The sequence below is a fragment of the Chlorocebus sabaeus genome, chromosome 7 (assembly GCF_047675955.1).
Source record: "Chlorocebus sabaeus isolate Y175 chromosome 7, mChlSab1.0.hap1, whole genome shotgun sequence".
NCBI classification, from domain to species: Eukaryota; Metazoa; Chordata; class Mammalia; order Primates; family Cercopithecidae; genus Chlorocebus; species Chlorocebus sabaeus.
The window spans coordinates 115,602,509-115,674,597 of record NC_132910.1 but is presented as its reverse complement, the minus strand read 5'-3'; the positions used below and the strand labels follow the sequence as shown (position 1 = coordinate 115,674,597).

The 72,089-nt window shown below is 40.6% G+C and overlaps 2 protein-coding genes and 1 pseudogene across 2 annotated transcripts; 1 reads left to right on the top strand and 2 right to left on the bottom strand.

The window, feature by feature from the left end:
• The first annotated feature begins 4,160 nt into the window (after positions 1 to 4,160).
• Positions 4,161 to 4,590, top strand: LOC103236478 (large ribosomal subunit protein uL24-like; annotated as a pseudogene).
• Positions 4,591 to 8,209: 3,619 nt separating this feature from the next.
• On the bottom strand, positions 8,210 to 15,466 carry LOC103236738 (tripartite motif-containing protein 60). The gene is given in 7 exon segments (XM_073017853.1): positions 8,210 to 9,135; positions 9,138 to 9,380; positions 9,383 to 9,466; positions 9,469 to 9,603; positions 14,090 to 14,228; positions 15,059 to 15,143; positions 15,258 to 15,466. Coding segments are annotated over 7 exon segments (1,821 nt in total).
• Positions 15,467 to 29,385: 13,919 nt separating this feature from the next.
• Positions 29,386 to 49,653, bottom strand: APELA (apelin receptor early endogenous ligand). Its single transcript, XM_037988038.2, has 3 exons — positions 49,425 to 49,653; positions 47,848 to 47,937; positions 29,386 to 31,535 (listed from the first exon to the last, which is right to left on the bottom strand). The coding sequence occupies exons 1-2, from the start codon at positions 49,498 to 49,500 to the stop codon at positions 47,849 to 47,851; spliced, it is 165 nt and encodes a 54-aa protein (XP_037843966.1). The 5' UTR covers positions 49,501 to 49,653; the 3' UTR covers positions 29,386 to 31,535; position 47,848.
• Between the last annotated feature and the right edge of the window lie 22,436 nt (positions 49,654 to 72,089).

The following is a 72,089-nucleotide window of genomic DNA, read 5'->3' as shown; positions in this document are numbered from 1 at the left end:
CAATAGACCTCTCATCAGAAAATGTGAAATCAAGGAGATAATAGTTACTTCTGTAAATAAAAAAAATCTTGCCAACTCACAATTCTATAACCGATTAGCACATTTCTCAAAAGCAATTGAAAAATACTTAGAAAAATAAAATGGAGGGAATTTGTTGCCATCAAGCAGACACTACAAGGAATGTTAAAGTACTTCAGGCCAAAGGAATATTATAGATGTCAGAAACTTGTGTTTACACAAAGAAATAAAGTGCATAAAATAAAGGTAATTGCTCTAACAGATAACTAGCTGTTTAAAACAATAATAAGGTCAGGCACAGTGGCTCACGCCTGGAATCCCCGCACTTTGGGAGGCCGAGGCAGGTGGATCACGAAGTCACCAGACTGAGACCATCTTGGCTAACACGGTGAAACTCCATTTTTTCTAAAAAAAAAAAAATACAAAAAAAAAAAAAAAAAAAAAAAAAAAAAAGCCGGGCGTGGTGGCAGGCACCTGTAGTCCCAGCTGTCCGCAGGCTGGGGCAGGAGAATGGCATGAACCCGGGAGGCGGAGCTGGCAGTGAGCTGAGATCGGGCCACTGCACTCCAGCCTGGGCGACAGAGCGAGACTCCATCTCAAAAAAAAAAAAAGAGTATTTTTCCAGCATATGTAAAAGTATTGCATGAATACAAGACCACAAAGAATCAGTGAGAATTGGGAATATACTATTATTACAAGGTTCTTAAACTGAAAGGAAACCAGTATAATTTCACTTAAAGGAGGCCTCAAATTATTTTCTTTTTTTTTTTTTTCTGAGACGGAGAGTTGCTGGGACTACAGGCGCCCGCCACCTCGCCCGGCTAGTTTTTTGTATTTTTTAGTAGAGAGGGGGTTTCACCGTGTTAGCCAGCATGGTCTTGATCTCCTGACCTCGTGATCTGTCCGTCTCAGCCTCCCAAAGTGCTGGGATTTCAAATTATTTTCAAATGTATACTGTAAACCTCTGGAAGAACCACTAAAAAATGTTTTTAAAAGATGTATACAATAAGACCAGACATGATGGCTCATGCCTGTAATCCCAGCACTTTGGGAGGCCGAGGCAGGTGGATGACCGAGGTCAAGCGCGAGATCATCCTGGCCAACACGGTGAAACCCAGTTTCTATTAAAAGTACAAAAATTAGGCTGGACGCCGTGGCTCATGCCTATAATCCCAACACTTTGGGCAGCTGAGGCGGGCATATTACGAGGTCAAGAGATCAAAACCATCCTGGCCAACATAGTGAAACCCCGTCTCTACTAAAAATACAAAAATTAGCTGGGCATGGTGGTGTGCGCCTGTAGTCTCAGCTATTTGAGAGGCTGAGGTTGCAGTGAGCTGAGATTGTGCCACTGCACTCCAGCCTGGTGACACAGCGAGACTCCATCTCAAAAAAAAAAACAAAAAACAAAACAAAACAAAAAAAACCTAGCTGGGCGTGGTGGCACATACCTGTAGTCCCAGCTACTCAGGAGGCTGAGGCAGGAGAATCACTTGAACCTGGGAGGCGGAAATTGCAATAAGCTGAGATTGCACTACTACACTCCAGCCTGGTGACAGAGCGAGACTCTGTCTCAAAAAATAAATAAATAAAAAGTTAATAGAAGAGATTAAAATTTAATCATTAAAACATGGTTGATTAAACCCAGAGAAGCAAGGCATGGTGGTGTGTACCTATAGTCCCAGCTATTCGGGAGGCTGAGGCAGGAAGATCTCCTGAGCCCAGGAGTTTGGGGATACAGTGGGCTATGATTGTGCCTGTGAATAGCTATTGAATGCTAGCCTGGGCAATATAGCCAGACCCTGTCTTAATCCTAGCACTTTTGAAGTCCAGGGTGGGTGGATCACTTGGAGCCAGGAGTTTGAGTCCAACCTGGGCAACGTTAGTTAAGATCTTGTGTCTAATAAAAACAAAAACCAGAGAAGTCAAAATCAGCCTTCTTTTAAAGTTTCTATGAGACACTCACCAAGAGAAACCACATCATAGGCTATGAAACACACCCTCACACATTTAAAGAATAGAAACATACAAAATTAAAAAGTTGGTATTATAGAAAAATCTCTGAGAAATCCACAAAAATGTGAAAATTAGTACACTTCTAAATACCCCTTGGGTCAAAGAGTCTCAGGAAAATTAAATATTTTGAGCAAAATACAAATACAGTATTTCCAGGGAAATTTATAGCATTAAATTTATAACATATATTAGAAAAGAAGATCTAAAATCAGTAACTTAACCCTTTACCTTAAGAAACTAGAAAGAAAAAAAGCAAATGTAACGCTTTTCAATGTAAAGCATACAGAAGGACGAAAATAAAAATTAGAGCAGAAATCAATAAAATTGAAACTGGAAACAAGACAGAAAATCAACAAAACCAAAGCTGATTCTTTGAAAGATAAAAATAGAGGTAATAAATTGATAACTGCCACAAACTGCCCAACCTAGTATGGGATTTCAAATGCACGCTCTTTCCACTATCTCAGTGCCTTAGTTTTGGCAATGAGTAAGGAATAGAACAATTAGGAAGAAGCCTGATTATGTAGGGGAAATAGGGAAAAGAATATTATAGCAATGATTTCTTGGGACATAAGGTTGGTGGTGGAATATTAAGTAGCCAGAAACTGGCAAGAGGAGTGCAGAGTAGGGATGCTGGAAATATACAAAACCCTTTATCACTTACAAAAATGACTGTCTTTAAACTGTGATTGTTTTCTTGTCCAAGGAAGCCACTGCGTTCACAGTTCACAGATCCTCAAATATTTCAGTTAATCCATATTTCTCTAATAACACTTATTTCACCAATGTCATCCTATTTTTGATGTCTACTATAATTCATTACTGTAATTTAGCCAGGAGGTATGTAATTTTCTCTGGATTGGTTAAGATTAAGATAACTGGCCAGGCGTGGGGGCTCATGCCTTTATAATCTCAGCACTTTGGGAGGCTGAGGCAGGTGGATCACTTGAGGTCAGGAGTTCATGACCAATATGGTGAAATATGATGAAACCCCGACTCTACCAAAAAATACAAAAATTGACCAGGCGTGTTGGCACGTGTCTGTAATTCCAGCTACTTGGGAGGCTGAGGTGCAAGAAATTGCTTAAACCCAGGAGGCAGAGGCCACAGTTAGCAGAGATCACGCCACTGCACTCCAGCCTGGGCAACAGAGCTAGACTCCATCTCAAAAAAATAAAAAATAAAAATAATTGAAGCATTGCAATAGTACCTGGAGCTTAAATTTATCCATTATAATGCCAGCTGACTTTGGGTGCAAGTTCCTGACCAAATTTGTGTAACTGACTAAATGTCATGCTTATAGAACATTTGTTTATGCTCATATATTTCATAATACATTGCAGATATAACTATATATTTCTCAATTTAAAAGGTTAAAAACATGTAAATTGTTTCAAAACTATAATTCCAGACCAAGCAAAACTTCTGATAAATATCAGGATAGACTAAAGACATTTTCAGAGGCCAGGCATGGTGGCTCACGCCTGTAATCCCAGCACTTTGGGAAGCCGAGGTGGGTGGATCACAAGGTCAGGAGATGGAGACCATCCTGTCTAACATGATGAACCCCCGACTGTACTAAAAATACAAAAAAATTAGCAGGCCGTGGTGGTAGGCGCCTGTAGTCCCAGCTACTCGGGAGGATGAGGCAGGAGAATGGCATGAACCCGGGAGGCGGAGCTTGCAGTGAGCCAAGATCATGCTACTGCACTTGAGCCTGGGCAACAGATCGAGACTCCATCTCAAAAAAAGAAAAAACAAAAAACAAAGGTCTCAAAAACTTTATTTCCCATGAGCCTTATTAGAAAGCTACTGAAGGATGTGCTCCAATTAAACAAGAAACGAACTTTCAAATGGAAAAACATAAAAACAGGTAAAACAATTCAAGAGATGCCAAGAATATCTCCAAGATACCTGAGCAGCTGGCTTAGTGAACAAATGTGCCTGCGTTGCAGATTAGAGGGCTCCTTGAGAGTATTCTGCAAGATGAAAATGGTGTAAAGCCAGATGCCTTTAAATGAATTCAGGGAATCAGACAAGTGCAGGGGACAGTTTGGGAATGAATTAAGAATAAGAACATGGAGCTCTTTCCTTTTGCAGACATCACTGAAGTGGGAGCAGCCAAAATGAAGTTCAGTCCCTTTGTGACTTCTGACAGAAGCAAGAACCGCAAAAGGCATTTCAATGCACCTTCCCACAGTCACAGACTTTGTCTTCCTTTCTTTCCAAATTACTGAGACAGAAGTACGACGTTTGATCCACGCCTATCCAATAGGATGAAGTTCAGGTTGTACGAGGACACTATAAAGGTCAGCAACTTGGCAAAGCAGTCCAGGTTTACAGGAAGAAATACGTCATCTACACTGAACAGGTGCAGTGGGAAAAGGCTAATGGCACAACTGTCCATGTAGGCATTCACGCCAGTAAAGTGGTTATCACTAGGCTAAAACTGGACAAAGACTGCAAAAAGATCCTTGAAAAGAAAGTCAAATCTCGCCAAGTAGGAAAAGAAAAGGGCAAAACAAGGAAGAAACAATTGAGAAGATGCAGAAATAAAGTAATCTTATATAGAAGCTTCGGTTAAAACGTGAAATGAAAAAAAAAAAAAAAAAAGAATAAGAACATGGAAAACAAAGCATACTGACGATGAGATTATTTACTACAGGGAACAGTTATAGAAAAAACAAAATGCCAATCACTGCACAATGCATGGTGAGAAATCAATGTTATTCAAATAGTCAAAATAAATGTGAGACAGTATTTTAAAATAAAAATGATAAATTCTATTTCAATGGTATTGAAATAATCAAAATAAATATGAGAAAATATTCTAAAACAAAAATGATAAATTCTATTAGAAGGGCCACTAGGTGAAGGCTGTTCCAAATTCTTATCTTCCAAAGTGGGACATAATACTTCAAACTAAAAAATCCAAAAGTATTATTAGAATGTGATTTGGTGACTGTAAAAGAGCTGAAAAGTTCAGAGTGGCTGCCTCTGAAAAGCTGGCAGGAATGGTTATAAAGCAATATTTGTAAATCAAAAAAATTTTGTAAACAATAATTTATAAACTATAATTATTATTGTAAACAATAATTTATAAACCTAGATTTTTAAAAACTGTGCTTTTGGGCTGGGTGCAGTGGCTCACGTCTGTAATCCCAGCTCTTTGGGAGGCCGAGGTGGGCAGAACACCTGAGGTCAGGAGTTCAAGACCAGATTGGCCAACATGGTGAAACTCCGTCTCTACTAAAAACACAAAAATTAGCCAGGTGTGGTAGTGGGAGCCTATAATCCCAGCTACACCGGAGGCTGAGGCACGAGAATCGCTTGAACCCGGGAGGCAGAGGTTGCAGTGAGCCAAGATAGGGCCATTGCACTCAAGCCTAGGCAACAGAGCGAGACTCCATCTCAAAAAAGAAAGAAAGAAAGAAAGAAAAGAAAAGAAAAGAAAAGAAAAGAAAAGAAAAGAAAAAAGAAAGAAAGAAAGAAAGAAAGAAAGAAAGAAAGAAAGAGAAAGAAAGAGAGAGAAAGAAAGAAAGAAAGAAAGAAAGAAAGAAAGAAAGAAAGAAAGAAAGAAAGAAAGAAAGAAAGAAAGAAAGAGACAGAAAGACAGGGAAAGAAAGGGAAAGAAAGATGGATGATCAATGATCTAGCTTACACAGGAAGAAATATGGATGTCTTTATTTGCCCATGACATGACTACCTCTGCAGAAAATCCAATGGAATCTACATAAGAGCTCCTAGAAGTGAGTTTAGCAAGCTTATAGGAAATAAGATTAATGCACAAAAATCAATTTCTATGCTCTAGTAATGAACAATTAGAATTGAAATAATCAACATAAAAATATCAAATACTTAAGGACAAATCTGACAAAAGAGGCTAAACACATGTACATTGAAAACTACACATTTCAGACAAGTTAATGACATAAAAATCGATGGACCAGACTAGATTCATTGTCTCAGTTATGTCTGCTAGCTGACGTGTTAAGATGTCAATTTTCTCCACATTAATCTAAAAAGATACAACATAATCCCATCAAAAGCTCACCAGTCTTTTTTGTTAACACAAGTTTTTCCAAATGTCACATGTGATCTATTGAACGATATTAATCTCTGAATTAACAGAATAAACCTAAGGAGGAAAACATGGAACTAAGTTAAGATGGATTCTGAGACTAGAGATCAGTTCCCAAAGTCAAGTGAAGGACAGGAGCTGAACAGCACTAGAAGGTACCCTGTCCGGAGGGAACAGAAGAAGATTATCTACTGGTTATGTGTATACGTGTGTGTGGTAGAGGAGGCTGTTAAGAGTGCCATCTCATTTTCTTTCCTTTGTTTTTGAGATTGAGTTTCGCTCTTGTTGCCCAGGCTAGAGTGCAATGGCCCAATCTCAGCTCACTGCAACCTCCGCCTCCCGGGTTCAAGAGATTCTCCTGCCTCAGCCTCCTGAGTAGCTGGGATTACAGGCATGTGCCACTACGTGCGACAATTTTTTTCGTTTGTTTTTGAGATGGAGTCTTGCTCTGTTGACCAAGCTGGAGTGCAACAGCGCAATCTCGGCTCACTGCAAACTCTGCCTCCGGGGTTCACACCATTCTCCTGCCTCAGCCTCCCGAGTAGGTGCGACTACAGGCGCCCGCCACAATGCCTGGCTAATTTTTTTTTTTTGTAGTTTTAGTAGAGACAGGGTTTCACTGTGTTAGCCAGGATGGCCTTGATCTCCTGATCTCGTGATCCGCCCACCTCGGCCTCCCAATAATTTTTTTGTATTTTTAGTAGAGACAGGGTTTCACCATTTTGGCCAGTATGCTCTCGAACTCCTGACCTCAGGTGATCGGCCCACCTTCACCTTCCAAAGTGCTAGGATTACACGCGTGAGTCAATGCATCCGACCAACCTCTCAGCTTCTATAGGACTAAGGCAGTACTGACAAAGATGCACAGAATAAAAAAGTTACTTAGGAATACTGAGGTAAACAGATGAAAGGGGAAAGTGGCACTGGGCATGGTGGTTAATGCCTGTAATCCCAGTGCTTTGGGAGGCTGAAGCAGGATTTACTGCGTGAGGCCATAAGTTCAAGACCAGCCTGGGCAAAATAGAAAAAAAGAAAAAGAAAATTTTAATTAAAAAAAAAAAAAAAGAAAAAGTTGATAGTGGCTATCTTTACATATCAGGTAGTCCAAGAGTAATGATGAATGCCTTTAATAAAGACTTAATCTTGGCTGGGCGCAGTGGCTCACGCCTGTAATCCCAGCACTTTGGGAGGCCGAGGCAGGTGGATCACCTGAGGTCGGGAGTTCAAGACCAGCCTGACCAACATGGAGAAACCACGTCTCTACTGAAAATTCAAAATTAGGCATGGTGGTGCATGCCTGTAATCCCAGCTACTCAGAAGGCTGAGGCAGGAAAATCACTGGAAGCCAGGAGGCAGAGGTTGCAGTGAGCTGAGCTCGCACCACTGCACTCCAGCCTGGGTGACAGAGCGAGACTCCATCTCAAAAAAAAAAAAAAACTTAAAGGAAAAATATATAGGCAACACAGAAAAAACATACTGGGCTTCTATTGGCAATTATAGGAGTAATAGTTTTCTTATATAATACATTCCTTCAGTAATATATTTTTCAAGTATTTTGTCTTAGAATTTCTAAGGTAGTTTGCCATTGACCCCGCAATTTTTTTTTTTTTTTCTTTCTTGAGAGGGAGTTTCGCTCTTGTTGACCAGGCTACAGGCTGGAGTGCAATGGTGCAATCTCGGCTCACTGCAACCTCCGCCTCCTGGGTTCAGGTGATTCTCCTGCCTCAGCCTCCCGAGTAGCTGGCATTACAGGCATGCGCCACCATGCCCAGCTAATGTAGTATTTTTAGCAGAGACAGGATTTTTCCATATTGATCAGGCTGGTCTTGAACTCCCAACCTCAGGTGATCTGCCCGCCTCAGCCTTCCAAAGTGCTGGGATTACAGGCTTGAGCTACCACGTCTGGCCGACTCCATAATTTATTATAAAGTAGGTCCTATAATCACATATTTTTAGAAGTTGCTGAAACTGAGATATAAACGATTCTGTTTTTTTGTGGGGAAAACTGGACAAATTACAGAATGGCCAAAACTAGATTCACTGGCTCAGTTATGTCTAATAGTTGAAACAAAATGACAGTCTTTTAATAGTTCTTCATTCAGAATCTGTTACTGTAGCAATTTTAAGAGGTCTTGAGTCAGTTTCAGTATAAAAATAAGGCCAAAGTGCTCCTGTAAAATCATCATTAAAAGTATAGAGAAGAGATCTATCATTCAAATTATAAAAGGAAACTTCATTCATTTCATAGTCTAAAAAAATGCCAATCTTACTAGGTGTTACTTTGGGCAGCAGAATTATTTCCTTATGGCCCAATACAATATAATTATTCTGACTAGATCGCCAAATTCCCCATAGTCCATCCTGTACTAAAATTGGTTGACTCTTCCTCCTTCTGGGAAGAGAGTCATTACAGACACCAATAATCCATTCAGGCTTGTCTTTTACTTCTACTTCCCAGTACTGCCTGCCGCAACTATATCCCTTAGAACCCAGGACAGCTGGGAGGAGATAAAATCTTCTTGGGTTACGAGGTAAGTTTTGTGTTGTATTTCCATACCGCACCGTTTTTCTATCTTCTGAGACTATAAGTTTACGATGTGCTGTTTCAGGATCTAGAATTACATCTACTTGAAATCGCTTGATAATTTTGTTTAGGCCAGAATATTGTGGAGGCAGATGGTAACCATATTCTTTTAATTTGAATGAAAAAGGTTCAGGGAATTTTAAATTTTTGTATCTGTGATAGATATCCTTAACATTAGCCAGTAATTCCAGTTCTGACTTCACATGTATGCTGTCTATCTCCTTTAGTAGATATTTTAATAAGGAGGTATAATCTGAAAATTTTGTTAGGCTTTCATTTAGTTGTGCTAAAATATCCATCTCTTCATCTTGTAATTGCCTAAAAACAGTCTCTTGCTCATTTTGCAGAAATAACCTAAGTTGCTCAAATTCAGACTTGACTTCTTCTGCCCTATGTTTTACCTGTTTCTTCAGTTCTAGTGATTTTGTGGTTTGTATAGTTCCACTCTCTCCTTCCACAGTGCATTACATTCCTCCAGTTTCTTCCTATGATACGAGGCAGCCTTCTTTATGGGCCAAACACAGTGATGCTGGTGATCAGTGGAGAAACTGCACCTTGGACATAAAAGCTCTAGGTCTTTCTGACAGAAGAAAGTCAAAAGCTGATTATGCTTCTTACACACATGCTTCTCTTCCTGCCTCTTCCTCTTGCTTCTTATCTGGAGTTGCTTAGCAAGTTCAAACTACCCAGCGGGGGATTGCTAACACATTTCCTTTCTGGACAGCAAAAGTGGCAAAAGGGGCAGGGGAAACTATCATCTAGATCTTCCAGGACATAATGATGCAGGAGAGACAGAAGTTATGCCCGCAGCTGATGGTCACTGGGTCTTTCAAGTAGTCGAGACAGATGGGACAGCTAGCCTCTGCTCGGAGGTCAGCCAGGGCCGCCACAAATTCCACTGAGCCTTGAACAAAGATGGTAGGTAAGATAATTCTTTTAGTTTAGCAAGGCCTAGCTCTCTAGAGCTCATGACCCACTAGGTCTGGGGAAGAAGTGGATATCTTCCCCAGACCTTGAAATCTGGCCAGCTTTCAGTTTTACTGACTTGGCATGTTAATGGCAGCTTCTGGAAACTTGTTAACCCCTCAATCTGTTCATAACTCCCCATAAGTCAGGACAACATTTTTCACCTTAGCTCACCATTCAGAGCCCTTCATATTTCATTATCTTCATCTGGCTACAGTCCCCTAAAGTACTGGGCCAAAACCATCCAACCAACCAACCTAGGTGCCATGCTTTCCCTCTTCACAAACCACTTGCTGCATAGATTACCCTACCCTCACTTCTTTCCTAGGACTAAGTTTTGGTCCTTCTAGAGACTCAGCCCAAGAGAAATGTTCTCTAAGATAATTTATTAAATATCAGGCACTATGCTAAGGATCTAGGATCTTCCACACAGTCACAGGTTCAACTAAACCATCAGAACAACTCCATAAGTTAGGAGGTATCATCCTCAGTCAGAGCTGTAAAAGCAGAGTCTACAAGAATTTGAACACGCTTATCCAACATTATGCTAATTGGCATAACCACTGGCATGATACTCAATCACTAAGTTGTAGTGCTCCTTCTTTACACTCCCACATCATCCTATGCATCTCTCTGTATATCAAATCACCTTACATTTTTCATATTTGATATGTTCAGTTGTTCATATTTAATAACTTACCTCCATTTTTTTTTTTTTCTTTAGCTGGAGTTTTTCACTCTTGTCACCCAGGCTGGAGTGCAATGGCACAATCTTGGCACAGTGTAGCCTCTGCCTCCCAGGTTCAAGTGATTCTCCTGCCTCAGGCTCCCAAGTAGCTGGGATTATAGGCACGCACCGCTGCGCCTGGCTAATTTTTTCTATTTAGTAGAGATGGGGTTTCACCATGTTGGTCAGGCTGGTCTCAAACTCCTGATCTCTGGTGATCCACCCACCTTGGCCTCCCAAAGTGCTGGGATCACAGGTGTGAGCCACCGTGCCTGGCCAACGTATCCCAAATATTTTAACGGGTTAAAATGGGCTTATTGATCCAACACTACAATGGTGAAAAAAGAAAAAATACAAATTGACAGATAGCAATACCTAACAGAATTGGGTATTCATCCAATGGTAACACTTAACTAGTTACATGTACTTGGTCAAGTTAATTTCTCTGAGTTTCACTTCTCAGAAAGTAGGAAAAAATACTATATTACATTTTAAGCATAAATGAATAAATTAAGATACCTGCCACAGTCCTTGGCATTTAATACATATACAGTAAAAAGTATTATAGGCTGGGCATGGTGGCTCACGCCGGTAATCCCAGCACTTTGGGAAGCCCAGGCAGGTGGGTCACCTGAGGTCAGGAGTTCAAGACCAGCCTGGCCAACATGGTGAAACCCTGTCTCTACTAAAAAATACAAAAATCAGCTGGGCATGGTGGCAGGTGCCTGTAATCACAGCTACTCAGGAGGCTGAGGCAGGAGAATCACTTCAACCTGGGAGGTGGAGGTTGCAGTGAGCTGAGATCATGCCATTGCACTCCAGCCTGGATGACAAGAGTGAAACTGTCTCAAAAATAAAAATAAATAAAAAGTATTATAAGACAATCTCAGAAAATCTCAAGAGCACATACAAATGTAGGTGAATCCATATACTTCTATTATCCCATGTTATATTTCATTACATGAAATATATATATATTTACTTGCATATAAAGCACATTTGGCCAGGCATGTTGGCTCACACCTGTAATCCCAGCACTTTTGGAGGACAAGGCAGCAGATCACTTGAAGTCAGGAGTTCGAGACCAGCCTGGCCTCATGGTAAAACCCTGTCTCTACTGAAAATACAAAAATTAGCTGGGTATGGGTGTGGTGGCATACACCTGTAATCCCAGGTACTTGGAAGTCTGAGACAGGAGAATCACTTGAACCCAGGACGTGGAGGTTGCAGTGAGCTGAGATCATGTCATTGCACTCCAACCTGGGCAACAGAGCAAGATTCTGTTTCAAAAAAAAAAAAAAAACAAAACAAAAAACACCAAAGCACATTAATATTTAACCTGAAAGTTGTTATGTCTTATAAGGTTGCTAATCTTCAAATGATTGATAAAGGCAGTAACTTCCAACAGGTTCACTGTAGTAGTAGTGTGCTTCAAAAATTTTCCTATACTAATTCTGGAGTAAGACAGAAATTTCAGGATTTTAAAATATATCCTTGGCCGGGCGCGGTGGCTCAAGCCTGTAATCCCAGCACTTTGGGAGGCCGAGACAGGCGGATCACAAGGTCAGGAGATCGAGACCATCCTGGCTAACACAGTGAAACCCCGTCTCTACTAAAAAATACAAAAAACTAGCCGGGCGAGGTGGTGGGCGCCTGTAGTCCCAGCTACTCGGGAGGCTGAGGCAGGAGAATGGCGTAAATCCGGGAGGCGGAGCTTGCAGTGAGCTGAGATCTGGCCACTGCACTCCAGCCTGGGCCACAGAGCGAGACTCCGCCTCAAAATAAATAAATAAATAAATAAAATAAAATAAAATATATCCTTTACTTTAAATAGTCAGCCCTCTGTATCAGCAAGTTCAGTATCCACTAACACAATCGACTGTGGTTACAATTGAAAATACAGTATTCCTGGGATACAGAATCTGCATCCATTGGTCTTGAGCATTCATGGATTTTGGTATCTTCAGGGTGCCCTGGAACCAATACCCTGTGTATATCCAAGGATTAGAGTACATTTAACTTGTGAAAAATTCGAACACAGAACTACAAAAAATAAGGACAATGGCCAGGCATGGTGGCTTACAATTGTCATCCCAAAACTTTGGGAGGCAAGGTGGGCAGATCCCTTGAGCCCAGGAGTTCGAGGCCAGTCTGAGCAAAATGGCAAAATCTCATCTCAACGAAAGGGAAGGGGAAGGAGAAGGGGAAGGGGAAAGAAAGGGGAAAGGAAAGGAAAAAACAACAACAACAACAACAAAAAAAACAAAAAAAAAAAAAAGGAAAAAGGAAAGGAAAGGAAAAGAAGAAAAGAGAGGAGAAAGAAAGAAAATAAAGAATACTGTCTCTTATAAACCACTCTTCCCACCATCCCACACTAAGTTAGGATATGGTAACTCCCAATTCTTAATACTTTTTTTTTTTCCCCACACGGAATCCTACTCTGTCTTCCAGGCTGAGGGGTAGTGGCATGATCTTGCCTCATTGTAACCTCCACCTCCTGGATTCAAAGGATTCTCCTGCCTCAGCCTCCCGAGTAGCTGGGATTACAGGCATGTGCCACTACACCTGGCTTAATTTTTGTATTTCTAGTAGAGGTGGAAAGGTTTCGCCATGTTGGCCAGGCTAGTCTTGAACTCCTGGCCTCAGGTGATCTACCCACCTCGGCCTCCCAAAGTGCTGGGATTACAGGTCTGAGCCACCTCGCCTGGCCTGCTAAATACTTTCAAATGGGTACTTTTGAGCAGAGCAAGAAAGACAGAAAGTGCATGGGAATAGGGGTGAGGTTGCATAGGGTGTTCAGTGTCAGGCCTCTGAGCCCAAGCTAAGCCATCATATCCCCAGTACCCTGCACGTATACATCCACGTGGCCTGAAGCAACTGAAGAGCCACAGAAGTGAAAATAGTGCTTAACTAATGACATTCCACCATTGTGATTTGTTTCTACCCCACCCTAACTGATCAATGTTCTTTATAATCTCCCCCACCCTTGAGAAGTTTCTTTGTAATTCTCCCCACCCTTGAGAATGCACTTTGTGAGATCCACCCCCTACCCCCAGAACATTGCTCTTAACTCCACTGCCTAAACCAAAACGTATAAGAACTCATGATAATCCCATCATCACCTTTGCTGACTCCTTTTTCAGACTCAGCCCACCTTCACCTAAGTGAAATAAACAGCCATGTTGCTCACACAAAGCCTGTTTGGTGATCTCTTCACACGGACACGTGAAACACTCAGAGATTGGAAAAAACTGAGGCTGGAGAAATTTTAAGAATCTTGCCCAATGTCAACAGTTAGTAAACTGCAGCGCATCATTACAAACAATTGTAAAATCAGAAGAAAAAGTATATTTTTAAGAAAACATGTATAAAAAAGGACTCTAGCACAGTGCAAAGGACACGAGAGGTATTCACTCCAGGTATCACTGTGTCCCCCTTCCCCCAATCATACACACAAATCAGTCTTCTCTACTATTTAAAGTCAGGACATTAAGTGAACACAACAGCTCTGCAGGCATGGTCACCACCCTCGTTTAAACCACTTATGCCTCTCCCCTAGATACACAATGGTGCCTCCAATTTCTTAAGTCTGTAGCTAAATTGATTTTTTCAAATACAAATAGAATCCTTTCATCTTCCAAGTGAAAACATTCCACTGGTCTTTTATTACTTTATGGAGGCAGTTCTCAAATCTTACCTTGCATTATAATAATGTGGAGGTCTTGGTATAAGATTGCTTGGGCCACATCCCCAGCTTCTGATTCAGTAGGGCTGTTTTTTTTCCTAAGTTCCCAGATGATGTTGCTGGCCTGCGGACTGTACTTTGTGAACCTCTGCTTTAAGGGAAACAAAGCAAAAATATCCATTAAGATCTAGTCCGAGTTTTTTGCCTAGCTCCCCATCATGTCATATATCACAGTTATAATGTGATTTTACAGTTACTCTGCAATTCTTTTTTTTTTTTTTGAGACGGAGTCTCGTTCTGTCGCCCAGGCTGGTGTGCAATGGCCGGATCTCAGCTCACTGCAAGCTCCGCCTCCTGGGTTTACGCCATTCTCCTGCCTCAGCCTCCCGAGTAGCTGGGACTACAGGCGCCCGCCACCTCGCCCGGCTAGTTTTTTGTATTTTTTAGTAGAGACGGGGTTTCACTGTGTCAGCCAGGATGGTCTCGATCTCCTGACCTCGTGATCCGCCCGTCTCGGCCTCCCAAAGTGTCTGCAATTCTTTACCTAACGTGTAAAAGTCCCTCACCAGGCAGCAAACTTATTGGTGGGAATATGTCTCTAGCTTGTTTAAGGAATAAATAAAACCTGTGGTAGATTCCAAGCTCTCAGTTTCAACCATCATCATACTGATTGTTAACATGCCTGCACCTAATGCGCCTCATCTACAAAGTAGAAGTAATAATTCGTACCTGTAAGACCCTTGTGAGGATTAACGGATGCTTACATAGGTCAAGGGTGCAGACGATGTAGGCTGGTGGGTTCTCAACTGGCAGCTACCACTTCACTCCCTTAACTCCCCAAACCCCACTCCCAAACACGTACATTAACTCTTTGAAGAAACATGGCCACTTCATAAACCCTAACTTGGATCGTAACATTGAAAGCTTGATTGACGCAGGCCCACCACCACCATTCTAACGCTACAGTCTTGAATTTCTCACAAAAGCCTCGCCAGAGAATAAGGAGATCCAGTCGTGGGCAGGCAGCGACTCGGAGGTCTGGGCACAGAGAATGTTCAGGAAGCCCCTGCCCAGTTAAGCCTCCGTCAAGACCCTTCTGGGCCTTTCCTCCGGCCTTCTCAGCTCACCTGAAGCAGACAGATCGGTAACCCTGGGCACAGGATAGGCAGGAGCCACCTACCCGGCGATGAAGTACTCAAACCTTAAACCCACCAAGTTCGCGGCTTCCTGCCTGGGGCTCAGCCTGCGCGGTGATTGGCGGTTCCTCCGGAAGTGGGCGGGAAGGCTCTGCACATGCTCTGTGACCCCGGGTGCAGGGACAGTGTGAAGAATATGAGAGCTGGGGGCGCCGTGCTCTGTGATGAGGGCCCAGTTGACCCCAACTAACATTTAATTCCCCTGGCTATCTTTTCAGATTTTTTGAGACGGAGTTTCGCTCTGTCACCCAGGCTGGAGTGCAGTGGCGCGATCTCGGCTCACTGCAAGCTCCACCTCCCGGGTTCACGCCATTCTCCTGCCTCAGCCTCCCAAGCAGCTGGGACTACAGGCGTCCGCCACCACGCCCAGCTAATTTTTTTTGTATTTTTAGTAGAGAAGGGGTTTCACTGTGTTAGCCAGGATGGTCTCGATCTCCTGACCTCGTGATCCGCTCGCCTCGGCCTCCCAAAGTGCTGGGATTACAGGCATGAGCCACTGCACCCGGCAGATCTTTTCAGATTCTTATAATTTTTCATCAAACTTGAGGGTCCAAGTAAGTCGTATCATTTTTGATCAAACTTGAGGGTCCAAGTAAGTCTGCAAGTTGATTTTAAAAGCTTCACCAGCACAGCGTCCCCTCCCAGATGGTGAGAGAGTGGAAAACTTTGCAGGGTCAACTGCTTCCCGTAGCCTGGGGTCACAGGGTGGAGTCCTTGAGCATCCTTTACCCTTGAAAGAGGAACAAGCTCCCCTTTGGATTAGTTTGCATCTCAGTGGATGAGTGGGTACATCTAGCGTGCCCTGTGGGATTGTGCCCCACCCTATGAACTCAGGTTCACCTGAGGAAGTGACATGTCAGGCAGAATTTGAGGGATGAAGAGGCATTCGTTGGATCAATTCCACAGTTAAAGTCTTCAAGGCTGAAGGAAGAGCTAATGTGGAGCCTCTCAACTTTAAAGAATTTAGCATGGTGGCTCACACCTGTAATCCAAGCACCTTCTGAGGCAGAGGTGGGAGGATCACTTGAGGGCAGGAGTTCAGGACAAGCCTGGGTAACATAGCCAGGCCTTGCCTCTACGGAAAATGTTTTAGAAATGATGATTTTTTAAAAACTTGGTACAAGAGGAACTGAAAGAGGCCATTTGGCTGGCACTAAAACATAGGGAGGTGTAAGAAGTAGAAAAGATGGAAAATAGCTTTTGTGAGGCTGATGAGATGGGCGACAATGAATGCTGCAAAGCCCTTTAGGCAAAGTTGAGGATTTTTGCTTTTATCAAATGCAAAGGAAAGCCGGTCAAGCATTTTAAACATGACGTAATAATTTCAATTGCGAAATAATGACTTTACAATTCGGGGAAAAAGACCTGTTGATGCCTTTAATAGATCCTAGAAAGGGTGTGTGGTGGGCAGTTAAATAGAGGTGTGACCTAGACAATCAACAGATAAAGTCTGGTTCCTAAACTTTTGAAATTCCAGTGGCTCCTGAAAAAGAAAGAAAAATAAATACCAGTAGCAGCAGCTTCCCCCATTTTACTTTGTGGTGGGGTGGATGCATGGTATGTATGTATGTATTTATTTGTTTATTTATGCCCAGGCTGGAGTGCAGTGGCGCCATCTTGGCTCACTGCAACCTCTGCCTCCTGGGTTCAGCCTCCCGGCTTCAAGCGATTCTTCCACCTCAGCCTCCCAAGTAGCTGGGATTACAGGCCCACACCATCATGCCCAGCTAATTTTTTGTGTTTTCAGTACAGACGGGTGTTTCACTGTGTTGGACAGGCTGATCTCGAACACCTGGGCTCAAGCAATCCACCCGCCTCAGGTTCCCAAAATGCTGGGATAACTTACAGATGTGAGCCACCACGCCCAGCATGTATATTATAGTATTTAAACTGAAACTATGCACCCGGGTATGGTGGTTTCTTTCCCCATCACAGTACATGGCGTTACAAATTACTTAAGATTGCTGGGCACGGTGCTCATGCCTGTAATCCCAGCACTTTGGGAGGCCGAGGCAGGCAGATCATGAGATCAGGAGATGAAGACCATCCTGGCTAACACGGTGAAACGTCGTCTGTACTAAAAATACAAAAAATTAGCCAGGCGTGGTGGTGGGCACCTGTAGTCCCAGCTACTCGGGAGGCTGAGTCAGAAGAATGGAGTGAAACTGGGAGGCGAAGCTTGCAGTGAGCCGAGATCACGCCACTGCACTCCAGCCTGGGTGACAGAGCGAGACCCTGTCTCAAAAAAAAAAAAAATTAAGATACTTAAAGGATTATAAATCATTCTACTATAAAGACACATACATATGTTTATTGCAACACTATTTACAATAGCAAAGACTTGGAACCAACCCAAATGCCAGTCAATGACAGACTGGATAAAGGAAATGTGGCACATATACACCATGGAGTACTATGCAGCCATAAAAAGAATGAGAGCATGTCGTTTGCAGGGACATGGATGAAGCTGGAAGCCATCATTCTCAGCAAACTAACACAGGAACGGAAAACCAAACGCTGTGTGTGTTTTCACTCATAAGTGGGAGTTGAACAGTGAGAACACATGGACAAAGGGAGGGAAACAACACACATCAGGGTCTGTTGGGGGGTAGGGGGTGTGGGAAGGAATAGCATTAGGTCAAATACCTAATGCATGCTGGTCTTAAAACCCAGATGACGGGTTGATAGGTGCAGCAAACCACCATGGCACATGTATAGCTATGTAACAAACCTCTACATTCTACTCATGTATCCTGGAACATAAAGTAAAACTAAAAAAAACCAAAAAACAAAAACATCACTCAAGAGGCCAGGCATGGTGGCTCACACCTATACTCCCAGCACTTTGGGAGGCCAAATCACTTGAGGTCAGAAGTTCCAGACCAGCCTGACCAACATGGTGAAATCCTCTCTCTACTAAAAATACAAAAATTAGCCAGGCCTGGTGGTCAGTGCCTGTAATCCCAGCTACTCAGGAGACTGAAGCAGGAGAATCACTTGAACCCAGGAGGCAGAGGTTACAACGAGCTGCTGTGGCGCCACTGCACTCTAGCCTGGGTGACAGAGAGACTCTGTCTCAAAAAAAAAAAAAAAAAAAAAAATTAAGATAGAAACCCTATCAGCTGGGCGTGGTGGCTCATTCCTGTAACCCTAGCACTTTGGGAGGCCAAGGCGGGCGGATCACCTGAGATCAGGAGTTTGAGACCAGCGTGGCCAACATGATGAAACCCTGTTTCTACTAAAAATACAAAAATTAGCGGGGCGCGGTGGCGGGCGCCTGTACTCCCAGCTACTGGGGAGCCTGAGGCAGGAGAATCACTTGAATCCGGGAGGCAGAGGTTGCAGTGAACCTAGATGGCGCCACTGCTTTTGTTTTTTGTTTTTGTTGTTGTTGTGGTTGTTTTGTTTTTGAGACAGAGTCTCGCCCTGTTGCTAGGCTGGAGTGCAATGATGCGATCTCAGCTCACTGCAACCTCTGCCTCCCGGGTTCAAACGGTTCTCCTGCCTCACAGCCTCCCGAGCAGCTGGGATTACAGGCACATGCCACCATGCCCAGTGTTCTGTTTTGTTTTTTTTCAGTAGAGACAGGGTTTTACCATGTTGGCCAGGCTGGTCTCGAACTCCTAACCTTGTGATCCACCCGCCTTGGCCTCCCAAAGTGCTGGGATTACAAGCGTGAGCCACTGTGCCCAGCCAAGATGGCACCACCTGCACTCCAGCCTGGGTGACAGAGCAAGACTTTGTCTCAAACAAAAAAAAAAAAAAAAAAAAAAGAGAACCCCATCAATATGGCACTGGATCCTCCTGCAAGGCTGACCACACCTCATAGGGTACAGTGTAATTTAACAGGATGGGGCCCACCTGCTAGATGCTAATTAACCTGAAGCAATGTGATTCATTTAATTATTCTTCTGGACCAATTGCTCTTAAGAATTATGTTCTTCCCTACAAAAAGAGGTCAGAAGCAATCTGGCTTTCACCCGTACTCCTCCACTGAGACTGTTCCAAGTTTATCAATTATCTAGTTTTTCAACCAAGGAATATTTTTCATGCCTGTTACATTCTAAGATGCTTTGTAGCCTTGCTCTGTGTCTGTTCAATCTGGATTTAGCAGATTACTCTCCCTCTTCCTGTCCATATATATATGTAAAGTTCTGCAAGGACACATGACAGACTTTTTACAGGTAGTCTGAAATATGTACATTTGTGTATATGTGTGTGCATACACATATGTGTGTCTGTGTACTTGTCCAGGTTAGAGGAAGAAAATAAAGAGTGGTGGTGAAGGCTTAACTTTAAACCAGGCTTCCAGGAGTTCAAATCCAAGCTCTGTTGTCTTCTACCTTGTGTGACTTTTGGCAGGTTATCTTTTTCTGCCTTTCTCATCTAGTTAAAAAAAAGAAAGGATGGGGCAAAAATAGTTCAACTTACTTCTTAGATTTGTTGAGTACTAAATGAGTTTTCATGAGTGAAAGCACATTGAACCGTGACTGGTGTGGTAAACGTAGTGTAAAATACACATAAAACATATTTTGTTGGCTGGGCACGGTGGCTCAAGCCTGTAATCCCAGCACTTTGGGAGGCCGAGACGGGTGGATCACGAGGTCAGGAGATCGAGACCATCCTGGCTAACCCGGTGAAACCCCGTCTCTACTAAAAAATACAAAAAAAAAAAAAACTAGCCGGGAGAGGCGGCGGGCGCCTGTAGTCCCAGCTACTCGGGAGGCTGTGGCAGAAGGATGGCATGGACCCGGGAGGCGGAGCTTGCAGTGAGCTGAGATCCGGCCACTGCACTCCAGCCTGGGCGACAGAGGGAGACTCCGTGTCAAAAAACAAACAAACAAACAAACATATTTTGTTAACATAAATACATACCAATTATCTATAAATTCTAAAAAATTTTTTCTGTTTCTCTCTGAGGGCGGAAGTAAGATTACAGAGGGAGGATATTTGTGTACCATTTTGCTCTGTATCATTTTGAACATTTTTTAAAGTATCAAAATGTATTTTCTATTTGAAAGTAATTTTTGAAAGAAAAAAATCAAGCTCTTTTGATGCAATTATTTTTAGAATAGATTGAAATATTCTGCTTAAATATGGTGCTAAACAAAAGGAAAAGGAAGAGCTCTGTGTGTGTGTGTGTGTGTGTGTGTGTGTGTGTGTGTGTGTTTTCAATTGAGACAGTGTCTCACCCTGTCGCCCAGGCTGGAGTGCAATGGTATGATCTTGGCTCACGGCAACCTCTGCCTCCCGGGTTCAGGCAATTCTCCTGCCTCAGCCTCCTGAGTAGCTGGGATTACAGGTGCGTGCCACCTCGCCTGGCTAATTTTTTGTATGTTTAGTAGAGATGAGGTTTTACCATGTTGGCCAGGCTGGTCTCGAACTCCTGACCTCATGATCTGCCCACCTCGGCTCCCAAAGTGCTGGGATTACAGGTGTGAGACACCGCGCCTGGCCAGAAGAGCTGTTTTATGTAGATACTTTTTCTTTTTAAAAGTGGTTAAAGCTGCCAGGTGAGATGGCTCATGCCTGTAATACCAGCACTTTGGGAGGCCGAGGTGGCAGGATCGCTTGAGCTGAGGGTTTTGAGATCAGCCTGGGCAACATCTCGAAACCTCATTTCATAAATAAAAAAAGTGTTAAAACAAACAATAATGTTTACGTTTCCTTAAAAGGGAGGGAAGGAAAGTTGAAAGGGATCGAATCCAAACTTTGTTGAATTAAGTGTGAGTTATAGACAGAGAAGTACACAGGTCTCTGGCTAAACTATAATGATCACTATGCTGATGTGCCTCGTAGAGAAGGTATAAGTCTGTGTCCCGGAAAATAGCCTCCAATTTTTTAGTTGCAGGTCACAAGACTATATTTTGTTCCATTACAAAATATGTGGCTTTAATAAATAATTTAAAGCTCCCTCTTATATCTTAGAACTTAAGCGCACAACTTGGCGGCCACCTGGATTGGTATTCCGTTTCTACCATTATACTAACATGTGTGATTTTACGTGGCTTCTTCTTTTTTTTTTAAGAGACAGGGTCTCATTCTCTTGCCCAGGCTGGAGTGCAGTTGCACAATCATAACTCACTGCAGCCTGAATAACTACACTCAGACCATCCTCCTGCCTTAGCCTCCGAGACAGCTAAGACTATAGGCATGGGCCACCATGCCTGGCTAATTTTTTTCTTTTGGTAGAGATCGGGGGCACCTCGCTATGTTGCTTAGCCTGGTTTTGAACTCATGGCCTCAAGCAGTCCTCTCACCTTGGCCTCCTAAATTTCTGGGAATATAGGCATAAGCCACTGTACCTGACCACTTTTGTTTTCTTTTCTTTTTTTTTTTTTTTTTGAGACGGAGTTTCGCTCTGTCGCCCAGGCTGGAGTGCAGTGGCCGGATCTCAGCTCACTGCAAGCTCCGCCTCCCGGGCTTACGCCATTCTCCTGCCTCAGCCTCCCGAATTGCTGGGACTACAGGCGCCCGCCACCTCGCCCGGCTAGTTTTTTTTTTGTATTTTTTAGTAGAGACGGGGTTTCACCATGTTAGCCAGGATGGTCTCGATCTCCTGACCTCGTGATCTGCCCATCTCGGCCTCCCAAAGTGCTGGGATTACAGGTTTGAGCCACTGCACCCGGCCACACTTTTGTTTTCTAAGTTTCTATTTTCTCATCTAAAATAAGCAAAATAATTATTAATCTCACAGTTATTGCAAAACAGCTTTGCAGGGATTGTAGCCCTTCCTTCCTCCTTCCTTCTTTTTTTTTTTTTTTCCTTCCTTTCTAACAAGTGCAATTACTTTTTTAATTAAACAAAATACCTTAAAAATTTTCCTAAAGGGCTTAGACACTATAAAAACCTAACTCCGAAAATTCTAATATGGAGAATAAAATCTATCTTCTACAACCCCATCATCTGGAAGAGCTTCTTCACTGAAAACATCATTTTTCCTTTTTCCTTTTCCTTGGGAGAGAGAGAGAGTCTCACTCTTGTCGCCCAAGGCTGCAGTATAGTGGTGTAATCTTACCACACTATAGCTTTGACCTCCCAGGCTCAAGTGATTCTCCCACCTCTGCCTCCCAAGTAGCTGGGACCACAGGAATGTGCCACTATGCCTGGCAATTTTTTTTTCTTTTTTCTTTTTTCTTTGTTTTTGTAGAGACAGGCTTTTGCCATGTTGCCCAGGCTGGTCTCGAACTCCTGTGTTTAAGTGATCCACCTTCCTTGGCCTCTCACAGTGCTGGAATTACAGGCATGCACCACAGTGCCCAGCCTTAACACAAAACATCCTGATTTTCTGTGAAATTGCAAGTTAATCTTCAGAGGTAACTACAGTAGGGAAAATAGAAAAAAGTTTTTGCCTGGGCACGGTGGCTCGTGCCTGTAATCTCAGCACTTTGGGAGGCCGAGGCAGGTGGATCACCTGAGGTCAGGAGTTTGAGATCCTGGCCAGTGAAACCTTGTCTATACTGAAAATACAAAACTTAGCTTGGCCTGGTGGTGCGTGCCTGTAATCCCAGCTACTCGGGAGGCTGAGGCAGGAGAATGGCTCAAACCAGGGGGCGGAGGTTGCAGTGTGCCACTGCACTCCAGCCTGGATGGCAGAGACTCCATCTGAAGAAAAGAAAAAAAGTTTTATTAAAGTTTTAAAAAGTGACAAGTTTAGAACTTTTTTCATTTTTTCAAAGCAATATTGTTAAAAGATTTTACCAAATGCTAAAGAATTAGAAATATTTTTGCTTTTGATTTACTTGTAGTATTTGAACTCTTCATAACATTTATTATTCAGTTTATACAAGTCATATTTAGATATGCATAACTGTTTGAGTTATGAAACACAAATGCTTTAGCCACCAAGTGGTATGTCAGTAAATTAAAAAAAAACAAAAAACAAACAATACAAAATCTTTGTTTCCATCACATTGGAAGAGAAGAGAATAGTGCTGAAATAGACATACTAGCATAGCCTCCCAGGAAATGTTACATTAAAAATAGGAAAACTGAGAAATGGAGCAGGATTTGAACCTGGGCCATGGACTCAAATCCCATACTTCTAACACCAAGTTATGTCACTTTCCTTCTGGACATGAAAATAATCGTGAACCACTCTACAAATAAGAAACATATTGGCCGGGCACGGTGGCTTATGACTGTAATCCCAGTACTTTGGGAGGCCGAGGTGGGCAGATCACCTGAGGTCAGGAGTTCGAAACCAGCCTGGCTAACATGGTGAAACCCCATTTCTACAAAAAATACAAAAAATTAGCCAGGCATGGTGGCACGCGCCTGTAATCCCAGCTACTTGGGAGGCTGAGGCAGGAGAATTGCTTGAACCCGGGAGGCGGAGATTGCAGTGAGCTGAGATTGCATCATTGCACTCCAGCTAGGGCAAGAAGAGTGAAACTCAAAAGAAAGAAAGAAAGAAAGAGAGAAAGAAAGAGAAGGAAGGAAGGAAGGAAGGAAGGAAGGAAGGAAGGAAGGAAGGAAGGAAGGAAGGAAGGAAGGAAAGAAGGAAGGATACACATTAACAATTAGCAGTCATTGGTAAGTACTATTTATTAATCAATAGTAAGACAAAAAAGTAGCAGGCAGAGTCCCTAACCCCACTCTGTGAGGCTGGGAAGGGGTCCTTCTGGTGAAGTTGGGAAGAGGATGTAAGTGGGTGGAAAGGACATAGGAAGAGGTCTGTCTGGGGCAGAGAAGCAGGGGCAGTCAGCCATTCACTCCCCCACCACTTGACACTCCCATTTCTTGTCATGGCCCTTAAGAGGGGAGCACCTGGATCCCACGAGACCACAGTTGCAGGGCAGGTGGGTACCTCGGGCTAGGCCAGTGAGTGGCCCTGCTCCCCAAAAATCCCTCCTGACCCTGTTCCCACTGCAGGAGGTATCATTGCACTAAATAACACCGTGGCCTGCTGTCACCTCCTGTGGCCAAGTGATCAAGTGGATAGCACTGCAGGGTGTACGGAGACCCTCTCTGGGGGGAAGGACTCACACTGGGTCCATGTGATCTCTGACAGCAGAGACAGACACCATCCATTGCTGAGCCAAGGCAATGTGTGAGCACTCTTCATGCATCAGCTCATTAATGCTCCCTAATGCCCCATGGGTTTCATGCTGTCTGACCCTGTTCATGGATGGGAACACTGAAATGGAGGCTCTGTGTCTTGTCCAAGATTTGAGCTGAGATTTGAACCCAGGTGGACATCCTCAGCTGGGGCATCAGTTGTGGCATCCCTAACAAGCCAGGCCATCCACTCGCTGGTTTCTGCCGATGGAGCCTGGACAGAGCCTGGATTCAGGATGATGCACACAGGACATCACCATTCAGACGGGGCCCCTCCTGTTCCCAAATCCCTCCACTCCATCTCCACCTGCCTCATCTAGGGGATGAGGGGCACCTACTGGCCTGCCTCTAGGAACTTCTTGGTCCCCACTATCCACACCCTCCTCTTGCTCTCCTTCCTTAGAAGCACAGGATCTAAAGCTGCCAACTCTGTACCTAAAGACGCTGAGATTAAGAAGGAAACACTCGGCCTGGCCAAGACGTCTTTCCACCAGTTACCTGTCTACTGCCTCAAGACTCCAGGCATGGAGCAGAGAGAGAGGCTTAGCAGGGGCTGGGATTGTTCGTGGCCCTGGGAGCCAGGAGGGAGCCAGGGCTGCCCTGGGGTCAGGGGTAGGGGTTGCACTGAGGTACAGTGAGAGAAGTCACACGAGGGGCAGGGACTTTAGAAGACTCCTGAGGAGCCAAAGCTACGTGGCAGAAGTAATAATAACTATAGTTATACTTTAGAAAACACTTGCTGGGTACTAACACTTGGTGAGGCTCTACACACCTTTTTTTTTTTTTGAGACAGAATTTCACTCTTGTTGCCCAGGCTGGAGTGCAATGTCGTGATCTTGGCTCACTGCAACCTCTGCCTCCTGGGTTCAAGCGATTCTCCTGCCTCAGCCTCCCAAGTAGCTAGGATTACAGGCATGTGCAACCATGCCTGGCTAATTTTGTATTTTTAGTAGAGATGAGATTTCACTATATTTTGGCCAGGCTATTCTCAAATTCCTGACATCATGTGATCCACCCACCTTGGCCTCCCAGGTGCTGGGATTATAGGAGTGAGCCGCCACAACTGACCTCTACACAGTTTGCAAACTGTTCATATCACAGTTTAAAGAGGAGGAAACTTGGCCTTGATGAGGTTAGCAGCCCAAAGCCACAGTCAGCAGTAGAGCCTAGAACTGCTCAGTTGACCACCAGCGCCATGTAGGGCGCAGGCAGCAGGAGCAGCGTCAGATTCTGCACACTCAACAACCCTCAACTCACAGCCCCAGGACTGCAGAGCTCTTAGGTGACCACAGCAACACGCTGGCTTGTCTCTAAGTGTGTCTCCTCAGACACGTGCCCGTCAACAACCAAGTGTAGGCTGTCTGGCCCCACTTGGTGTGACTGTAATTTGAGGTGCCACCAAAATGACAATATAACACCAAAGAAGGACAATCTTGGAGGAAGGAGAGGCCAACCAAGGAAATCAAGTCTACAGGCCCTTCCAGAGCAAGAATGCAGCTAGTCAGGAAGGCAGATGGGTACCCAAGATTCCTGGGGCAAGGGGACTGCCCCTCTTCTTTTCCTGGGGAGTGCCATCCCCAGCCTCGACCAGGCCTCCTCTTTTATCCCAGGAAGTTCACTCACCCTAAGTTCCACTCCCTAAGCCCAACAGCAGCTTCTAGGGCTCCTTACTGGCCATAAAGCCTCTTGGAACTGGATTCAACAAGGTTTATACCCACTCCTGGGGTGCGGAAAGAGGAACATTTTTCCAATAGAGTACCCAGAGGTCAAAATTTCCAATCTTCCCAAAATGTACACCCATATAGCCCTGCCCCGCAAGCCCCTTCACAATGCAGACCACGGCTGTCTGAGGTGCCCCGTGGCCAAGATGCATATTATTCATTCACCCACCCTGGGATGTGGAGTCCTCTGTACCTGTTATGAGCCCTAAGATCCCCAAAAGAAAGCTGTGCTTGTGCCCAGGGCCCACTGGACTACATCAACATGGGGACCTTGCCTTTGCCACTCCCAAGATGGCACCACAGCTTCTCACGTCCCCCCGTGAGCTTAGTCACTCCCACATCAGCATGTCCCGTAATATTCTTTTACTTTCACCTATTGAAGACTTTTTTTTTTTTTTTTTTTTGAGACAAGGTGTTGCTGTCTCCCAGGCTGGAGTGCAGTGGCACAATTATGGCTCACTGAAGCCTCGAACTCCCAGTAGCTTGGGACCATGGGTGCATGTCACCACACCTGACTAATTTTTTCTATTTTTCTATGGAGATAAGGTTTTGCTATGTTGCCCAAGCTGGTCTCGAACTCCTGGACTCAAGCAATCCTCCTGCCTCAGCCTCCCAAAGTGCTGGATTATAGGCATGAGCCACTGTGCCCAGCTTGAAGACTAGTATAAAGTCACTTACATGGCAAGTGCCACAAAACCAAGCTGATATGAGGTATTAAGGGGACACTTAAAAAAATAGGGAGTGTTGTAGTAATTCTAAAAGTGTTCAGAATCAGGAGATGATGTGGATAGTCCTTGTGAATTCCTGGTGCACAATCAGATGGCCGACTTCCAGATGGGGTTAATAATACTTTCTGCAGAGCAGTTGACAGGGGCCAGAGCCTCAAATCATCAACCTCACTTGAACTGTCTTACTCCTTGGAATCCAATAATATGATTTATAGTGAAATGAAAGCTTAGATGCAAAAGAAGCCAGGGCTAGAATCTGGTGTTCTTTCCATGAACACTTTAGCAAGTGGAAGCCAAGAATGGAAAATGGGCTACAGACATGGAGTTTGGGCAGTGAGGTCATTTTGGGAAGTGAGAGTGAAGGGAGGAAGCAGAGGGCTGAAACTCAGGCCCCAATATGCCTAGAGAAGCCTCTTGTTATTGATGAGATTCAAATGAGTGATTTTTCCTTTTGCCAAAGGCTCTAACATGGTTTAACTAATTTTCTCCTTCCTTCCTTCCTTCTTTCCTTCCTTCCTTCCTTCCTTCCTTCCTTCCTTCCTTCCTTCCTTCCTTCCTTCCTTCCTTCCTTCCTTCCTTCCTTCTCTCTCTTTCTTCTTTCTTTCCTTTCCGGGGTGGTGGTGGTGGTGGTGGTGGTGGTGTTTTTTTGAGACAAGAGTCTTGCTTTGTTGCCCAGGCCAGAGTGCAGTAGTGCAATCTCGGCTCACTGCAACCTCATCCTCCTGCGTTCAAGAGATTCTCCTGCCTCAGCCTCCTGAGTAGCTGGGATTCAGGCACGCACCACCACACTTGGCTAATTTTTGTGTTTTCAGTAGAAACGGGGTTTCACCATGTTGGCCAGACTGGTCTCGAAAGCCTGATCTCAAGTGATCTATCTCCCTCGGCCTCCCAAAGTGCTGGGATTACAGGTGTGAGCCAATGCGCCCGGCCCTCTCTCTTCCTTTCAACAGGGTATTTCTGTTGCCCAGGCTAGAATGCAGTGGTGATCATAACTGACTGTAGCTTTCAACTCCTAAGCTCAAGTGATTCTCCCACTTCAGCCTCCCCAGTAGCTTAGACGACAGGCATGCACCACCATGCCTGGCTAATTATTTTGTTTTAGAGGTGAAGACTTGCTATGTTGCACAGGCTGGTCTCTAATTCTTTGCTTCAAGCAATCTTTCTGTCTTAGATTCCCAAAGTGCTGGGATTACACTTTGGGTGGGTGAGCCCCCACACTCATTCCTAATATCCTGTGTTTATCTAAAATTTTGATGTTTTATTCATCATGTGTTTTCCGTGGGTGTTAATTTTTTTTTTTTTTTTCCAAAAATGGAGTTCAAATGTTAACTTGATTGCGGAGATTTTCAGCACACTCTTCAGTTTTGTGCTCACTCATTCTAGACCTGTCCCTGAACGGAGGTTAAAATGATTCAGGATGGGACCGAAGACTTTACTGATCACTAATTTCAGTTTTTCTTTTTCCTTCTGATCAAATGTACAACAAACAATGATTTTTGTTCCTCAAAGGAAGCTGTAAGAACGGCAAAACCTGAAAGAAGAGATCAGGCTTTACGATTTTCTTTGGTCCACTACCCTCCATCTGGTCTACTCACTGACTCACCCCTGGGATCCAAATTGGGGTGACACCATTACTACTCATCCCCTTAACCACCTTGATCAAACTCTGTAAAAAGTCTTTTCCTTTGTGTTCTGAAAATGTTAGAAATTACAAATAACTTTTTTTTTTTTTTTTTTTTTTTTTTTTTTTTTTTTTTTTTTTGGAGACAGAGTTTCGCTCTTGTTGCACAGTCTGAGTGCAATGGTGTGATCTCGACTCACCACAACCTCTTCCTCCCAGGTTCAAGCAATTCTCCTGCCTCAGCCTCCTGAGTAGCTGGGATTACAGGCGCCCGACACCACGCCCAGCTAATTTTTGTATTTTTAGTAGAGACGGGTTTCTCCATGTTGGTCAGGCTAGTCTTGAACTCCTTACCTCAGGTGATCCACCAGCCTCAGCCTCCCAAAGTGCTGGGATTACAGGTGTGAGCCATCATGCCTGGCCACAAAAAACTTTTAATAGAAAAATAATTAGGCCAGGTGCAGTGGTGGCGGGCGCCTATAATCCCAGCTTGGGAGGCTGAGGCACCAGAATCGTGTGAACCTGGGAGGTGGAGGCTGCAGTGAACTGAAAGCATGTCACTGCACTCCTGCCGGGGCAACAGAGTGAGACTCTATCTCCAAGAAAAATACTTAAAAGAATACCAACCCATAAAAATTGTTAAGTTTAAAGAACACAGATTTGGCACCCCTCTGGTCTCATTCACCTCCCAGTGAATAAAAGATAGCTGTATATCAAGGACCTGTTCTGGTATGTCAACAAGCATATGTGCCACTGGTTACTGAGTTTTGGTAGACTTTGAGAGAATCTTTGCCCTTGCTCTGATAATCTTGAATGACGTAAAAGATCTGCAGTGGTAAGGGATGTATCGAGACTGTTCAGTCTTAAATGCCTCAATTAATATGAACAAACACTGAAAACACAGACAGGTATCAGGAACATTTCTACCATACTATACTCAACACTGAACACTTCTTATGCAAAGTAAGGACAGCCAGACATTCAAATCATTGAGTGTTTTATTGAACAATTAAGAAATGTATAACCATTTCATTACTTTACAATGGTAAAACCGATTTGTAATTTTTTATGTGAATATGCGAATTTGTACTTGAAAGAGTTTAGACTTGTATTGAATGAGGTGTATCTTGACAATCAAGTGGTTTTTTTCTTCAGTACAAAATATACAAACACGTACATGTTTTAAACATAAATATAAACATAAACATAACTGAGACTAGCTTATGTTTCTACTCAAATGCACTTGTGGAAAGTACCATTCATCTGAAAAGACACTTTTAATAAGCTTTGAAAGGAGGACAAATTCCACAGTATTGTCAGATTTTCTATTTATACATATACATTAACCCCAACCTTTCATTTTCGCAAAATAAGGGTTAATGGTTTATGGTTTCTTCTACTTTATAATGTTTACAAAGTAAAACTTCTACTCCAGATATGAACTTTTGGCCCAGCATGGTGGCACATGCCTGTAATCCCAACATTTTGGGAGGCCAAGGAGGCGGATCACTTGAGGTCACCAGCCTGAGTTTGAGAGCAACCTGGGCAACATGGCGATACCCCATCTCTACAAAAAATACAAAAATTAACCAGGTGTGGCCGTGAATGCCTGTAGTCCCAGGTACTCGGGAGGCTAAGGTGGAAGGATCGCTTGAGCCAGGGAGGTGGAGGTTGAGCCTAGATCATGACACTGCACTTTAGCCTGGGTGATAGAGCCAGATCTCATCTCAAAAAAAAAAAAAAAAAAGAAAGAAAGAAAGAAAGAAAAAAGATATAAACTTGTAAATTTCTTATCTGGAATTAACATAAAGTAAGAAAAATTCTGTGGCACTAAGCTAACAATCCTTCAATAAATACAAATTAAGAACATCTTAGCATCTGAGGAACACCTAGTTATCAACACAACTCAAATTTAGACAGGATAGTTTCTTTTTTGAGTAATCATATCCCTAAATTCCTTCTGATTTTTTATTTCCATGTCTCAGCATCTCGGGATGAACAACACCAAGACAAAGCCTAATAGGATGTTGAGCACTCATCTTTTAGATACAGATATCACCCTGAGTAGGACTTCATTGGCATAACTGTATTTTTAGATGTCAACTTTAAGTAAGACTTTTTAAGAAATTATCTATACAAAATAATAAAGGACATAACAAAACTTCAAAGGAAATCAAACATTGGGTTCTTATAATTACATGATGAGAAAGGTTAAAAAATGAATGGTTCCAGCCTGAGTTCAAGACCAACCTGGGCAACTGGGTGAAACCTCATCTCTATAAAAAATACAAGAATTAGCTGGGTGTGGTGGCACACACCTATAATCCCAGCCTATAATTGGGAGGTTAAGGCACGAGAATCACTTGAACTTGGTAGGTGGAGGTTGCAGTGAGTCAAAAGCGTGCCATTTCACTCCAGCCTGGGCAACAGAGCGAGACTCGTTCTCAAAACAAAAACAAAAACAGAAACAATGGTTTCATTTGAACATAAAATGAACTACAATTAGGATTTTATGTTTTAACTTCAAATGGACAACATTACTCATGAAATCAAAAAATCATACTTTCATAAACCTTAAAGCCTATCATAAAATTGGCAGCAATTAATAGCTTTTCTTAGTCTTTATCTATAATCAAAGAACCAATTATTTTCTCCCTTTTGTGCGAAGCCAAATGGTCACTGCAGTTGATTTCAGGTTGAGCAGTTTTTAGAAAATCACTTAAACATATACTTTTGGAGAATTATAGGAACATGAAAGCAACATTTTAAATTATTGCACCTTTTACCATGAGAGAGTTGTAAGACACTAAAAGGTATTTTTCTTTTTAACCCGTAAGAGAATAATAATGTGCAGGAAAAGATGAGATATTTTTGTTATGTAGGCAAACAATTTGGGCTTCAGATTGGAATCCTTTTGAATTTATGTTACTTTCCCTCTAAAGACAAGCCAAGAAGAATAAAATCCTCTGAAGCTAATAAACCATCCCAGGTGCTTTCAAATGATCCTTTTTTTGTGTAGGAACTTCTAAGCAATCACAGTGTTGGCATCATGAAGTTCTTTTGGGTGGCTGGATGTCTTTCCTTCACTCCTCTTCTTCTTCTGATAGATCCAGTAAAGTTAGCTAGAGAGATCTATATCTGAGAGGCAAAGGAAAAAGAAATACATCAAAGAAATACTATCCAGCACACCAATAAACACATGCTTAATTTTTTTTTTTAATAATGAGTTATGGAAGTTTACCAGTGTTTTTCAGTGCTGAAAGCATCTTTATATATTCCTACTTTTCAGTAGAAATGCAGCACCTGTGTGTCTTTAAAACGTTGAATTTAAATTTTTATTTTATTTTATTAATTTCTTGAGACAGTCTCACTCTGTTGCCCAGGCTAGAGTGCAGTGGTATAGTCTCGGCTCACTGCAACCTCTGCCTCTCAAGTTCAAGTGATTCTCATGCCTCAGCCTCCTTAGTAGCTGGGATTACAGGTGTGCGCCACTGGCGTCAATGTTTCCCTAGGTAGTTTCTTTTTGGCCCCCTCCTGAAGACGTGAAGGCTGCTTCTTGCTTCATTTCTGGAAGTTTCCACCTCCTTCACATTTCACTTTCACTTCACATCTCACAGTCATAGTGGGGTGCTAACTATGACTAATTTAGCAGTACAAATATGCAGATGCCTCTTCTGGAATCATCTCTCTCAACTCAGATTGCCTAAATCTGAACATAAAAATGAAATGGGGCCAGGCATGATGGCTCACATCTACTGGTGAGGCTGAGGTGAGAGGAAGGCTTCAGCACAGAAGTTTAAAACCAGCCTGGAAAACATAGCAAGAGCTCATCTAGAAAAAATACATATGTGTGGCTGGGCATGGTGGCTCACGCCTATAATCCTAGCACTTTGGGAAGCCGAGGCAGGTGGATTGCTTAAGCCCAGGAGTCTGAGACCAGCCTGGCCAACATGGTGAAACCCCGTCTCTACCAAAAATACAAAATTTAGCCAGGCATGGTGGTGCATACCTATATTCCCAGCTACTCAGGAGGCTGAGGCACGAGAATTGCTTGAAGCTGGAAGAAAGAGGTTGCAGTGAACCTAGATTATGCCTCTGCACTCCAGCCTGGGCGAGAGAGCAAGACTCTGTCTCAAAAAAAAAAAAAGAAAGAAAGAAAAGAAAAAGAAAATAATATATATATGTGTGTGTGTTTTGTAAAAAATAGATGAAAATGAGATGGATTTTTTTTGCTTATCAAACTTACAATATATACATATTTGTCACCCAGGTTGAAACACAGTGGCACGATCTTGGATCTCCACAACCTTCATTTCCTGGGTTCAAGTGATTCTCCTGCCTCAGCCTCCTGATTATCTGGGATTACAGGTGTGCGCCAAGACACCTGGCTAATTTTTTTGTATTTTTAGTAGAGACAGGGTTTTGCCATGTTGGCCAGGCTAGTCTTGAACTCCTGATCTCAAGTGATCCGTCTGCCTCGGCCTCCCAAAGACCTGAGATTATAGGTGTGAGCCACCTCTCCCAGCCGAAAAATTGTTAAATAAATTAAAATGTTATACTGCACAATATTCTTGATTTTTCTTTCCTTTTTTTTTTTTTTTGTGACCAAACAACAAACCCAAGAAAAAGTAAAATTGCATAAGTAAGTTCAACCGGCCGGGCGCGGTGGCTCAAGCCTGTAATCCCAGCACTTTGGGAGGCCGAGACGGGTGGATCACGAGGTCAGGAGATCGAGACCATCCTGGCTAACCCGGTGAAACCCCGTCTCTACTAAAAAATACAAAAAACTAGCCGGGCGAGGTGGCGGGCGCCTGTAGTCCCAGTTACTCGGGAGGCTGAGGCAGGAGAATGGCGTAAACGCGGGAGGCGGAGCTTGCAGTGAGCTGAGATCCGGCCACTGCACTCCAGCCTGGGCGACAGAGCGAGACTCCGTCTCAAAAAAAAAAAAAAAAAAAAAAAAAAAAAAGTAAGTTCAACCATATAAATAATAAAATTAAACATGAACTTACTAAATAATCCATTCAAAAGGCAGATTGTGTCAGACTGGGTAAAAAAAAAAAAAAACAAAAAACATGATCTGACCATATGTTCTTTGCAAAGGCATATTTCTAATTCAAAGACAAAAATAGATTGAAAGTCAAAGGATGGAAAAACAGATATCATGCAAGCAGCAAGTATAAGAGAGAGCTGAAGTGAATATACTAATAATAATGTCATATTTTTAAAGATTAAGACAAAAATTGTTACTAGAGACAAAGAAGGACATTTATAATGCTGAAAGGGTCAATTGAGGAAGATAGAACCATTAAGAAGATAAATATACTTAAAAACAGAGCCCTAAATACATGAAGCAAAATCTGGCAGAATTGAAAGGAGAAATCGATGATTCAACAATGGAATCAAATTAGAAATCAATAACAAAAGAAATTTGAGAAATTCTCAAATATATGGAAATTAACAACAGACTCCGAAACAACCAGTAACTCAAAGAAGACTCAGAAGGGAAATAAGAGACTATTTTGAGATGAATGACAATGAATACTTAAGTAGGACTTGGAGAGAAATTTATACCTATAAACATCTATAGTAAGAGAAGGAGGATTCCAATTGAATATCTAACATTTCACTTAAGACTCTAAAAATGGAAGAGCAAACAAAACCTAAATCAGGCAGAAGCAAGGAAATAATGATAATTATGGCAGAAACGAATGAACTGGAGAATGGAAAAACCATAGCAAAAATCAACAAAACGAAAGTTGTTCTTTGGAAATAGCAACAAAATTGATGAACCTTATTTAGACTGACCAGGAATAAAAGAAAAAAGACTCAAAATATTACTCTGAAATGAAAGAGGGAACATCACTACTAACCTTACAGGAAAAAAAATAACTATAAGAAAATAATATAAACAACTGTGTGCCAACAAATTTGATAACTTAGATAAGATAGACAAATTCCTAGAAAGAGACAAATTCCTAGAAAGACACAAATTACCAAAACTGACTCAAAAAGAAATAAAAATCTGAAATAGATACATAACAAGAAAAAAGATCGAATTAACAATTAAGAAACTTTCTGAAAAGAACCATATGGCTTTACTGGTGAATCCTATAAATCAATTAAAGAATAATTAGTATCAATTTTTCCCAAACTCTTCCAAAATTCAGAAGAGGAGAAAACACTTCCCAAGTCATTTTATGGTTACCCTGATACCAAAATTGGAAAAAGACATCATAAGAAAAGTACAGACCAATATCTCTTATGAATGTAGCTGTAAAAATCCTCAACAAAATACTAACAATCTAAATTCAGCAACATATGAAGAACGTTATGATTTAGTGGGATTTACCTCAGAAGTACAAAGTTAATTTAACATCCAAAAATCATTTAATGTGATGCATAATATTAATAGAATAAGAGACAAAACATATAACACATGATAATATATATACATATATATGTGTGTGTGAATATATATTTGGTTTTCTGTATGTTTTTTTTTCTTTTTTTTCTTTTGAGACAGGGTCACACTCCATTGCTCAGACTAGAATGCAGTGGTTTGATCACAGCTCACTCAGCCTCAACTTCCTGGGCCTGGGTCAGGCAATTTTTTCACTTCAGTTTCCAGAGTAGTTGGGACTGTAGGTGCATACCACCACACCTTCTTGGCTAATTCTTTGCATTTTTTGCAGAGATGGGGCTTTGCTGTGTTGCCCAGGTTGGCCTCAAAATCCCTGGCTCAAGCAATCTGCTCCCCTCAGCCTCCCAAAGTGCTGGGATTACAGGCGTGAGCCACCACACCTGGCCACAGGTGATAATTTAGATACAGAAAAAGAAGTTGACCAAAACAAACATCCTCCCTTTATAATAACAACATTCAGCAATCTTGCAATAGAAAAAACTTTCTCAATCTGATAAAGGTCATCTACAAATACCCATAGCTAACGTAATACTTAATGGATGAAAGACTAAATCTGGGACCAAGAATAAGACAAACATGTTTGCTTGAACTACTTTGGAGGTTCCCGTCAGGGCACTTAGGCAAGAAAAGAAAAAAGACACCCAGATTAGAAAGGAAGAAGAAACTACCTCAATTTGCAGGTGATCTTGTACGTGAGCTTGTACACAGCAAATCCTAAGGAACCTACTGAAAAACCTATGAGAATGAATCAATAATTTTATTAAGATTTCAGGATGTAAGACCAATAAAAAATCAACTGTATTCCTAAGCATTAGCAATGGACAATTCAGAAATGAAATTAAGAAAATTCTATTTGTAATAGCATCAAAAGAATAAAATACTTAGGAATAAATTTAACAAAGGAAGTACGAAACTTGTACTCTGAATACTACAAAAGCAATTAAAATAGACCTGAACAAAGAGAAATACATTCCATTTCATGGATCGGAAGACTTAATTTTGTCAAGATGGCAATACTTGTTACATTGATCTATAAATTTAAAACTATCCCTATCCGAATACCAGATGGCTCTTTGCAGAAATTGACAAAGTAGATGTAAATCTTTGTGACCTTCAATTAATTAAAAAAAAAAAAAATACATAATACCTAAAGAACAAGCTACCAAAGAAAACATAGACTAATTTGACGTCAACAAAATTAAAAACTTTTTTGCTTCAAGGACAACACCAAAAAAAGACATCCACAGAATGGAAGAAAATATTTGCCCATCATATTTCAGATAAGGGCTTTGTATTCAGAATATATACATATATGTATATCTTACAGCTCAACAATATAAAGACGAATAATCCAACTGAAAAATGGGCAAAGGATTTGAATAGCCATTTCCCCAAAGAGACACAAATATCCAATAAGCACATGAAAAGATGCTCAACATTTTGGTCATTATGGAAATACAAATCAAAACCACAATAAGATGTCACTTCACACCCTCTAGGATAGCTATAACAAGTGTTGGCAAGTATGTGGAGAAATTAGAACCCACATATACCGCTGGTGGGAATGTGAAATGATGCCACCCCCATGAAAAACAGCTTGGCAGTTCCTCAATGAGTTACACATAGAATAACCATATGACCCAACAATTCCTCTCTTTTAATTCCCAGAGAACTGAAAACATATGTTCCAACAAAAACTTATACACTAATGTTCACAGCAGAATGATTCATATTAGCCAAATAGCGGGAATAACCCAAATGTTCATCAATGGTTGACTGGACAAAAAAACTGTGATTTTTCCATATCATGGAATTGTATTCAGTCATAAATTGGAGTGGAGTACTGATACATGCTACTACATAGATGGGCCCTGAAAACATTAAGTGAAAAAAGCTAATTACAAAGACCATATATCACAGGAATTCATTTATATGGAATATCTAGAATAGGGAAATCTATAGAGACAGAAAGTAGATTAGTGGTTGTTCAGGACTGAACAGCTGGGGAGAAATGGGGAGTGCCTGCTAATGAGTATGGGGTTTCTTTATGGGATGATGAAAATGTTCTAAAATTGATCATGGTGATGGTTGCACAACTTAGGAATATGGTAAAAGCCATTAAATTGTACACCGTAAATGGGTGAATTGTCTGGTGTATAAATGATATCTGAAAAAAAAAATATACATATCCTCATAATTCCACTTCTAGGAATATTTTGTAAGAAAATAAGTGTACATATGTTCAAATATGTATGCATGCCTGTTCACTGCAACATTGTTCAAAATAGCATAAATAAATACTACAAAACATAAATATTGGTCAATAAAGTCAAGATAAATAAATTAAGGCTATCCATACAGTGAAATGCAATCATCCCTCAGTGTCCTTGGGAACTGGTTCTAGGACTTCCCTTGGATACCAAAATCCATGGATGCTGAAGTTCCTTATATAAAATGGTGTAGTATTTGCATATAAATTATACCCAGCCTTCCATATACTTTAAATTGTTTCCAGATTACTGATAATACCTAATACAATATAAATGGTATGGAAATAGTTGTTATACTGTATTGTTTAGGGAATAATGACAAGGAAAAAAGTTTGAACATGTTCAGTACAGATACTACCATTCTGGTTTTTTCCCCCAAATATTTTCAATCTGCCATTGGCTGATTTAATGAAAAACCCATGGATATGGAGGGTTGACTGGTCTACAGTGTCATTCAAAATGATATTCTCAATACCTAGGTGACGGGTTGATAGGTGCAGCAAACCACCATGGCACACGTTTATCTATGTAACAAACCTGTGCGTTCTACACATGTATTCTGAAACTTAAAGTAAAATAAAAATAAGTTACTGTTTTCATATGTACAAATAAATACATCTAAGTAAAAGACAAATCAGTAAATGGATTTCATATGTTTAAATAATGTGTATATATGTCATATTTATACACATATAAAAGTAAATTAGATTTAATGTCATTTAGATGCTAAGTAAAAGACAAAGCTATAAATCGTTTTCATATGTGTTTAAATAATGTGTATATATGTCATATTTATGCACATAATTTTTGTATATATAAAAATGTTGCTATTAGAAAAAAATGTGAAGACAACTAGTATAAAATTGAACTAAACTTCAGCACAATTTTGACATAAATGAAATGTGATACCTAAAGAACTCCAAGCCCCCACATATCCCCCACCCTCACCCCCACTCCCTCCCCACCCTCACCAAGGTTACTTTGGCCAGTGTAATAAAAGAAGTTATTGGGAGGCTGAGGCAGGAGAATCGCTTGAACCTGGGAAGCAGAGGTTGCAGTGAGCCGAGATTATGCCATTGCACTCCAGCCTGGGCAACAAGAGGGAAACTCCGTCTTGAAAAAAAAAAAATTATATATGGTACACACACACCCACACATACATACACACTCAAGTGAAGTGACATTTAATCAAAATTTTTACTGAGCAGGAAAAAGGTGAAGAGTAGGAAAAAAGAATGTCTAGGCAGAAGAAAACAATGTGTAAAAGCCCTGAAGTGCTAAGGAACATGACCTATTTGACAAACTCACAGAGAAGCGCCTTTGTGGTTTACATTCAGAATTTTATTTCAATTGTAAGAGTAATGAGAAATCACTAAAGGACCTTAAGCAGTATAGAAGCCATAATACAAAGAATGGATAGAAGAGAAGCAAAAGTGGAGGTGTGAAGGTTGCTGCAAGGTAAACAGTAGTTGAGCTTGTGTGATGTGAACTGGTGACAAATTGGGAACTGGGAGACTGAATATGTACAAGTGTACAATGTCCAGATCCTATATTAATGCTTTGACCCACAGACTGCAGCAATCAGCCCAGGAAGCCGAATCACAACCTCTGCAGCAGCTGAACCCAGATGGTCAAGATTTGGTCAAGAACTACTAGTGTCCTTTTTATCCCTCCTCCCCTGATTCTAACTTAGGACTAACTGAAGAAAACCACATATACTCCCCAAATTAAGTAGGATATCTTGCTTCTAGATAGCCTGCCTTCAGCTTTCCCAGGCCAACCATCTCCAGTCACATCACACCTAAAGCCTTCCCTGGTTCTTACAGTGAAGCTTTCCAGATTCTCTGCCTGTCTTGGTCCCCTGCCAAACTCAAGGGATGCTGGCTGACTCCCTTGCTATGTAAACTCTGAATAAATAGCCCTGGCTTGATCTCATTTGAGTGGTCATCTTCTATTTTTCTTTTTTCCCTCAGGAGTATGATAATTAAGTGTAAAGCGGTAATTGTGGCTAAAGGAATGGATGAAACAGAGCAGGAGAGAGAAGAGATACATTTTATTATACCTTGAAGGGTACAACAAACAGCCTGCTTAGGGGCAGAGGGTCGGCTGAGGATTTAGTGGAAATGTATGGTGCCCTGGAATTGAAGGGAAGGGACTTTTGCAGGCCGAGTAGCCAGCTGCTAAATTCTGCTGTGAAATCAGGAAGAAGACTAAAATTTGTCAATTAATTTAGAAAGATCAGACTGGGCACAGTGGCTCAAACCTGTAATCCCAGCACTTTGGGAGGCCGAGGCAGATGGATCACCTGAGGTCAGGAGTTCAAGACCAGCCTGGCCAACATGGTAAAACCCTGTCTCTACTAAAAATACAAAAACTAGCTGGGTATGGTGGCGCATGCCTGTAATCCCAGCTACTCAGGAGGCTGAGGCAGGAGAATCGCTTGGACCCAGGAGGCAGAGGTTGCGGTGAGCTGAGAGAGAATCATTGCAATCCAGCCTGGGCGACAAGAGCGAAACTCCATCTCAAAAAAAAAAAAAAAAAAAAATTTAGTAAGATAAGGATAATTCTAAAGGAGATGTAAGACAGATTAAAGTGGATTTAGATGTGAATGCAAAATAATGAATCGAGGACAATGAGTACAGAAAAATCATGAGTATTGACAGAGGGGTGTGTGGATGTGTATATGTGTGTCTTGTTTGTTTTAATATATAGGCTTATCACCATTTAAACTTTCAATTTGACACGATGATCCAGAGAGGTAAAGGTGTAAGTGGCAGCTTGAAATTCCTAAGAAATCTTAGGGAGAGAAGGGGACCCACAGCACATATGAAGGACTGGCCATGCCTTCCGTGATACCAAGAAAGAAGAGGAAGATGGGGGTGGGTAAGGGGGGAAATGGATTAGATGGGATTTATGCTAAAAAGAAATTTGAGATTCCTGAACAACATGGTAGAGAGCAGCTAGTTTAGCTATCTATGGAAAGAATTGTTACACATTTTATAAGAGAAATCTTATAAGAGAAGTTTTTGAAATGAAGAAAACTGGCCAGGCACGGTGGCTCACGCCTTTAATCCCAGCATTTTAGGAGGCCGAGGTGGGCAGATCACCTGAGGTCAAGAGTTCGAGACCCGCCTGGCCAACATAGTGAAACCCCATCTCTACTTTAATACAAAAAAATTAGACGGGCGTGGTGGTATGCACCTGTAATCCCAGCTACTTGGGAGGCCGAGCCAGAATTGCTTGAAACTGGGAGGCAGAGGTCGCAGTGAGCCGAGATCGTGTTACTGTACTACACTCCAGCCTAGACAACAAGAGTGAAACTCTGTCTCAAAAGAAAAGAAAAGAAAACTTTGAAACTCTAGAACATTGTATGCATACTTTGTTCAGACGAATATACAATTATCTTAATAAATGTTTATAATATAAACATCACTATATTTATGTATTTGATATATAAGTGTATAAGTAAATATATTTATCATTAAGGCACCATAATCTTTTTTTTTTTTTTTTTTTAGGCGGAGTCTCACTCTGTCTCTCAGGCTGGAGTGCAGTGGTATGATCACAGCTCACTGCAGCCTCAACCCCTCGTCTCAAGCAATCCTCCCACCTCAGCCTACTGAGTAGCTGGAACTACAGGTATGCACCACCATGCCAGCTAATGTATTTTTTGTAGAGACAGTGTCTTACAATGTTGCTCAGGCTGTTCTCAAACTCCTGGTCTTAAAAGATCCTCCCACCTCAGGCTCCCAAAGTGCTGGGTTTACAGGTGTGAGCCACTGTGGCCAGCTGGCATCATAATCTTTACAGAAAAGTTTTTATCTCATCAGTAAATTAGGGACATTAGGGATTTCCTCCAAGCATGACCTTTGGACACTGGGCTGTGATTAATTTAGAAAAGAGTAATTTTCTATATTTCATTTAGCTTTATGCAATACGTCCTGCAGATATTTCAGCCCTCACAGGAATGTCCCATATTTAAGGCAGTTCTTGGGCCATTCACATTAGGCAAAGGTTTGTACCTTAAGCTTTAGGGGCTACATCTTGTCTTCAAGGAGCTCATATTTCAATACTGACAAAAATTTAAAGAAACAAAGTCGAATGTGATAAATGGCTTTAAAAGCCTACTACTAAAAGTGCTGTGACTGTTAGGATTGAAGATTATTTTAAACTAACTGAATTCGGGTGGGCCCTATGAGGAAATGGGATTTATGAGAACTCTCAAGGAGGCAGAGAGTTTGGACTTGATGAGAGAAGGAATTCCTAGAAGAGGAAATATCTCCGCCACAGAGATAGAAAATCATAGTTCCATCCTGGAAATATTAGAAAATAAATCTGAAAATGTGTGTGTGTTCTAGTGAGAAAAAGTATTAAATTTATTATCTTAAATTAAAAGATAATAAGTAAAAGCTTCATTTCATTTCATCTTTCTTTTTTTTTTTCTTTTTTTTTTGAGACATGGTTTCGCTCTGTCACCCAGGCTGGAGTGCAATGGCGTGATCTCGGCTCACTGCAACCTTCACTTCCTGGATTCAAGTGATTCTCCTGCCTCAGCTTCCTGAACAGCTGGGGTTACAAGTGCCCGCCACGACACCTGGCTAATTTTTGTATTTTCAGTAGAGATGGCATTTCACCGTGTTGGTCAGGGTGGTTTCGAACTCCCAACCTCAAGCCATCTGCCTGCCTTGTACTGGGATTATAGGCGTGAGCCACCACGCCCAGCCTATTTTACTTCTTTTAGCAACATTATGAGGCTGGGCATGATGGATCACGCCTGTAATCCTAGCACTTTGGGAGGCCGAGGCAGGCAGATCACTTGAAGTCAGTAGTTTGAGACCAGCCTGGCCAACATGGTGAAAACCTGTCTCTACTAAAACTACACAAATTAGCTGGGTGTGGTGGCGCAAACCTGTAATGCCAGCTACTTGGGAGGCTGAGGCAGGACAATTGCTTGAGCCCAAAAGGCGGAGGCTGCAGTGAGCTGAGATTGCACCACTGCACTCCAGCCTGGGCGACAGAGCAAGACTCCGTCTCAAAAACAAAACAAAACAAAGCAAACAAACAAAACACGTATGAAGTGCCTGCTGAAGTCAGTATTGGTAGGGGTAGTAAAATCAGAGAAGGTTTCCTAAAGGATGAATGATACTGAGAGCAAAAGTGAAAAAATTTTCCTTTTAGGTAAAAGTGTAGCTTGAAGAACAGCTAAGAGGTGAAGAATGGACTGATTTTAAAGTAATAATAAGTCTAACTACTATTTATTTAGCACTTACTATGCACCAAGTATTGTTATCGTAGGGTTAGGGCCATAACACGTTCCATCTTATAGATCTGGAAGTGGAGGGAAGCTCAGAGAGAATAAATGACTTACCAACAATGGATCACAGAGAGTGAGCTGTGTGGCCAGAGCTTGAATTAACTCTTATGCCCTCTGGGGCAGGCAAGGGGGAAAGAATCAGGTAACAGATAAAACTGGAAAGGCCTATGTTGTAAGGTGTTGTCTGTCAAATTACTGTTATTATTTTGTGTTGCATTTGACCTACAGCAGGATAACTGAGATCAGGACTGAAACACATTCACCAGATTTAGAAGAAGGAAGTCATAATGAACCTTCCCCAGAAGGAAAAGGGGGAGAATGTGTTGAAAATAGTTGGGAGGAAAGAAAACAGCTGCCTTTTCCAAAAATGTGGCTTTGAAGAGATGCAGAGAACATGGGTTGGTCACTTGAGAGCACTATGGAGTCAATGGTGGAACTCTTTTCTTTCTTTCCTTCTCTTCCTGCCTCTTTTTCTTTCTTCTCTCCCTCTCTGTTTCTTTCTTCTCTCCTTTCTTTCTCTTCCCCTTCCTTCCTTCCTCCCTCCCTCCCTCCCTTTCTCTCTCTCTTTCTGTTTCTTTCTTTTCTTTTCTTTCTCTTTCTTTCTTCTTTTCCCTGTTTCTCTTTCCTTCTTTTTTCCTTCTTTCTTCCCTTCTCTTTCTTCTCTCCCTCTTTGTTTCTTCTTCTCTCCTTTCTTTTCTCCTTTCTTTCTTTCTCTTTCTTTCCCTGTTTCTCTCTTTCTTTCTTTTTTCTTCCCTTCTCTTTCTTCTCTTCCTCTCTTTCTGTCTTCTTTCTTTCTTTGTTTCACTTCTTCTCTTTCTCTTTCTTTCTGTCTTTGTCTCTTTCATCTGTCTTTTTGTTTAAAAAAGATAAAATAGATCAGTGTTGACCTATTGAACATTCTGACGGAGCAAGGGAGTATAATTGCTAGATCAAGGTACTTGAGGTTAAGGAGATTACCCATATCCAAGAGAGGTATCTTTTATTGAAAGACTAGGGTGAAAGACTATTGAAAGACTTTTATTGAAAGACTAGCCACACACAGTGGCTCATGCCTGTAATCCCAGCATTTTGGGAGGCCAAGGTAGGAGGATTGCTTGAGCCCAGAAGGTCAAGACCAGCCTGGCAACAAAGTTAGACCCTGTCTCTACAAAAAATCTTAAAATTAGCCAAGCATGGTGTCATACACCTGTAGTTTCACATACGTGGAAGGCTGAGGCAGGAGGATAACCTGAGCCCAAGACTTTGAGGCTACAATGAACTATGATCACACCACAGCACCCAGTCTGGGTGACAGAATGAGATCCTGTCTCAAAAAAAAAAAAAAAAAAAAAAAAAAAAAAAAAAAAAAAATTCTAGGAAGGGAACACAAAAGAAGCATTGTAGATGTAGATGTCTGTAGTTTCAGGGTAAGGTTGGATTTCCAGGCTTATTGACCTCCTATTTCACCATGAAGTAAGAGGAGTTATCTTTTGCTGTGAGTTGGAAGAGGAGGTTAAGAAGTGTAAAGAAACTAGAGGTTATTAGTTTGAAATAATAGTTGAACAGGAATATGAAGTGCAGAAGAGTTCTTCACAGAGAACCCAGCTAAAGTTGGAGATGAAGTGCTCCATGAAAGTAGAGATTCTATACTGAAAGCAGAGTTGGGTTTCAGTTAAACTCAAAAGCTGGAGAGAATGGAGTGAGAAGGATGAAGATGCTAGGACAATTGCAGGAAGAGTTGGGAAGCAGGGCAGGTTTGGTTAAGGGGTTCACATGCCCATGACTGAAAGGTGGTAAGAATAAGGCAGAAAATAGGAAACTAGAAGCAAAGTTTGAATAGTAAGTGAGGGTGACAAGAGAGTGTTAGCTGGACTCAATTAAAAATAGTGTATTAAAAGATACTTTTTCCAAAAATCTTTTCATAGTCATTACCTCTGGAACATGAAAATGGGCAATAGGGTAGGATGGGGAACTTGTACTTTTGACTTTACATTCTATGCTGTTAGAAATATATTTTACACCATGAACATGTATTACAATTGTTATTAAAAAGCTAGCTAGACCGGGCGTGGTGGCTCATGCTTGTAATCCCAGCACTTTGGGAGACCGAGACGGGCGGATCACCCGAGGTCAGGAGTTCGAGACCAATCTGACCAACATGGAGAAGCTCTGTCTCTACTAAAATACAAAATTAGAAACTCTGTCTCTACTAAAATACAAAATTAGCCGGGTATGGTGGTGCATGCCTGTAATCCCAGCTACTAGGGAGGCTGAGGCAGGAGAATCACTTGAACCCGGAAGGTGGAGGCTGCGGTGAGCCGAGATGGCACTATTACACTCCAGCGTGGGCAATAAGAATGAAAACTCCATCTCAAAAAATAAAAATTAAAAAAAAAAAAGCGAGTAGAGCATATATTGATGGGGTTATCTAGAGTACATATTAATTAAGTCATTTTTTAGAGACAGGGTCTAGACTGGAGTGCACAATCATAGCTTACTGCAGCCTCAAACTCCTGGGCTCAAATGATTCTCCCTGGAGGCCTTGGCTCCCCAAACAGCTAGGACTAGAAAGACACGCCATCATGCCTTGCTAATTTTTTTTTTTTTGGTAGAGACAAGATTTAATCATGTTGTCCAGACTGGTCTTGAACTTCTGCACTCAAGCAATCCACCTATCTCCGCCTCCCAAAGTGCTAAGACGATAGCCATGAGCCACTGGACCTGGCCTTAGAGTACGTACTTATAAATAAAAGCATTGATGTGGTGACATTTTGCTTTTGGAAGGGAGAAGTCATTCCAGTCTTAAGTCGCGACCTCATTTTCCACTCTAGGGCCCTCACATTAACCTGTAGACTTGCATTTCCTGACACCCCTTCTCTTGCTCTCCTTCACTCTAAATCACTTAGGACAGAAGGTGATGCCAAAATGTTTTTAAGAAAAAAAATCAAGGAAATGAACTGCATACAGCATGGATTTTTCTGCGTAATTAATTCAGTTGCGTAGGCTGGGATCATTGAGGATGACCCTAGGAGCTGGAAAAATTGACTGAGTAAAGATAATATGACATTTCTATTAAATGAGCTAAAGGTCTGAACACACTAATAAAGGGTTCATCTGGAAAACTTTCAAAGTCAATTGTTTACCTTACCTATCCTTTTACGAAGTCTTACTTGATCCTAACTGATCAAATAACCACATGTGATTTTATCTAAAGCATCCAAAAAATTAGAGGGGGAGAAATGAAATGGGTGTTTTGCCTTAGAGTCCACTACCTAGGTTTACAGTACATTGACCCAGTTACCAAAGTGCCTTTGTTGCAAAACATATAAAAAATGGGAAAGTATTTAGGACAGTGAAAATTATGTTATCAGATCTGAAGGTAGCACTTGTTATTATAGTGCTGGTTGAGCAAGGTCTTGAAAAATCATCTAATGTTTATCTTACATTAACTCTTACAGTAGATTCCAACAGGTGACTTTTAAGCATTCTTCAAAGAACTGTAGCTGGAATGTAGAACTAGTCTAAAAACTGAGAAAATGGATGCTGTAACCCAAGCAGTTTTATAAGCTATCAGTCAACTTTTGTAAAGGGTTGGTATTAAGTAGTTTGCAAAGCTTTAATTACATTTCCTTTTGGTTTACAAACTTGATTTATAAGTCAAAATTTCCCTCAACTTTAAAAATTGAAATTTCACTACTCGTGCTTACTTGTAACACTGGTTTTTATGGTATGTGATTTGAGGATAATCTGTGGTTATCTAAAGACTTGTGTTTATATTTTGAAAGGTGTCTTTCTTTGTATATGCAGGAATTCTCTTGCTATTGTGAAATGTGTCCTCTCCTCTTTGTTATTTATGAAGGAGTGCTGGAAAAATCTGGGGTGTCTCTATTCCTCTTAAGCACAGATTTTTACCATTGTTTTATACATGACACTGAAATGCCCTGCTGGAAGCATTATCAACACACACCAAAGGATATTTTAACACAGAAAATCTTTTTAAAGCATGTATCAATCACCATTAATTGGCTTCTCAGTAAACCTCCTACTGTATCTTTCTGGATTCCTCCACCGAAGCTATTTTTTGTATTTTGATAACAAAGATTAATTTGTTACAGATATAGGCATAGGGAACTTGACATTTTTTGTCTCAGTCCTTTTGATAAATGTTTCTTACTAAATTGCTCCTCCTTCATTTAATTTTCTACTACAGGGCTTTCCCTGGCTTTGAAAAGCATGCATTAAACAATAGACATAGCAACTGTTCTTTCCACTGAATGAATGGAACCATAAAAGCTACTCTACAGGCCAACTGAATAAGCTAATTTAGCCATTGCCTGTGTATGTTAACCAGATGAGGGATATTTCTGTGACATTTTTTAAGGAAGATATATCTTTAATGAATTAATAAGCTTGAAATACTTACAATGGAATGCCAAACTATGTATTTTTTAGTATGAAGTAACTTAAACTTGGACAGTGTTTGAAGTTAGCTGATTCAAGCAGTATTACCGGTAATCGTGGTGGTGTAAAAGTATTTAGCAAGTGTAAAAACAAGAAAAGGGAGGTGCAAAACTCTACCAGAATTTATCCTTAAGATGTGACTATCAAGGTCACTACTATTGGTGAGACTGGAAAGCTGCCATTTCATTAGTGTTAAGTTTACTTTATCTATTAAAAGAAATATTTTCAGAAAAAAATAAACCCTGAGGGCCGGGTGTGGTGGCTCACATCTGAAATCCCAGCACTTTGGAAGGCCAAGGCAGGTGGATCACTTGAGGCTAGGAGTTCGAGACCAGCCTGTGCAACATGGGGAACTCTCATCTCTATAAAAAATACAAAAATTACCCAAGAGTGGTGGCACACGCCTGTAGTCCCAGCTACTTGGGGGGCTGAGGTGGGAGGATCACTTGAGCCCGGGAGGTTGGGTCTGCAACAAGCTGAGATCACATCATTGCACTCCAGCCTGGGTGACAGAGCAAGACCCTGGGGGAGAGGGGAGAGTGGAGAGGAGACAGGAGTTGAGGGAGGGGGAGGAGAGGAGGAGAGGTGGAGAGGAGAAGAGGAAAAGAAAACCCTGAAGTATTGATGGTAGTTCATTGATGGTATGATGTTGGGTGAATACGTCCAAATGCTTTCATACACACTGGTCTTAATAGGGGAATCGGCTTATTCTGCATAACATCCACAATAATATTAGCCCCCATATAGCTGTTACTCAGATTCAACAGTTATCAAGATTTTCCTACATTGTCCTCGTCTAATTTTCTTCCTTAGCTATTAAAGTAATTCTCAAAAGTCATGTCATTCATTTCACTCTTTCATTTATTGGTATGCATCTCTAAAGTCTTGACATCGCCATAAGCCATTATCACATGTTACAAACTGTGAAGAAACATTCTCTGGTATATCTAATTTGGAACATTGCCTAAGTTTAGCAAAACTATTTTTGGTCAGAAATACCTCAGGGGAAGGGTACTCGTGAATGGAGAGGTATACATCTCCTCTGAAGGCAATTGTGTTTGCGCAATTTTCTTCTCATGGTCAAATTAACTGAAGGAAAAAGAGAGAAGTATTAAGAGCATTTTTCAGAGGCTTAATTGTTGTTTAATCTAGACAATTCAAACATATTTTAGAGCCAAACTAGACTGTGGTTATTTGCAATTTGTTCAAATGTGATTATAAAATTAAAAATCAATGTGATGCATATACAAAAGGGGTGTTCCTAACTGTTAATGTTAATAGTAAGATCTTCTTTTACTCTTATTTATTTTTCTATTAACATCGTTAAGCAATATAGCAACATCTTAATAGTAATATCCTCCTCCTTTTCCATGATTTTTTCCTAAATACTCCTAGATCTTTTTTTATGTAGTAAATTAATCACAAATATTTTGTAAGAACATCGTCCAAGCTACTCTGTATTTCCGAAAAGTATAAATGGTTTGAATAGTGACTGCCATAAACAATGAGAAGGGATCAAGCTGCTTTCTCAGAGTTGCTGACTTGGAACTTTTTCTTATTTATGTAAAAGAACAGATCAGGGGACATCATTTGAAATAAACTCACAGTGATCAAACTTCTAATTCACTAAAAAGCAAAGTCTGAATTTTTAACAAGTAATGCATCATTTTCTTTTCCAACTGAAGAAGTATATTATCAAGTGAATAATCTAACATATTTGGATGTAAATATTACCACCTTTTTATTTAAAGTTGGGTTTGTGGTTTTCCTGAGTCAGAAAACTTTAACTTTCTAATTTTTTTCCTGTTCTTTTCTTCCTTTTTTCCTTCCCTCCTTTCTCTCTCTCTCTCTCTCTTTTTAACTTACCAGTTCTTTGAAATCTTAGCCATTTGGTTTTGAAGTAAATGTACATTAGAATACTTTTGTGTACTAAATTTCTGTTGGTTAAGTACAATATAGTTGATATCATCTTTGAAAATGTGTCAAGTAAATTAATATTATGTATCTTTACCATACATCTTTTTGACGCTTTTTAGCTCTATAAGCATAATAATAATAAAAACTGCACTTGTTTTAAGTGACATGCCTAGTTACATAATTAGAAATAACAGCTATTGAAATTTTAAAATTTCATCTGCATTTTGTTGCATTATGCTTTTTGTATGTTAATTCAGTCCCTACTCCGGGCAGCAACATACTTTTTAAATAAACTCCTTTGGAGTTTGCATTTTACCTAAAAATCTATAGATTTATTTACCTTTATAATGAATAGACGAACATTTCTGTTTCATTTTACTTGTAAAGACAACATCATCTGCAATAGCTTAGAGATCTATTTTCTTTGCATTTAGAAAAATAGTGGTAAAATACTTATCATTTCGAAGTCCAGCTGTTAATATTGAAATAATACACCCAACAGGATAGACAGCATACTTTCAAAATCCTACACATTTATCCCCAATACTACTAACTGCAAGCACACCTAAGTGGTTTTCAGATAAACACAGTCACGCTCAGAGACCCAGGGATGCAAAGAGGCAAAACAAGTTACTTGTACAAATGTATCAAAGGCCTACCTGGTCTCTGTCCGCTGATAAGGAGAAGACTTATAATAAAAATAAAAAATGCAAAAAGGAATTGCTGAAATCTCATTTTCCTACCGCACAGAAGTGGAGCAATGACTCTCAATGTAAACCGAACGATCTGTAAATAGTCTGTGCAATATCTGTGTGGCTGTCTTCACATTCTAATGACAAACCTCAGAGAACTGCCAGCTGTGTTTTGCAGGAAGGCTAATGATCACATCAGACAAGGTTGCCGGTGCTCGGTGCTGTGGTCAGAGCCTCCCTCAGCCTCAAACCCCTCCTCCATTCCTCTTCTCCTTTCCCCTCGGCCACTCCCCTTTATTTCCATAAGCAAATATCGGTGAAATAAACCATTCAAGCATGCTCTAACTTTAGTGGTAGTGTACTCTGAAAGCTCCAAGAAGAGAATGACTTAAATCCAATCTGGATATGAAGAAATACGTAAAACAAGACGTGACACTGCCTCCTCCCCTTACCATTTACATCTGTTTAAACTTTGCCCATATTGGTCCCACGTGCAGAAACCAGTGGAAATGACAGGAAGTCTCTCTTTTGTCTTCTTCGGAAGGAATTCTGAAGCTCTAACATAAGAGTCCCAAACGCTTTGTGGCAGAACGTGTGCTGAAATGCTTTATCTTTACCAAACTTACTACAAAGTGGTGCCTGTTTACACTGACTCTCCAAATTGCCTCATTCATGTGAGTTTGTATCAGTAAAGACTTTGGGAATTTAGAATGTTTTGAAATAAATCTGCAAAACACTTACATTTATATGAATATTTTGTAAAGTGCAATTTTAAAAGTAACGGAGATTATTTTCATCTGCAAATGTCCGGGTTTTAAAAAAGGAAGTTTAGGCAAGCCACAAACTCATGAAATCTGTGTTTGGTTAAAAATTTATATGTGGTGGAATACCAGGCTAACATACCACAGTCACAGAAATTGGAGATGGAGAAAAAAAGTCTTAGTTCATCTCCCAATGAATTCAGAAAACACAAAAACAGTCTAGCCTTGTCTTTTGCACACATGCACCAAGATCTCTTTTTGTTTCAAGAGCTCCCTTATATGTCAGATATAGCTGTTATAAATGGAAATGACTATACGTATTATGTAAGTATAATAAATTGCATTTATAACAGTTATAGCGAACATATTTTAGGTAAAACGCAAAATGCCAAAAGAATAGTGTAGATATGCCCTGAAACACAAGGACAGCCAAAGTACTAACTCTAAAGCATGTGTAATTTGTTTTGAACTGTTAGGAATTTTGTTGTATTTGGCTTCTTTCCACTTGGGTAGTTGATACATAACCTTGGGCTTCCTGAGGTTTGCATTTAATGCACAATTTATCTTGATTTTATAAGTCAATCTGTAAATTTCCCTGCCTGTCTAGTTAGGCATGGAGTTTATAGTAGGTAATGGCATACAAAAATTCTTAAAATCTCTTTATTGAAGTCTTGAGAATATATTGACCTGTTTGGGAACTAGAAGCATAGTGTTAAAGTGTCCTACTTTACCATGCTGTACATCATTTCATGAAATCAATGGAATACAATAGAGTTTGAACCATGATATAAAACTAACTTATGAATGGCAAAGAGTTTATTCAGATTTTTAAATCCCTCCCCCTTTCCCGCCCCAGTCTTCTTAGTACAGCACTCAGGAAAACAGCATGCTAACAAAGTTGAATGTGAAATCAATAAGAGATCAATATAGATTTTGGCACCATATTTTCAGGCCAACTTTCAAGTCTATTCAACGGTGTAGTAGTGAATCTTCTTCATAGATAAGATAGAGACCGACCACAGACAGCAAATATTGACTAACATTTTTATATTTCATTACCAGGTGATCAACAATGAATTCCTAGAATGTCACTAATATACACCGGTGCTGTGGAAGATACAAATCTCCACTGATCAGGACAGAGCAAACTGTTATACTTAAGTCATGTAACCACATAGAACATCATTTTTCTCATTAAAAAAATAGATATGATAAAATACCTGGTTTTCTACCTGAAAAAGTGATTATGTATTAAACTCATAAAAATTTAGACATGATTTATTTACATGTTTTAAAATTATTCTTTCAAAAAAACAAAGAAAAAGATATTGCTTAAATAGTTGACTTTTGGAGTATAGTAATAATGTGATTATACAGTCAATGGGCAAACTGAAATGTTAGACATGGAGGTATAATGAAAAGTGATCCAATATTTCTGTGGAATGTGAGTCAACAATAGCAATAAATCATTCATGTTAGTACTGAATAACTAGGTGTGGAGAAATATTGGTAGGAAAATGTCAAAACAATGCAACTGGCTCTGCAAACAGCACTTTTAGCCTGCAAGTATAAGAGAACAAGGAATCTTCTTTGTTTACATGAATACAAACCTAGACTTCCACCTTACAGACAGCTTTTGTGAGGGAGGCAAGCACTGTGCCCCGGGCCAAATCCTATGTTAAGTGTGTTGCATTTGTTACTTCGCATAATCCTCCCAAAAAACACTCTGAAGTATCATGTCTCCCTGTTGACTAGATGAGAAAACTGACAGCTGAAGAAGTGTAGCCTCAAAGGGCTAGATGACTGGAAGAGGAATAGATGGGATCCAAATTCCATAATCTCAGCCCTCAAACATTTTGCTATCCTCCCATTTAAGGCCCAAATCCTGGTTCTTATTAAAAAAAAAAAAAAAGGCTATTGAAGCTATTATAAAATAAAAGATAAATTAATAATATATTTCTTGTGCGAGGTTGAATATTGTGCCCCATAAAATTTATGTCCATCTGGAACCCAAAATGTGGCCTTATTTTGAAATAGAGACATTGCAAATGTAATCAGTTAAGATTGAAGTCATACTGGAGTAGGGTGGGTCCTAAATCCAATATGGCGGCTGTCCTTATAGGAAAAAGAAGAGACAGAGACCCACAGGAAATGGTGGGGAGGAGCTCTGTGATGATAGAGGCAAAAATGAGAGTTATGCTGCCATGAGCCAAGGAACCAATGCCAAGGATAGCCAGCAACCACCAGAAGTTAGGGGAGAGGCATGGAACGAAATCATCCTCTGAGTTTCCAAAAATCAACACTACTGACACTTTGATTTTGGACTTCTAGCCTCCTGAATTTGAAAGAACAAATTTATGTTGTTTTAAGCCACTCAGTTTGTGGCTCTCTAACAGCCCTAGAAAATCAACACATTTGTGTACCTACATATATTCTATAAGGATATAAATATTCTCTATATAATCCAATAAAAATATATTTATTTTATAGTAGCATACTATATATGCCAGCTATTTAACAAATGTTGTTTTGTTTACACATCATAATTTTATGATGTAAGCTCTGTCTCCATTTTACAGAAAAGGCAGCAAACTCAGAGGATTAAGTGATTTGACCCAAATAAAATAGCTCATAGTAAAGTCAATATGAGGCCCGTGTCTCTCAGTCCTGGGCCTGTTATCCCTTTGATTTGGATCTTGTGCCCCAACTTTTCCTAGGAGATGCTTCCCAATTGATCTCATCTTTGCCACTTGCATCTTCAGTCTTTCCTTCTTTACTGCATCCCACTCTCCCTGTAAAAATATTCTTTCCAACCTAAAATTTCTCTCTCTTTGCCCATTATCATTCAGCTAGATGTCTAAAATAGAGTCCAAGCATTAAACTAACCTTCCTTCCACCTTCCTCCCTTCCTCCTTTCTCCCTTCCTTCCTTTTTTCCTTCCTGGCCAGGCTGGTTTCGAACTTCTGACCGCAGGTGATCCACCCGCCTTGACCTCTCAAAGTGCTAGGATTACAGGCGTGAGCCACCATGTCCGGCCTAAACTTTCAAATATGACTTTTTCTGTGGACACTTCACTGCATCCAGATTAGACTACTCTCTGCTTACCTTTTTCTCTTTTCTTGTTTTGTCATGCTTTGTGTTTCTTTCCTTTTTTCTTTTTATTTTTTTGAGATGGAGTCTGGCTCTGTCACCCAGGCTGGAGTGCAGGGGAACAATCTTGGCTCACTGTAAACTCTGCCTCCTCGGTTAAAGCATTCTCCTGCCTCAGCCTCCCGAGTAGCTGGGATTACAGGCATGTGCCACCACGCCCAGCTAATTTTTCTATTTTTAGTAGAGATGGGGTTTCATCATGTTGGCCAGGCTGGTCTTGAACTCCTGATGTCAGGTGATCTGCCTGTCTCAGCCTCCCAAAGTGCTGGGATTACAGACATGAGTCACTGTGCCAGGTCTTGTGTTTCTTTTCTTTAGAAAAAAATCTGCTGGGTTTGTTCTAATTTTCCTTAATTGAAGTCCTACTAGTTCTTCAGGGTTTAATCAATCATTCCAGATCAGTTCAACAAATATTTGTTGAGTACTTAAAGTACTTTTGTGTCCCAGACTTTGTTGTGCATACTAGGGATAAAATCAAGAATCAGACATGTCACTACTCTTGAATATAATGCTTATGCATTAAATTTAATTAGCTAAATTTTCTTATAAATTAATTGAATTTTCTCTATAAGCCTTTCCTGATTCCTACCAACTGAAGTGATTTTAGTCATGTTTCAGGGATCTGGAAATTTTCCTGTTATCATAGCCTTTTCATCACCATAGCATTTAATGCCTCCCTTGTGGGCCATAATACATTCATCCTGGTCTGACAGTTTCTTGAGCACATATGGAATCCTGCAGAAATAAAAACTCCTTGAATGAAGAAACTTGTTCTTTTTCATTTCAGTGTCTTCTCCAGAGTCTACAAATATTGAATCATATTCAATTAAGTATGAAAATCATATTAAAAAAATGCATGGGTGAGAACTTAAAACCACTATGGCTCCAGAAACGAAAACTGTAATGACGAAAAAGAATATGTGAAAAACATTTACCTGGAAAAGTGAAAAAGATAAAAAACGAGGTGATTTCAGGAATTAATTACAGCAAGTACTAAGATGGCAGTTTATGGAACTTGACCTAACTTAAGGGTAGAAACTAGGTTACCTTTCAAGTCTGAAAAGCTGTGTTCTATAACTACACTCTTTAATCTGGGATTTGTCTAACTCTACAGAATGTAAACTTCATGAGGGTAGGAAGTTTTAACTGCTTTCTTCACTGCTATATTTTCAACACCCTACTTGATGAATCAGTAAAATTTCACGCTAACCACACTAGTGTAGTAAAGAAGATCTTAATCTTATCAGGATCCGCTTGTGATTCCTGGTTAGCACACCTGTCTCTATTTGTGGTGGGATTAGCTTCTGCCCTCAGATGGAAGCATTTAAAGCTAATCCTCGTGGAGATAGAATGTGGCTCAATTTAGAGTGTATCTTCTCAAGTGTGTTTCCTATTTGATTCCCGATTGTTTGGATGGTGTTCACTACCCCTTCCCAAAGCTTTGTTTTAACTTCAGGTATCTGCCTGTGGCCTTCTTTTTTCTGGCTTCCTATTTTTTCCATTTATCTGCTTTCTGACCCTTGCTGGATTTCAGACGACTACGTTTTTCTGCTTTCTGACTCTTGCTGGACTGACCTGGCTTTGGTATGCATTTTTCTTTTGATCCTTTGTTCCATTTTGACCACTTCTTGGTATAGACCAAATAATGCTTTTTAGTTTTCATTCTCTACATTAGTTCTTTTAGGCCTTCCTTAATTCTCCAATTAATTAACTAATCCTTTACTTAATTTTATTATCTAATTAATTCTTAATTAGTTCTCCTAGGCCTACCTAATCTACTGCCATTCTTGGAACTCAAATAGCACCAAGTGGAAAGCTAACAGCCAAACTTACAGAAAATAGAATCATAGTAAATAAAAAAAATTGTTAGGTTTGAAAACTTGTGTAAACAAAATTGGCATTGTCCTTGCTTAGAGGAAATTATGGATTAGATGTGTTGGATATATCAAATATATAAAATTCAAATACTGAGTGTGGTAAAACATTTATTCAGTACAATGATCATTCAAAAATTTTCCCAGGATCTCCTTGGGCACATGTGATGGTTGAAAAAACATTACTGATCATAAATGCTGCATCAGCCTAATATCCGAGCCAAAACATACATTTTTGCAAGAAATCATAGGTCCAAAAAAGGCATATACTTTTGAGAGTTTGAATACCTTCCTAACCCTCATATGTCTGGCAAACCTGAGAAAAATAACATAGGAATACTAGTAATAGATTCTTTATATTGTGTACAAAAATAACAGAGGTAGCAACATACGTGGAACTTTCAGACATCCCTACATTGTGATGATTCTTACCCAGGCTACTTGACTAAAGTGATTGACCAAATGGCATGAAGAAGACCTTCTGGTATTGTGAGAAAATAAAAGGGATAATGGTGATCGATGGTTTTCTAATGAAGAACAACTTAGATATAAATAATTCAATTGAATAAAAGAGATCCTAATTAGCAATACTTCTCTTTAAATAAAAAATGTGAGACACATTTGGGTTTATCCTCTCCATCCCCACTGTTAACCTTGTTTATGTGCTTATTTAATCAAAAACAGTCTCAGGAATTTTCATAATAAACCCAAGTGACTCCTAAGCAGCAATTATTTTTTACTGGGTAAATTATATAAAATATAAAACTGTGAGTAAACTCTGTGAGAATTCTTTAAGTGCATATTTAAGACTTTGAAATACATGAAATTTTGAATCTTTTCTGAACTACACTGCTTGAATGGCCTAGTGTTTAGCATTAAACAAATAAATCAGAAATTTTGTATTTGAATATTAGGCTTGGTGATTTGGTTCGTGAACAAAAGTGAAGGTAGTTTAGTATAATGGAAATAGGATGACTTTACAGGTCACACAACTTGAGTGTTTAGTCCTGGCTTCTGTCACTAAATCATTTGGCTTTGGTCAAATTATTTTTATCAGATTCTTTATTTAAAAAGTGAGGCATTTAGACTTTACAGATCTTTTTTTTTTTTTTTTTTTTTTTTTTTGAGACAAACTCTTACTCTGTTGCCCAGGCTAGAGTGCAGTGGTGCGGTCTTGGCTCACTGCAACCTCTGCCTCCCGGATTCAAGCGATTCTCCTTCCTCAGCCTCCCAAGTAGCTGGGATTACAGGTGCATGCCACTACACCAGGCTGATTTTTGTATATTTTTTTGTTGAGATGCGATTTCTCCATGTTGGCCAGGCTGGTCTCAAACTCCTGACCTCAGGTGATCCACCCACCTCAACCTCCCAAAGTGTTGGAATTACAGGCATGCTGCACCAGGTTTTTTTTTTTTTAAAAAAAATGAGACAGAGTGCCACTCTGTTGTCCAGACTAGAGTGCAGTGGCGTGACCTCTGCTCACTGCAACCTCCGACTACCAGGTTCAAGCGATTCTCTTGCCTCAGCCTTCTATGTAGCTGGGATTACAGGTGTCCACCACCACACCTGGGTAATTTTTTGTATGTTTTTAGTAGAGATGGGGTTTCTCCATCTTGGCCGGGCTGGTCTCGAACTCCTGACCTCAGGTGATCCACCTGCCTTGGCCTCCCAAAGTGCTGGGATTACAGGCATGAGCCACCACGCCCAGCCTTGGCTGACTATTTAAGAGGGCTCATAAATTTATTTAATCAAAATGAAATGAATACTTAGTGTATGCAGGGATTTTGTTGCACTTTACAAGAAAGAAAAATATAGTACCAAAACATTATGTCCCAAACACATAAGGGTAACAGCATGCCAATTAATGTGTGATTAACAAAGTACAGAAAACCTCATTGAGCAATATTCGAGACTTTCATTCTTTCTTTTTGGATCCTAATTTCACTCTCTAGTGAGATCCTGCAAAAACATAATTTCTCTTTTCCAGAGAATCTAGTCCAATTAATGTTATCCTGGGATACTCAGCCTGGTTGTCTAGCACTGCCGTGCTTTGCCTGACTTTCATTCTGATAACTAGTCAAGAATGATTGCCAACTCTCCTTTTTTACAGTGAGTACCCACACAGGCTACTTTATAAGAATATTGGATACAGTTCTCTGTTGTACCTCCTGACCTGGCTAGAAGGTGTATTTTATTATTATTCATTAACCTATTACCTCTGCATTCCCCAAACTTGGTACCTAAACAAGAAATGTTTGTGATTAGTTACTCAATGACTATGAGGATTTTAGATTTGTTGAGCCCATATCACACACAACAATATTTAAACTATTTTGTGTACTTTTGAAGTTCAGTAAGGTCATAGAGAATATATATTATATACATGTATATATTATATATATGTGTGTGTGTATATTATACATGTATTCTCTCTCTCTCTGTCTCTCTCTCTCTCTCTCTCTCTCTCAGAGGAATGTTAAAAATGAAGTCCAAACAAAGCGTGGTGGCTCAAGCCTATAATCCTAGCACTTTGGGAGGTGGAGGCAGATGGATCACTTGAGGTCAGGAGTTCGAAACCAGCCTGGCCAACATGGTGAAACCCTGTCTCTATAAAAATACAAAAAAGCTGGGTGTGGCAGTGGACACCTGTAATCCCAGCTACTTGGCAGGCTAAGGCAGGAGAATAGCTTGACCCCAGGAGGTGGAGGTCAAGTGAACAGAGATCATGCCACTGCACTCCAGCCTAGGTGACAGAGTGAAACTTCATCTCCAAAAAAAAAAAAAAAAAAAAAAAAAAAGAAAAAGAAAAAAAAGAAAGAAATGAAGTCCAATCTGCATCCATTTTACAAATGAGAAAACTGGCATTAAGTGACTCATTGAAGTCCAAAGCAAGTTAGTGATAGAACAAAATGTGCTCCAGTAATGGGTTTTGTTAAAAGCAACCTTAGTATGAAAGATCATCTCTATATCACCTGTTCTGTACCAGGAATTGTTGTAGGAACTTTGTTTGAATTATCTCATTTAATCCTCATAACATCCTCTTGTGCCTGTTTTACAAATTGGGAAACTGGAGTATAGAGAAGAGAGATTTTTCCAAGGTTACGTGTCTAGGAAACAACAGAGCTAGGATTTGAAACCAGTGAGATCCTAGAGTTCTTGCTGTTAGTTGCTACCTCTTCACTGCTGCAGATATAAAACAATCCTTATTGTATTTTAAGCCTTGTGTTGTTTTCTTTAATATTTATAGTGAACATTATTTTATATTTTTATTGAAGCTTTATTTAAATTTTAAATTGTGTTGGTAGTTTTGTCTTCAAATATATATATCACATTGGATTTCTGACTCGGCTGAACTAGTCAAATCCTATTTTGCAGAAATATAGTAGTTAGTACTAAATGAAAATTATCTAGGTTAGAATATTACTTTCTTATAAATAGGTTCAAAACATGCAGTTACTCTATAACACAAGGTCAAACATCTATGGATACAAAATCTCCATTAAAGATTGGAGTACTTGTTCTGTGAGTTACTAGGAAAAAACTAAAAAACTAAAAAAAAAAAAAAAAAAAAAAAAAAAAAAGTGGTACAATAACTTGCCAAGAAGTAAATTAGATAAATAATTGTAGGTATGTGCTTTTACTTCTGTACCCTTTCTTACTAAAATCAGAGCTACACATTGAAGTTACTTCCTTTTTAAAAGTGTGTAAACCAGCACATATGGATCCAATTACTTAATTTTCTGGAGTCTAATGACAGTTACTTCTACCAATTTCAGCCAGTCTGCCAGAACTTTGTATGCAAACTGAAGGATGGCTCCTCTAACTGACCCTTTGTCCTTTCAGAAGAAGCCAATCAGTAGCAGATGCAGTGGGGTGAGTGGTGCATGGTGTGTGTGTGTGTGTGTGTGTGTGTTTTGTGTGTGCGTGTGAAGAAAAATGTCTATGGTAATCAACTCATTTGAAAAGAAAAAGAATAGAGTGGGAAGTAAAAAAAGGAAAAATGGGAAGATGTAGAAAGAGAATGAGAAGTGGAGGGAGCAAGACAAAGGGAAAGCTATAAAGGGGGAGCTTGGGTGAGAAGGAATTTCAATGACTTCTTTTATTTGTTTACTTTTAGGAAGTTCTGTTTTGCAAATTTAATTCCCACACAACAAAATTGCTCCTGGTTAAAATGTAACACTAAAGTAATACCAATTTAAATGCATTTAAGGAAGTTGTAATGTTAGAATGACAATCTCAAGGGAATAATCGAAATTTTGAAAATACTTTGCTAGTCATTTCATCACACCTCAGCATGAGAGGCAAAGAAGGTGGTTAACATATCAGTCTTTCTTCATGATTATAGCAAAGGACAACAGAATGTTATTTTTCTTTAAATCTCACCTTAAAGTTGACAAAGGAGATCAACCTCTTCCCTTGACGTTTTCTATTGGATCTCTGCTCTCCTTCTGATTCCTTTTTAGTCTCATTTATTTTTTTTTCATCTGATGCAGCATAATTTATGTTAGAAAAGAGAATGGAAGGAAAACTTCAACACAAAGCTACTAAGGAAATGGCTGTATTCTCTACCCCTTTGGAGATGATATTCTTTTATTTTTGATAATATTTCAATGTTACGTACAGGTTGAAGAAACTTTTCCTAAATTAGCAAATGAAGCTCTAAAACAACATAATTGTAATCAGAGAGGAGGTGCCCAAAGTGAGAAAAAGAACGTGTATTCTACCTTAAGAATAAGATCAGAGGGAAACCACATACTTATACTCTCTGAGGAGCATTTTTATGAGTTAAGCAAGCACTAGAATTTTATAGTTGAAACCTGCAACATCGTAACATTATCCTAACAGATTGTCTATGACCTCGAAGTGTTTAGTTTGTATAGATTCTTACAGGAAGTTATATGGCATAATGGGTGCATTTGATTATAGGAATAGGACAAACAATCTATTTTTATAGAGGCAAGTCTAGTAAGTAGAGTCCGCATTTCACAGAAGTAGTTTTTATTACACATATTTAAAATTCAAGCTTAAAATCCTTTCCACAGTCACAAGCATCTTTTCAGCACTTGACTGTTTCCTGTGAAATGTATTTACCCTCATAATAGTTGTGAGTACCCTGTAATTTGGGCGGTTTGAGCCCATACTGGCTCTTGAACCCAGATGACAAATTTATAAATCTGTTTTAATTACATCATCATTTGGCGAATGTTTTTATTTCTGTATCTAAATTTACATGTCTACCTGAATCTAAGATTTTATATTTATCACAGTTATGGAAAGAATATCTCTTCCTAAGTTGTAAAACAAGTGATCCTAGAAGAATAAAGTGCATGCTAAGGACCTGCCATGACTTACACTTCTGATGAGAGTAAAAGAGCTGATTTGGTTCCAAGTTATTCACTAAGGTGGCATTTTTATTCTAGGTAGTCACCTTTGTTTACCTTAACAAATGTAAACGTATGGTGCACATAGTGGGTTTATAATTTGATCTCTTTTTTTGAAATGGGTCAGACATAGTTTTTTGTTCGTTGTTTTTGTTTTTGAGATGGAGTCAGCCTATTGCCCAGGCTGAGGCACAGTGGTATGAACGTGGCTCACTGCAACTTCCACCTCCAGGGTTGAAGCAATTCTCCTGCCTCAGCCTCCCAAGTAACTGGGATTACAGGGGCCCACCACAGCGCCTCACCAATTTTGTATTTTTAGTAAAGACAAGGTTTCACCATGTTGGCCAGACTAGTCTTGAACTCCTGACCCCAAGTGATCCACCCGTCTCGATCTCCCAAAGTGCTAGGATTACAAGGATGAGACACTGGCATCGGACCTAGACATAGTTCTTAATGTTCCATTTAACACCTCTTTAACCTGGAAAGAATTTTGGCCAGGTGCAGTGGCTCATGTCTGTAATCTCAGCACTTTGGGAGGCTGAGATGGGAGAATCACTTGAATTCAAGAAGTTGAAACCAGCCTAGGCGACATGTTGAGACCTCATCTCTATTTAGATTAAAATAAAATTAAATAGAGAGAGTGAGAGAGAAAAAGAGAAAGACCTCATCTCTACAAAAAAAAATTTAAAAAAAATTAAAAATAGCCGGTATTGTGCCTTGTGCTTATAGTCCCAGCTACTCAGGAGGCTGAGGCAGGGAGGACGGCTTGAGCCCAGGAGGGCAGAGGTTGCAGTGAGCCACGAACATACCACTGTACCACAGCCTGGGTGACAGAGCAAGACCCTGTCTCCAAAAAAAAAAAAAAAAAAGTTTTCATTCTAGCTGTATGCATTGTGATGAATACCACAAACATTAAAGAGCACTTTTTGTTTGTCACTGTGGTTATTGCTTTTGGTGTGCTCCAAGTTATTTTTGGTAGCCTAAAGTGGATGAGGATTCTTAGATAGATCTCTTTTTTTTCTCTCACAAACTCTATTTCAGGTTTAAATTGTTCATTTCAGTGTCAAGTATAAGTCACTAATGAGGGAGAGGAAAGTGACTGAAATTTGGATTGCTCTAAAAGAATGTTATTTAAATAATTTTAAACACTTTCTTTCATACATATTCAAGTGATTTATTTTAAAGAATAGGTAATCTTTTCAAGGCCAGTTTGCTTGAATTATTTCATAGCCCTCATAACATTTACTTTTCTGCCATTTTACCACCTGAATTTGTTTTTTTCCCTGTTACTTGAACTACCCTCCAAGTAGCATGGTAAATACTCTACTTTCTCCTCCTCCTCCTCCTCCTCCTCCTCTTCTTCTTCTTCTTCTTCTTCTTCTTCTTCTTCTTCTTCTTCTTCTTCTTCTTCTTCTTCTTCTTCTTCTTCTCCTCCTCCTCCTCCTCCCTCTTCCTCCTCCTCCTTCTTCTCTCCTCTCCTCCTTCCTCCTCCTCCTCCTCCTCCTCCTCCTCCTCCTTCTTCTTCTTCTTCTTCTTCTTCTTCTTCTTCTTCTTCTTCTTCTTCTTCTTCTTCTTCTTCTTCTTCTTCTTCTTCTTCTTCTTCTTCTTCCCTTTTATTTGAGATGGAATCTTGCTCTGTTGCCCAGACTGGAGTGCGGTGGTGCCATCTCAGCTCACTGCAACCTCTACCTCCTGGGTTCAAGGAATTCTTCTGCCTTAGCCTCCAAAGTAGCTGGGACTAAAGCTGTGCGCCACCACGCTCTGCTAATTTTGGTATTTTTAGTAGAGACAGAGTTTCACCATACTGTCCAGGCTTGTCTTAAACTCTTGACCTCATGATCCTCTAGCCTTGGCCTCCCAAAGTGCTGGGATTACAGGCATGAGCCATCATACCTGACCATACATTTCATTTTTCTAACTGGTGATTAAGATTAGGTCTCCCTGGCTGGACATGGTGGCTCACGACTATAATTCCAGCACTTTGGGAGGCTGAGGTGGGCAGATCACCTGAGGTCAGGAGTTTAAAGCCATTCTGACCAACATGGTGAAACCCTGTCTCTACTAAAAATACAAAGTTAGATGGGTGTGGTGGCGTGTGCCTCTAATCCCAGCTACTCCGGAGGCTGAGGCAGGAGAATCGCTCGAACCCGGGAGGTGGAGGTTGCGTTGAGCTGAGATTGTGCCATTGCACTCCAGCCTGGGCAACAAGAGCAAAACTCTGTCTCAAAAAAAAAAAAAAAAAAAAGATTAGGTCTCCCTAATGCCAAACATATGGATGAACACTGGAATTTTAATTTAAAAACAACCAGACATTTTATAGCTCTTAAAAGAACAGAGCAAACCTACTTCCTCTGTGAATCTAGACACTTGCTTTCACATTGTTTCAGACCATGACTGGCCTCATTAGTTTCTTTTCGTAGAATCATATACAACTGCAGAATATTCTGCCACCTTTATATTTATTTATTTATTATTTTTTCTTATTTATTTATTTATTTTGAGATGGAGTCTTGCTCTATCACCCAGGCTGGAGTGCAGTGGCACAATCTTAGCTCACTGCAACCTCCCTGGTTCAAGTGATTCTCCTGCCTCAGCCTCCTAAGTAGCTGGGATTACAGGCATACACCACCATGCCCAGTTAATTTTTGTATTTTTAGTAGAGACAGGGCTTCGCCATGTTGGCCAGGATGATCTCAATCCCCTGACCTCATGATCCGCCCCCCTCGGCCTCCCAAAGTGCTGGGATTACAGGCGTGAGCCACTGCTCCTGGCCTATTTATTTACTTTTGAGGTGGAGTTTCACTCTTGTTGCCCAGGCTGGAGTGCAATGGCACAATCTCAGCTCACTGCAACCTCTACCTCCCTGGTTGAAGCAACTCTCCTGCCTCAGTCTCCAGGGTAGCTGGGATTATAGGCGCCTACCTCCATGCCCGACAATTTTGTATTTTCAGTATAGACGGGGTTTCACCAAGTTGGTCAGGCAGGTCTTTAACTATTTTTTTTTTTTTTTTGAGACAGTCTCCCTCTGTCACCCAGGCTGGAGTGCAGTGGCAGATCTTGGCTCACTGCAACCTCTGCCTCTCAGGTGCAAGTGATTCTCCTGCTTCAGCCTCCCAAGTAGCTGGGGTTACAGGAACACACCACCACGCCCAGCTAATTTTTTTTTTGTATTTTTAATAGTGATGGAGTTTCACCATGTTGGCCAGGCTGATCTTGAACTCCTGACCTCAGGCCATCCACCCTCCTCGGCCTCCCAAAGTGCTGGGATTACAGGCTTGAGCCACCGTGCCTGGCCCAGCCTTGAAGTCTTGACCTCAGGTGATCAGCCTGCCTCCGCCTCCTGAAATGCTGGGATTACGGGCCTGAGTCACTGTGCCCAGCCTATTCTGCCACCTGTAGAGCCTCTTCCTCCTGAACAGTTCAGAAAAGGAAGAGGCAAGTGGGGGAGGGCATTAAGATTGAGGGTAGTATATTCATATTCACGATGTTAATGTTACACATACCTTATGCTTCCTTATAATAAGGAGATTTTAGACATTCTATTTGCAATCTTTGCTTTTGTTTTTACGGATTAAAATGTTTTACATCTCAAAAGTTTGAATTTGGTCTATCATGTGAAATTCTAGTCTCTGCTTTCAGAAGACTGTATGTTTAAAGTGACATGAAAAATTGCTAGTGAAAAAGTGGGCACTCTATCGTTTAATATGATGACATTTAGAATTTTTTTTTGTTGAGACAGGGTATCTCCTTGTCACCCAGGCTGGAGTGCAGTGGCATGATCACGGCTCACTGCAGCCTAGACCTCCTGGGTTCAAGCAATCCTCCTGCCTCCGCCTACAGAGTAGCTAGGACTACAGGTACACACCACCACACACCTAGCTAATTTTTATTTTATTTTATTTTATTTTTTTGAGACGGAGTCTTGCTCTGTTGCCCAGGCTGGAGTGCAGTGGCGTGATCTCGGCTCACTGCAAGCTCCGCTCCCCGGGTTCACGCCACTCTCCTGCCTCGGCCTCCCGAGTAGCGGGGACTACAGATGCATGCCGCCATGCCCGGCTAATTTTTTGTATTTTTAGTAGAGATGGGGTTTCACTGTGTTAGCCAGGATGGTCTCGATCTCCTGACCTTGTGATCTGCCTGCCTCAGCCTCCCAAAGTGCTGGGATTACAGACATGAGCCACTGTGCCTGACCACACCTAGCTAATTTTTAAATTTTTTGTATAAATGAGGTTTCACTACACTGCCTAGGCTGGTCTTGAACTCCTGAGCTCAAGTGATCCTCCTGCCTCTGCCTCCCAAAGGGCTGGAATTACAGGTGTGAACTACCACATCTGGCCACATTTAGAAAAATAAACTTATGGCTGGGTACGGTGGCTCATGCCTGTAATCCCAACACTTTGGGAGGCCAAGGTGGGCGGATCACGAGGTCAGGAGTTCGAGACCAGCCTGACTAACCTGATGAAGCCCTATCTCTACTAAAAATACAAAAATTAACTGGGCGTGGTGGTGTGTGCCTGTAATCACAGTTACTCAGGAGGTTGAGGCAGGAGAATCGCTTGAACCCGGGAGGTAGAGATTTCAGTGAGCTGAGATTGTGCCACTGCACTCCAGCCTGGGTGACAGAGCAAGACTCTGTCTCAAAAAAAAATAAATAAAAAAAAGAAAGAAAATTCAACTTATGAGACAACAGGAAAAATTACTGAGGAGTCTGAAGTGCTCTCAATAAGATAGCAATTATTTACATTTTCCAGGATTTCTTTTTAAGCTTTCAAATAAATAAGTGACAAAAAATAACTTACTTGCTGTATATATATATACACACACACATACACACACACACATATGTGTATATATACATACGTGTGTGTGTGTGTGTGTGTATATATCTTTTTTTTTAGATGGAGTCTTGCCCTGTCGCTGATTATGACTCACTGCAACCTCCACCTCCTAGGTTCAAGCGATTCTCCTGCCTCAGCCTCCCTAACAGCTGGGAATACAGGTGCCTGCCACCACACCTGGCTAATTTTTGTATTTTTAGGAGAGACAGGGTTTCACTATGTTGGCCAGGCTGGTCTTCAACTCCTGACCTCGTGATCCACCCACCTCAGCCTCCCAAAGTGCTGGGATCACAGGCAGGAGCCACTGCGCTCGGCCTCTTGCTTTATATTAATGAAATATTTTGATCACTAAGGTTATCTAAACTAACTCGAAGTTGAATATATTACTTTCTAAAACAATTTTCTAATTAGTGGTCATATTCTAACAGTATTTTTATATTACAGATAGTGGAATCGTATTAAGACATTCAGAGGAAGGCCATGAAAAACTCTTAACACTGTTAGAGAATTGTAAAATTTCGAACTCTAAAGATTGAGAGGGACCTGACAAGTTTCTAGATAAACATTCTTCTGATACTTGCATCTCATTACTAAGTAGTTCAGAAAACTGATCTCTTGCTATTCTACATAGAATGTTATACACATTGAGATTGGTTGTAAAACCTTTTAACCACTCGAAATTATAAAAGTCTAAATTAAATATTTTTATTTGTGATTTTTACAAAGCTAAAACCTGGTCTTATTTGTATCATGAATACTCAAATGTTTTATTTCAATTATAACTCTAATTACATTTAAATTAATATATTATTTAAAAGCAAATTTAATTTCCGTCAGTCTATCAGAATTTCAGTTTCAGATTTAGTCAATATTTAGCCAATGAACAGAGATAATACTTTCATACTGATGATTTTAAAATTTCCGTAAATATTTCTTTTGATAAATTTAGTTTACTTTTTTTTTTTTTGAGACGGAGTCTCACTCTGTTGCCCAGGCTGGAGTGCAGTGGCACAGTCTCAATTCACTGCAACCTCCACCTCCTTGGTTCCAGCAATTCTCCTGCTTCAGCCTCCTGAGCAGCTGGTATTACCAGTGCCCGCCACCATGCTTGGCTAATTTCTTTTGTATTTTTAGTAGATATGAGATTTCACCATGTTGGCCAGGCTATTCTTGAACTTCTGACCTGAAGTGATTGCCTGCCTCGGCCTCCCAAAGTGCTGGGATTACATGCGTGAGCCACCTCTCCCGGCCTAGTTTACCTATCTGTTTTAAAGAGTAGTTCAAGGATAACCAGTTTGCGAAAGTACTACTGTCTACCCCTGCAGAGCCAAATAGGAAGGGAAAAAACTACTAAGCAGTTTAGGAATAACTGTTATCTGACTACTTCCACTACTAATACAATTTGCAAAAATCACTATTCTGCATTTCTTCCCCAGATTTTATATATATATATAAATATATATACAAGATATAAAACTATATATATATATAAAACTACATATATATATAGTTTGTTTGTTTTTGAGATGGAGTTTTGCTGTAGTTGCCCAGGTTGGAGTGCAATGGTGCGATCTCGGCTCACCACAACCTCTGCCTACCACATTCAAGCAATTCTCCTGCCTCAGCCTCCTGAGTACCTGGGATTACAGGCATGTGCCACCACACCCGGCTAATGTTTTTACTTTTAGTAGAGATGGGTTTCTCCATGTTGGTCAGGCTGGTCTTGAACTTCTGACCTCAGGTGATCTGCCCACCTCAGCCTCCCAAAGTGCTGAGATTACAGGCATGAGTCAGCGTGCCCGGCCTCCGCAAATATATTTAAGTGGACTTGTGCTAATACAATTAGTAATGTGCCAAGAACAGGGCATTGTCTCAGGTTAGGAGTGAAGCTCAGATGATTGCTAGGTGCGGCCCAGATGACTGTTTCCCAAGTTCTCATAGAGGTGGGCGGTAGCAAGACCCTTCCTACTCTCAAATGCCCACAACTGTTGATTAATGAAAGGTGATAACTTTTATCTCCATACCAATGATTTTTCCATCTCCCTTCTGGGAGTGCGAATAGATCAAATACTAAGTAGTCCTTCTTGAACACAGATTAAGACCTAATATTTTCAACACCAATATACTATTAGTAAATGCTGCTCTTCAAGTGGGATATTCTATGGGATATATTGATTGATAAATAAGAATGCCAACATAACATTATGGACTGACAGCAACCAAGGGCTTAACAAGCAAATGTGCTTTCTGAATTATACAGTTATAAGACAATGACTTACCAAAGATGCCACAGCTTTTTGGGCAGTTAAAGCAATGTCCTAGATATTATTTGGAGGGAAAATACACTTCATTGGTAACAAACATTGTAATTTAAAACATGGCAGCCGTTTATCAAGTCCATGGTATGTGAGAACACCTTGAAGGCATATATTCTTCTATAATATCCACCACATTAGGAGGTAGAAACTATTGTTGCTCCATTTTACTGGAGGAACAGTGCAGTTGAACCACAGAAAGGCTAATAACTTGGCTGTCCTCAGAGGGATGAGTCAGAGTCAGAATTAGAACCTGGATTCCACATTGCTATCCACTGTACTAACCTGCGGTTCCCAACTATGCGGGTGGTTTACCATAGGAGCATTATTCTCGGCACACTTCTGCTATGCTAGACGTGTACAAACAATGAATAAACATTGGAAATATCAAAATTTTAAAATAAATGTGTCATGAGTTCAGATAAAATGGGGAATTCCTCAGGAGGTGGGAGGGTAAAGAAGAAAAAATGGCTTAAAGATTGCTTAAGCAAGATGAAAAAACGGCACATACAGCATGAACTCAATTTGGTAACAAAAACAAGAAACAAACAAACAAAAACTCTTTCTCTATGTATTTATATATATTCTTTTGTTGTTGTTGTTTTGAGACAGAGTCACCTTACCTAGCCCTATACATTCTTAAAAATTGGAAGGAGACGTACTATTTTACTGTATTTATCAGTGGTTATCTCTATGGAGTTGAATTCTAAGTGCTGTTTCTTCTTCGAGATTTTTGTGTTACCTGCAGACAGCATATATTGCTTTTGTGATTTAAAATAATTAGTGGAGACTGGGTGCAGTGGCTCATGCACTTCAGGAGGGAGGTAGGTGGATCACCTGAGGTCAGGAGTTCGAGACCAGCTTCACCAATATGGTGAAACCCCATTTCTACTAACAATACAAAAATTCACTGGGTGTGGTGGCGGCACCTGTAATCCCAGCTACTCGGGAGCTGAGGCAGGGGGTTCACTTGAACCTGGGCGGCAGAGGTTGCAGTGAGTGGAGATCATGCCACTGCACTCCAGCCTGGGTGATAGAGCAAGACTTTGTCTCAGAAAAAAAAAAAAAAAAAAAATTAGCGTATCCTTGTTGAAACTTGGGATTTGTTATACTAAACTTTCTGTTTGTTTATTTCTAAAACACCCTTATTAGTTTTGAAATAATTTTAGATGATACAAATTATTTGAAACACAGACTAAAACTCTATAGCTGGGGCTTGTTGTGGGATAAGTGTGGCTGAGTGAGCAGCAGGAATATGCTTATAGAAAAGACTCTCTTCTAGAGAAAAGATTCTATGGAGTCCCAGAAGCAAAGTCTTAAATGATGGGAGGTATTTTGGATAGATTTCCCACTCAAAGTCAAATATGGCACAAATTCCTTCCGAGTTCTTTGTAGTATGTCTTTTGCCTATCTGTCTGTTGTAACCTACTACTCCTCCTCTTCCTTTGCTATGTTCCAGTCTTGTGAAACCCATACATAGGGTATTTGCACCTGTTCTTCCCCCCTCATGGAATTCTCTTCCCCAAATCTTCACATGGATAGATTTTCCTTCTGGTCTCAGCCACTCTTTCTTGTTACATTCTCACATATTATTGTTTTCTTCTTCTTCTTCTTATTTTGAGATGGCATTTCACTCTTCTTGCCCAGGCTGGAGTGCAATGGTGTGATCTTGGCTCACTGCAACCTCTGTCTCCTGGGTTCAAGCAATTCTCCTGCCTCAGCCTCCCAAGTAGCTGGGACTACAGGCATGTGCCACCACATCCGGCTAATTTTGTATTTTTAGTAGAGATGGGGTTTCTCCATGTTGGTCAGGCTGGTCTCGAACTCCTGACCTCTGGTGATCCTCCTGCCTCAGCCTCCCAAAGTGCTGGGATTATAGGCATGAGCCACTGTGCCCAGCTGATATTACTGTTTTCTTATCTTGGGAACATTTAATGCAGGCTACAATTCTTTGTATGTGTTTGTTTAATGTTGGTGGTCTCTCTCCATTAGAACATAAACTCTGTGAAAGTGGAGATGTTGGCTGGGCGTGGTGGCTTACGCCTCTAATCCCAGCACTTTAGGAGGCCTTGGCGGGTGGATCATCTAAGGTCAGGAGTTTGACACCAACCTGGCCAACATGGTGAAACCTGGTCAGTACTAAAAATACAAAAATTAGCCACATGTGGTGGCAGGTGCCTATAACCCCAGCTGCTTGGGAGACTGAGGCAGGAAAATTGCTTGAACCTGGGAGGCAGAGGTTGCAGTGAGCCAAGATAGCACCATTGCACTCCAGCCTGGGTGCTGCAGCAAGACTCTTTCTAAAACAAAACAAAACAAAACAAAACAATAACAACAGTGGAGATGTTGTCTCTTGTGCTAATCACCCTATCCATAGACTCTAGAATACTGCCTGATACATAGCAAGCAGTCAAGAAATACTTGATAAATAACTGAATGAATGTGAAGATAGTCTCTGCATAAGCTGAAGGACTTCAAAATGCATCTGGGTGTGAAGAAATGTGTTTGAAGACTTAGCTATCACTCAGGAAACCCTCCTACTTTTGCTATAATATTGAATGATAATACTTTACCCTTTGCTCATAACTACTAACCTTTGTAAGTTCAAAAAGCCTAACTCCAAATAACAGAATATAAAGAAGTTATAGATGCATATGAAGGAACTAATGAACTTTTAGTAGTCATAAGGCAAATAAATGTTGAAGGACAAAGAACAAATGGAAGATAATTTAACATTTCTGCAAAAACAGCTAATGTTTGGGAGTCTTTACCATACTAGAAAATGATATTTTCCGGAATAACTTCAATCTGACTTGTATATGCTTCTATATTTTGACTACCCATGCTACAAACCATTTTTATGGCTCAACTACATTAAGTTCGGGGTGTTTATATTGTAATGTGGTTGGGAAGTTATTTTTCTTATTTTATAAAACAATCTAATTTGCACAGCCTCCAGACAAAGGTAAGAGTTAAATTCCAAGAGGACACTGTCACTGTCCACACAGAACCGAGAATGCAGCCCAGGGCTGACTGGTAGGGAAGACCTGGCTGGTGGGTCACAAAATGCCACACAGAGGGAGCCATTCAAATGTCTTGTTTGCTCCCTTTGTGTCCAGAGAACCAGAAAACAACCACCAACTGGCAAAGTTCACCTGTAGATTAATCACTGGTAGGTTTAATTTATGCAAATATATAAGCTTCAATCTATGTGCTTTACAAATTAGATTAATAGTATCTATTTTGGAGATTTTGTAAACTCTGGGAAATTAAAACACCTTGGTCTGAAGGCATCAATTATTACTTTGAGTTAAAAACTATATCCAGGTTTTCAAGATCATAAACTCACAAAAGGGGTATTGAAAAGGCCACCTCTTACACATTATTTTTATTTTCTTCAAAGTCTTAAACAGGAGGAAGGGTTTTAATTCAATTACAGTTGGCCCTTAGAATCCCTGGGTTTCACATCCCCAGTTCAACCAATGGAAATATATGGAAAAAAATTACAAAATAACAATAAAAGATACTAATAATACAATATAACAATAATTTACGTAGACTTTACATTGTATTAGGTATTATAAGTAATCTGAAGATGATGTAAAGCATACAGGGGGGTGTGCACAGGTTATATAAAAATACTACATCAGTTTTTGTATATTGCCTAGGTTGGACTTGAACTCTTGGGCTCAGCAATCCTCTCTCCTCAGCCTTCCAAATATCTGGAACTATGGGCCTGGCCCACCATGCCCAGCTTACTACCTCATTTTATATAAGAAACTTGAGGATCCACAGATTTTGATATCCATAGGGGTACTGGAACCAATTCCCCATGGATACCAAGGAACCATTGTATTATTTTGTCACGTTGGCAAAACTGCCTGTATTATCTTCCATGAAAGTTGCCTGAACCAAAAGAATAGTCAAATATGTGATGCACGACAGTTACTTACCTTAATAGTTTGGCATTACCACCCCCAACCAAGATCATTTGAGTCTTTTTTTAGATTTGGAAATTTTAAATGGTAGATCCTTCCTTTTCTCTTTCCTTTCCTCCCTCCCTCCTTTCTTTCCTTCCTTCCTTCCTTCCTTCCTTCCTTCCTTCCTTCCTTCCTTCCTTCCTTCCTTCCTTCCTTCCTTCCCTCCTTCTCTTCTTCCCTCCTTCTCTCCTTCCCTCCCTCCCTCCTTCCTTCCCTCCTTCCCTCCTTCCCTCCCTCCCTCCCTCCCTCCCTCCCTCCTTCCCTCCTTCCCTCCTTCCCTCCTTCCCTCCTTCCCTCCTTCCTTCCTTCCCTCCTTCCTTCCTTCCTTCCTTC

Bases quoted from the DNA above. Each gene is read 5' to 3' on its own strand.
- APELA (XM_037988038.2), bottom strand. From the start codon at position 49,500: ATGAGATTTCAGCAATTCCTTTTTGCATTTTTTATTTTTATTATAAGT. The intron at 47,938-49,424 runs GTAGGCCTTTGA...TTTTTCCTTCAG, and splicing joins TATCAGCGGACAGAGACCAG to TTAATTTGACCATGAGAAGA.